Source organism: Bufo gargarizans, chromosome 5 (assembly GCF_014858855.1).
Source record: "Bufo gargarizans isolate SCDJY-AF-19 chromosome 5, ASM1485885v1, whole genome shotgun sequence".
Lineage (NCBI taxonomy): Eukaryota > Metazoa > Chordata > Amphibia > Anura > Bufonidae > Bufo > Bufo gargarizans.
Genome location: NC_058084.1, coordinates 417,382,786 through 417,454,874, shown reverse-complemented (window position 1 = coordinate 417,454,874; position 72,089 = coordinate 417,382,786).

The window sequence follows — 72,089 nt, the reverse complement described above, 5'->3', positions numbered from 1 at the left end:
CAGACTACAGCTAAACTAAGTTCTAGCAGAAGAGGAAAGTTCCTATTTACTTCAGCTAGCTGTTTGCCTGCCAAAGTTAAACCAATACCTGCTGATGATCAAGATAAAGTCTGGAAACTGTTTGGATTACCGTTTATGCAAGTAAATCTGTGTTCAACATTATTACAAGTCTGGACTCCATTTATTCTACTTATTCATCATCCAAGTTCAACTACCCCTTTTGCACTTTCTTTCGACTACACCACGTCTGGGATCCAAGAACATCCAGGTAGGAACACCGTGACATGTGTATACAACACGTGTATACAACATCTACAGAGATTGAGGCCAATTGAGCACAGTAATACCATGGTCAGTAAACCATTTACCAGGGGTTTTGGCACTGTGAGCAGGTGCCAGGTCGTGCTGAAAAATGAAATCTTCATCTCCATAAAGCTTTTCAGCAGATGGAAGCATGAAGTGCTCCAAAATTTCCTGATAGCTAGCTGCATTGACCCTGCCCTTGATAAAACACAGTGAACCAACACCAGCAGCTGATATGGCACCCCAGACCATCACTGACTGTGGGTACTTGACACTGGACTTCAGGCATTTTGGCATTTCCCTCTCCCCAGTCTTCCTCCAGACTCTGGAACCTTGATTTCCGAATGACATGCAAAATTTGCTTTCATCCGAAAAAAGTACTTTGGACCACTGAGCAACAGTCCAGTGCTGCTTCTCTGTAGCCCAGGTCAGGCGCTTCTGCCGCTGTTTCTGGTTCAAAAGTGGCTTGACCTGGGGAATGCGGCACCTGTAGCCCATTTCCTGCACACGCCTGTACACGGTGGCTCTGGATGTTTCTACTCCAGACTCAGTCCATTGCTTCCGCAGGTCCCCCAAGGTCTGGAATCGGTCCTTCTCCACAATCTTTCTCAGGGTCCGGTCACCTCTTCTCGTTGTGCAGCGTTTTCTGCCACACTTTTTCCTTCCCACAGACTTCCCACTGAGGTGCCTTGATACAGCACTCTGGGAACAGCCTATTCGTTCAGAAATTTCTTTCTGTGTCTTACCCTCTTGCTTGAGGGTGTCAATGATGGCCTTCTGGACAGCAGTCAGGTCGGCAGTCTTACCCATGATTGCGGTTTTGAGTAATGAACCAGGAATATTTTGCAGGTGTTTAGAGTTAATTAGTTGATTCAGATGATTAGGTTAATAGCTCGTTTAGAGAACCTTTTCATGATATGCTAATTTTTTTAGATAGGAATTTTGGGTTTTCATGAGCTGTATGCCAAAATCATCAATATTAAAACAATAAAAGGCTTGAACTACTTCAGTTGGTGTGTAATGAATCTAAAATATATGAAAGTCTAATGTTTATGAGTACATTACAGAAAATAATGAACTTTATCACAATATGCTAATTTTTTTAGAAGGACCTGTATGTCTTAGAAACCTCCTAAGGGGCAAGAGATCCCCCAGATGCTGGCAGTGGGCCGCTGCACCAGCTAAGGAGGCAATATGGACAATAACAATATATTAGTAAGTGCCTTGTATTAACTTTCTCTACATAATGAATTATGCCATTTGCTGAAATGAGACAACCGCTTTAAGTTTTACATGTAAACAGTTTTTGTGAGTAGGTATATACTGTATGTACAGTCATGTGAAAAAATTAGGACACCCTTTGAAAGCATGTGGTTTTTTGTAACATTTTTAATAAAAGGTTATTTCATCTCCGTTTCAACAATACAGAGAGATTAAAGTAATCCGACTAAACAAAGAAAACTGAAGAAAAGTCTTTTCAAGATCTTCTGTAAATGTCATTCTACAAAAATGCCTATTCTAACTGAGGAAAAAGATAGGACACCCTTGCCCCTAATAGCGAGTGTTACCTCCTTTGGCTGAAATAACTGCAGTGAGACGGTTCTTGTAGCCATCTACCAGTCTTCGACATCGGTCTGAGGAAATTTTACCCCACTCCTCAATGCAGAACTTTTTCAGCTGTGAGATGTTTGAGGGGTTTCTTGCACGTACAGCCCTTTTCAAGTCACCCCACAGCATCTCAATGGGATTCAAATCTGGACTTTGACTTGGCCATTCCAGGACTCTCCATTTCTTCTTTTTCAGCCAATCTTTGGTTGATTTACTAGTATGTTTTGGGTCATTGTCATGTTGCATGGTCCAGTTCCGCTTCAGCTTTAATTTTCTAACTGATGGTCTCACATGTTCTTCAAGCACCTTCTGATACACAGTAGAATTCATCGTGGATTCTATGATGGTGAGCTGACCAGGTCCTGCTGCAGCAAAGCAGCCCCAAACCATGACACTTCCACCTCCATGCTTCACAGTTGGTATGAGGTTCTTTTCTTGGAATGCTGTGTTTGGTTTACGCCAAACATGTCCTCTGCTGTTGTGTCCAAATAATTCAATTTTGGACTCATCTGTCCAAAGAACATTATTCCAGAAGTCCTGGTCTTTGTCAACTTTATCTCTGGCAAATGTCAGTCTGGCCTCGATGTTTCTCTTGGAAAGCAAAGGTTTCCTCCTTGCACACCTCCCATGCAAGTTAAACTTGTACAGTCTCTTTCTGATTGTAGAGGCATGTACTTCTACATCAACAGTAGCCAGAGCCTGCTGTAGTTCTTGAGATGACACTTTAGGGTTTTTGGAGACCTCTTTTAGCATCTTGCGGTCTGCTCTTGGGGTGAACTTGCTGGGGCGACCAGTCCTGGGCATGTTGGCAGTTGTTTTGAAAGCCCTCCACTTGTAGACTATCTTCCGGACAGTGGAATGGCTGATTTCAAAATCTTTTGAGATCTTTTTAAATCCCTTCCCAGACTCATAGGCTGCTACAATCTTTTTTCTGAAGTCCTCTGACAGCTCTTTTGCTCTCACCATGGTGCTCACTCTCACTTCAACAGTCAGGAGCACACCAAACTAAATGTCTGAGGTTTAAATAGGGCAAGCCTCATTCAACATGCAGAGTAACGATCTACTAATTATGTGCACCTGGTGTAATATACCTGTGTGAGATCTGAGCCAATTTAAGAGGGAATACATGTGAGGGTGTCCTATCTTTTTCCTCAGTTAGAATAGCCATTTTTGTAGAATGACATTTACAGAAGATCTTGAAAAGACTTTTCTTCAGTTTTCTTTGTTTAGTTGGATTACTTTAATCTCTCTGTATTGTTGAAACGGAGATGAAATAACCTTTTATTAAAAATGTTACAAAAAACCACATGCTTTCAAAGGGTGTCCTAATTTTTTCACATGACTGTAGGTGTTGCTATATCTATAGTAGAAACCTGCCAAACTCTTGGAACATCTGGGAGGCTCCTGGAAAAAGGAGAGACCTCTCGAACTCCCAGCAGAGTTGGCAAATCTCCTGCACAGCGCATGGAGGACACATCATGAAAGGGGCAGGGTGCATACCCATAAGGGAGTGGAGTCTGAAGTGAAAGGGTCATGTCCACACACCCCTACCTCCTTTAAACCACCTTGTTCATGTTGGTAAGTAAACTACAGTATGGTGCACTCCAAAGAAGTGTACAAGTCTTATTAAATGTCCTCCAGTGTGTGGTGAAAGAGGGCTTCACATCAGCTTAGAGCTCCCAATGAATGGACTGCTCCAAACTCCGGGAACCCTTAATCTGGTTCTGGGAACTGATGTAGATTTCTGCCATAATTTATTTCTATTTTCTGGCATAAATTATAGTAAGTATGCTTGACTGCTGGGGCCCAGTTACCTCCTGCGTCATTCCACCCTACAATGCCCATTTATTTATTTTTATTGGCACAAAGTACATAAAAGGTAAAAAAAAAAAAAGTTTATGAATTTTGGCTTATTAAAGTTGCAAAATGCAGTACGCCACTGTTTAGACGAAAATTGCCCATAAATCATCAGGCCCATAGTATGCTAGAAGCAGGGGTGCACTTAGCCTTTCTGCTGCCTGAGGTGAAAATTTTAAAAGCGTCCTTCCCCCATACCAAATTCTCAACCTAATCCCTTCCCTTCTAACATTATGTTTATCACTACAGAACATATAGGCTAATACAGCGCCACATAACTCTTAATATCTAGATCAAAGGAGACATCACTGGATGTCTCTTTCCTCATCTTCTTTCAGACCTTCAGACCAGACCACCTTTTTCAGCCATTTCTCGTCTCCACAGTTTGACCAAAAAAATAATCTTAGTTTACTGCTTTTTCATCATCCTCCCATCTTCTGGACATATCATCTTACTACCCCCCAATACTGTGCAGCTGTGCTTCCCAATATTATACTGCAGAAACAGATAAACCCCCTGATAATACTAGTACCACACAATAATTATTGGAACGCAGTGTCCTAAAATTACTGCGCCCAGCAAATAGTGCCCCTGACACTAATAGTGTAAACATAACTTCCCCAAAAATACTTGTGGTAAGCTGATACTGTGCCAAGGTGCCCCCACAGTAATAGTAATAATTCTCTGCTAGAACACACATGGTAGTAATAGTGCTCCTACAGTGCCAACAACATGTCCCTACTGTACCCCATATGTAATAATGCTCCCATAGTGCCCATACCTGTAATCATGTTCCCCATAGACCCACAGTAGTAATAAAGCCCATCATAATGTCCCCCAGTAGTAATAATTCTGCTTATAATGTGACAGTACAAAAAATGCCCCCTTATAATGCCCCCAGTTCAGCTAAGGTCCCCATAGTGCCCCCATAAAATGCCCCTATATAGTGCCACAATAGATGCCCTCAGTGTCCCTCATAATTTGCAAGTATAAAATACCCCTTCTTAGTGCCCTCCATAGATGACCCCATAGTACTCCTCTCCCCCCTTCCCCATAGTACCCACCATAATGTGTCCAAGTATAAAATGCCACTATACAGAGCCCCCCATATAAAATACCCCTTCTTTGTGACCTCAGTAGATGCCCCCATAGTGTTCCTCTCCCCACTTCCCCCATAGTGCCCCCCATATAAAATACCCCTTCTTTGTGGCCTCAGTACTGTAGATGCCCCCATAATAAACACATATACTCACGGTACCTCCATCAGGCTGACAGCGATGCGATGCAGGCCTCTTCTGGCCAGTGTCCTGCGCTGTACGGCTCAGGCGGCGCAATGACGCCTAGTGCCTGTAGCCTATCAGAGGAATAGGGAAGGGAGACGCCTCTCCTTCACCTTCCTCGCCACAGCACATCCATCTGTATTGCTGTCCTGAGGACGGCAATACAGATGACTATGGAGATGAGCGCTTCCACAATGAAAGCGCTTATCTACCTGTGCCCTGCCGCTGCCACCCTCCACTTGTCACCAGGGCCGCACCTGGCTAGAAGGCTGCAGAACTTTTCATTTTGCAGTGATTAATGTTTCAATAAAACTGAAGAATCCATTTTTAGTAAATACTTGCATTCCCCTAATATAACAATTCTGAAGCTTTTAAAAATATTCTAATAACTGTGATGTATTTTTCCTCTATTATTACGTTGTTATTCCTGCTAGAAATGAATGAAATAAATAAAATGACCAGTTGTGAGTGTGTCCCTACACAATGTCAGTGCAAGGTCACACCTTTTTGACAAGGGAAATAGTAACACCTAGTTATCTTGGTTCCCTGGCCAATGGTTGGAGGCCCACGGTCTGTATCTCAGTAGTCTGGGAGGCTCCTTGGTCACAGGGCTAGTGACCCATGGTCTGTGGCTCAGCGTCCCCCTCTCAGCGTCTTCTTCTGGTCACTCGTGCAGTCTGGCATGAGTCTCTTCTTTTATGCACTGGTCCTTAACTGCAGCACCCTAGGAGCGGTGACTGCTCCACTTATATACATTTTCTAGCTGAACTAGAACCTTCTGGTGGGAGTGGTGGAGTGGAGAAACTCAGCACAAACTAATACAATGTTACAACTCCCTTCTCTCATAGACTTGCATTAGAGCTTCAATAATACTCAGAGGAAATGACACAGTCTTCAGACATATTAACAGCACTAAGGGTACTTTCACACTTGCAGCAGGATGGATCCGACAGGCTGTTCACCCTGTCGGATCCGTCCTTCTGCTATTTGGCAGTGCCGCCTGACCGCCGCTCCGTCCCCGTTCACTATGATGGGGACGGGGCGGCGCTCCGGCGCAGTTCGCGGTGAGAGGCCACCGGACTAAAAAGTCGGATATGCAGGACTTTTAGTTCGGTGGACTTTCGCCATGCACTGCCGTGCTGCGCCGGAGCTCCGCCCCCGTCTCCGGCGCAGCGGTCCGGCAGCACGGCGAAATAGCGGAAGGACGGATCTGACAGGGTGAACAGCCTGTCAGATCCGTCCTGCCGCAAGTGTGAAAGTAGCCTAAACCAGACATTCAAAAGGTCAGTCTGTCTGGTTTTGGTGGTAAACAAATCTGGCTTTTTCCCTCCAAAACATACTTTTCTGTAATCCCTATGGTAACTATTAAAAAATTTCTCATTATTAGCTAGGAAGTCTCTAAAGTCTCTTAATATTCATGAATCCTTTCCACAGTGCCATGCAAACACAGTGCAAATTAACAGGATATGTATCACAGCAAAAATATAAAATGCAGTTACACAGTATTAAGTAGAATAAGCCTTTAAAGTGAAATAAAGTAAGGAGTTGATAACCTTGCATAGAGGAAATAGGGGCAAATGTCCACAAATGTCCAGACTTCGAAGTACCTCTGCTCCAGTGCACTACACTTGTGCTTCACCAATTATATATTTGTCATACAGATAAGCAAAGAGGTATCTCCCAAGGACGAGAACCATCTAGCCAGTGCCACCTATTGGAAGTGGCTCCCTAGGAGTCAAGATCTGGCTTTCCAAAAAGCCTTGGGATTTGACAAGGGAATATAGCCAGGCCAGATATGCATCCGTAGACAGCTGTTTCGGGGTGCTTGCCCCTCATCTTTATGGAGCAGGATTTTGGCTTTGCATATTTGTTTCCCCTGGAACATTGCCAATAAGTCTCTATACCTGGAGTACCTCCAGTAAGTCTCCATACAGCACCCTGCCCAAGCTGTTTCTCAAACAAATTAGTTGTACTTACACGGTTATGTTGAATGATTTATGCTGCATTATAAGTACTATTTTTCAGTGTTTTCTCCTAACTGAAACTAAGTAAGAAAGTGACCATTTTACATATTCCATTTCAGGATATGGCTTTTTCTTTGTATTGCTGTACTGTAGCTTGATGTTGAATGTCTATGTTATACTTAACACCATAAATTAATGACTTTGGTAAGCATCTATTGACTTCAAAATAAAAGTAAAGGTTATTGGCAATGTAAAGTATTACAATAATTTGAAACGGTGACTACAACTCCTAACACTTACTTTGAATGGTAGAACCCTCCAGAATAAGGTCACAAAAAGGAGGCACATATCACAGATGGCTCATGTGAGGACCATGGGCTCAGGCCACCGTTTAAACAAGACTAATCTATGTTCCCCGTTATCCCATATACCAGAATATATGGAACTAATGAACGGCTATTATTAGACCTATTCTATTCATTACATGATTCTTATGGTGCCCTCTGTAGCTTGATTTTCTTTTAGTATATCTACCTAGTAAGGCTAGTTTCAAATCTGCGGCAGCCCTCTCCGACAGGTTGTTTCGGCATATAACAGCCTGCCGAAGTAGTTCCGATACGGCATTTCCTGGATACTGCTGCCTGCCCACCAGACTCCATTGATTATAATGGGGTACAGCAGAAATTCGGTTACTACCTGACAAATATGCCTGGAATTGATTGGACAACTCGGGCTGATTCCCGGCATTCTATGCTGGAACAACCTGCCAGAGAGGACAGCTGCAGGTGTGAAACTAGCCTAATACATGCAGATTCTGGTTGTGGACAATCCACATAAACTACAATGCCATGTTCAGACCTTGGTAGGGTGTGCAAGGGGAAAAGCTTTGGGATGGAACAAGTCCACGATCTCCTTAGATATGCCCAGAACCATGATATGTATTGTGGGGTTTCGCTGTGGTAGATAGGGTAAGCGGACGAAGTACAGAGGCAAAAGACAAGTTCTTAGCGCAAAACTTCAGTGTTTAATTCACACTTCAGGCAAATGAACAAAACAATGGGTCTCAGCGCTCCAACCTGGCACCAAGCCTCAGATCCCAACACAGAGATCCTGCTGCTGAGCCCAGCTGCCTATTTAAGGACAGCCAGGTGCTGCCAAAAACCCGGACCGGAAATAAAAATCCAGTCCGGTATTTGACCCCACCTGGCTGCAAATCAGCCCAGCAGCACATGCTTGATGGAAAATACCTGTTTTCCCAAACCATTCCCCTCACTGTGTCACAGTATATACGTCTGCATGTTCTCATGTACTAGAAACAATTGATCAAAGATGATTTTTGAGGTCACAGTTCATCCAAAATCTATCAGTCATTTGCAATGAACCTATTAAAATATCTGTGCCCTGGGTTCACTTTTCTCCCAGAAGGAATTGTCCTCTCCAAGTAGTAAATTATATGGGATTTTTTTTTTAAGAGACATTATTCAAAATCCTTGACATCAAACATCTCATTGCCATTAGTTAATGCCGCCTGATAGTGAAACAAGTCATAAAAGTTGCATTATTCTTTGAAAATTGCATTTAGCTTCAATTCCTTTATTGAACATAATTTGCAACTTTAGCCTTATGTAATATTAAACCTCTTCATACTGCTCTCTTATTCTCAATTATTATTTTTAGATTACACTGCTTTATTACTTTTTATCCCAAAAGCTGCATTAACCTTGAGGAAAATTTCTGTTTTTCGTTTCACTAAAATGATATTAATAAATAGAATGAAAGGACATTTTAATAGCGAAGATAACCAGTTTTATGCAGTTTATAAAGGACACATTCACAGTTTGGGACCAGGTCCGGTTGACCCCTTCCCCATGCCATGCCTGGTGTGAACTTGGCCAAAGCTTACCCTCTTTAAATGCACAGCAAAATAGGAATGATTAATGAATAGAATTATTGTCTGAGGGTGACATTGCCCTTGTTTTTGTCAAGAAAGGATAGTCCAACAGCTCCCCCTGTTCCAGTAAGTGTGTCTTAAAGGCATCTGTCAGTAGATTTGGACTTAAAACACTGGATGACCTGTTACCTGTGCGCTTGGCAGCTGAAGACATCTGTGTTGGTCCCATGTTTATATGTGTCCACATTTCTGAGGAGAATTATGTTTTAATATGTGGAAATGAGCCTCTATGAGCAATGGGGCATTGTCATTACACCTAGAGGCTCTGCTCTCTCTGCAACTGCCGGGCCCTCTCCAATTTGATAGGGCAAGGCTTTATGATGTTTTCACTGCCTGGCCCGGTCGATCAAAGTGTAGATGGTGCAGCAGTTGCAGAGAGAGCAGAACCTCTAGGTGTAATGACAACGCCCTCGTTGCTCTTAAAGGCTCGTTTGCATATATTAAAACCTCATTTTTCTCAGCAATGCGGGCACATATGAACATGGGACCAACACAGATGTCGTCAGCTGGAAAGCGCACATGTAACAGGTCCGCCAGTGTCAGAGGGACAAATCTGCAGACAGATCCCTTTGCTATGTCCCTTCCTTTCATATTATATAGTAAAAACACATTTTGAGGTCACCTGACCAACTGACCTTATTAGCGAAATACTTGGATCTCTCAGTTTTACCATGGTAAGGGATTACCCTGCCAAATGTACAGCAAGTCGAAGGAGACAAAAGGAAGCGAAATTACTGCAGAATCAGACTACGCATTGTTTCGTTGTAGTCTGTAACTCAGGTTTGAACAGGGGGGGGGATATGTGAGGCAGTGACAGGCCTCATATATGAAGGAAGGTATGTATCTCCCATAATGGTGCAGGAAACCTATTAAGGAGATATATATTGTGGTTTGCTGTGGTGCACCTGAGACGTGCCACCAAGGTACCCGGCCTTGGTGGAGTGGAAGCCAGAAGCTAGTGTCCACTAAGATAGATAGTGGACATTGTTGTTACCTAGTGTAGCTGGTAAGAGCTAATCCGGGCTTGGCTTTTACTGGGAGTAGGCAGAGAGTAGGGTGGGTGCTGACTCCCCACGATCCACTCCAGGGTTTATACGTGGCCCATGTCCACGATTGTGTTTAAGGCTAGGTCTACACGACGACATTTGTCGTGCGACATTTTGTTGCACTAATGTCCCGCGACAATTTTTATAATGGCCGTCTATGGTGTCGCACTGCAACATGCGACATGCTGCCACTGCGACAGTCGCAGAAAAACCATTCGAGATGGATTTTTCTGCGACTGTCGCGTCGCAGTCGCAGCATGTCGCATGTTGCAGTGCGACACCATAGACTGCCATTATAAAAATTGTCGCGCGACATTAGTGCAACAAAATGTTGCGTGACAAATGTTGCGCCCTATCTGTCGCGCGACTTTTTGTCGCGCAACAAATGTCGTCGTGTAGACCTAGCCTTAAAGTCAGCAGCATGAGGCAGGGTGTGTCTGTTGTGTGAGAGGCTGCAGATAACAGCCTGCATGGCGCTTGTGAAGCGAACACTAGCCTGTGGACGTTTCTAAAGGAGCCCCGAGACTGCTTGACTTTATTGTGGATGACATGAACTGATTACTTGTCCCGGCTGCGATCCGGCTGAACTGAACTGTGAGTTGGCTGGAACAAGCAATAAACTGTATTGAAGTGACTTTGTTGTGTCCCTGCCTGTCTTTAAAACTGGTCATAGGAGCACACAGCATTTCACCATAGAGACAAATAGGAGGTGTAGACACAAAGCTCACATTTACGGTTTACAATTGCTTACAGATCAATAGCAAATTTAGGCACATGTGCTGTGAAAGGGTTTTTATGGAAATGATTTTAAATTATTGTAACTGAAAATGATTACCTCACCAATTGTTTTACACATTTTGACAAATTGACTTTGATTGACGGAAATTGCCGGGATAACTATAGCTGGTATATAGATAGAGGCTAGGTAGAAGAAAAGTACAAAAAGGCAGCAAATACAGAGACGCTCACTTGGTGCACAGTCCTGTATATGATCTATTCTCCTCAATGCAGAATCGGAAGGGCCATGACGTTTCTTTTTCTTCTTGGATCTAAGAATAAAAAAAACTTGCATGTCTCTATACAAAATTGAAATCATGCATAGTGTGGGGTTTCGCTCTGGTAGATAGGGTAAGCGGGCGCAGTACAGAGGCAAAATACAAGTTCTTAACTCAAAACGTCAGTGTTTATTCACACTTAAGGCAATTGCACAAAACAGCACGTAACTTTGCAATCTTGGTGTTAATTCACACACAATGGAAAGTTCATATAACACAAGTCACCTTGCTGGCAGTTCTGCCTCCAGTAGTCCACAGCAGGCTTTAGGGGGCCTGTTTCCCCAGCGTGCGGCTCTCAGCCCTCCAGAACAGCACAAAGCCTCAGATTCCAAAAACAAAGACATCTCTGCTGAGCCCAGCTGCCTATTTAAGGACTCCAGGTGCTGCCAAAACCCGGACTGGCACTTAAACTCTGATCCGGTATTTCACTCCACCTGGCTGGAAACCAGCCCAGCCGCACATGCTGGGAGGAAAATACCTGCCTTGCCAAACACAACACCTCACTGTGTCACAATAGGTACATTGTGAGGCCACCAACTTCTATAGACAGTATTATTACTCCATATATACAGAACTTGTACAGAGCTAAATATATGAGCCCAAAGTTAAACATTAAAGTTGTGTAGAGCGCAGTGGGATCCGAGGTCGGCTTCGGGATCCAGGTACCAGTAGGTACTGAAGCCAATTCGGGATGCCAGTTTTAAAATAGTTTTCAAGTTATAAAATCAAAGAGACTTCGGAGATAACGAATTTCACCTCGGCAGAGCCCATACATTTGAATGCTGTACGGAAACGGATTTCCATACAGCATTCAATGAAGTTTTGACCGAAGCGATTTCGGATCTATGATCCGAAGTGCGCTTTGCTCAACATTAGTGGACATACACTTTACATGAATTTTGTCCAAACCCATCAACTTCGGTACGACTGGTCACTATTAGGTAGATAAGCTGCCGCCAGAGGTGTTCTAGTAGCATATTTCTCTTTCCATTTTGAGAACACGTGCCTGCTTGTACAAGGAATAGATGTTTCCAGGAGGAATACATCTTTGTTTAGTCAATACCTATCTAAAGTGTATGACCACCTTAAAAGTGCTGTACCTAGTTTAAAAGTTATGCCTTATCCACAGGATATGGGATAGCTATCTGATTGTTGGGTGTTCAACCGCTGGGACTCCCAATGGTCCTTTCTGCAGGTTGAATGGCAGGTTGAGCATGCGCACCGCAGCTCCATTAATTCTCATTGGGACTGCGGGAGGTTAGATGAATACTGGCCAAACCTATCAATTCCGTTGGGACTGGTCGTCTACCTAATATGTATAGAGGTAAACCCACTCTTCTTGATGGCAGATGGATTTCAACATGCTCAATCCTTTAGTTCTCAAGGTCAATAAGCTGCTTCCAAAGGTGTCTGATTGATGGGGGTCCAACCGCTCTGGACCATACAATCTCCTCTGAATGGAGCATCATGATGAAAATGTGCACTGTAGCTCCATAAATTCTCATTGGTACTGCCGGAGATTGACAAGCTCTGTACTTGGCTATGTCCAGCTGTCCCACACAGAATGAATGGTGGGACAGAGCACATAGTAAGCCTGTAAATAGCGGATAACTTTTAAACTTGGCGCAACTCTTTAAAGGGCCTGACAATACATACAACATATCTGTTGGCCAACTTTTATCTATCCTGACCGCTCTATAAATGTGCATGCTCAACAGATCAGGGAGAAAGTCGCTGCCCCAGCTTATCTCACTGAGAACAAAAGATTGGGCAGTTGAATTCTAGCCGTCCTATCCTTTTTTTCCCTGAAAACTGCTTTTGAGCGAGAGTCAGGAGGTTCTCCTCCGACACATTAGATGATTGTTGGGTTCAGCCAACCTTAATCTAATGTGTAGGCCCAGCTTACGTCTGCTAACCTATCCACTGGATGCAGTTTTTGAAACCCCCATAAGCTAAACCTACCCTTTAAAGGCACTTGAAAAAGGCATGTCCGAAGGTGGGTTGACATATAGCTACAAAGAATGATCCACACCCATGTCTACATTATGTATGTTTTCTTTTACTTTCCTTTCATTTTCTGTGCACTAGGAGAGTATTATAAAATGCACATGTCAGACATACATTTTCTGCGGCTTTATTGCTAGTCTTTAAATCACATTTCTATTGCCCACTCACACAGTGATTTTGCAAAAGCTGTAATATATTTCAGCCTTTCAATACTTGTGTCCTAATAGAATGGTTATTGTACAAACAAACCTAAAGTGCAGGTAAAACATATTTAAATGTGTCATTTATAGCGCTCCTCTAAGACATACAGGCTTAAAGTAGCTGCCGTGAGATGCTATAAGAGGCAACCGTACACTGAGGTATAGTGACTCTCCTGACACTGTTGGGTGGAAGCCATATATTAATCCAGCCTCGGGTTTTGAAAGGGGGACGTCATCCATTTTACTTTCAGAGGAAAACTTGTAAAGAATTTTAACAAACCTATGGATTGAATTAACTCATATGCACACATAAATAACATTTTTATTGGCACTCCTCTTGATGAATATTGTGTATAATGTCCCTTAATGCATCAGTGGAATTAATTATGCAGAAATGTTTAGACAAGATGTTTTATGACTAAAATGACATCTTGTTGACTTCTTTGCAGTTTAATACTTAGATTTTATGTTGCTTAGGTTCAATTTACAGAAAGAATCCTTGACTATAATTTGCCATAAGAAATTCCTGATTTGTTATTTGGTTTGAAAATATATATTTTACTATTGATACTAAAATGAGGAAATACATGTATGTTCATCTGGTTAATCGACTATAGTGATAAACTCCTAATATCTAAAATTAAGGAATTTTAAATGAACCCATGATTAGCAGCCTGGGAGATAATTTAGTAGTTTAAATAATATTATATCATATTTATACATACAGGGTCGGCCTTAAAGGGATTTTCCAGGATTTGATCTCATTTTAAGTAGCCTGCCTAGTGTGTGGTACCTAATGAAAAGATTATGTTCACCTGCTCCCCAGCACTCTGGTCTGTGCCGTTGCTCTACTTGGCAACCTTTCAGTCCCTGGCATGTTTACTTCCATATGGGGTACAACATGCCACTTGGGGACACATCACCGTCGAGGCTACTCATTGGCTAAAGCAGTGCACACGATCTCAACCATACCCTGACCAGAAGTAAACAAGCGAACAGAGGCAGGGCAAGGACCAATGCAGCAGGGAGCAGTATGATTATTTCAAGTCCATCAAGTTCAACCAAGGGATAGGCGGGGGTGTGAATTTTAGAAAAGGTGTGTGAGACCCAGACTTTTACACATTTTCATAAACATTAAAGGGGTTCTGCACTTTCAATTAACTGATGATCTATCCTCTGGATAGATCATCAGCTTCTGATCGGCGGGGGTCCGACACCCGGGACCCCCGCCGATCAGCTGTTTGAGAAGGCAGCGGCGCTTCAGCAGCGCCGCAGCCTTCTCGCTGTTTACCGCCGGGCCGCCCGCCCACTGACGTCACGACTTGTATCAACTAGAGTGGGCGCGGCTAAGTTCCATTCAAGTGAACAGAGCTCAGCCGCGCCCACTCTAGTTGATACAAGTCGTGACGTCAGTGGGTGGGCGGCCCGGAGGTAAACAGTGAGAAGGCTGCTGCGCTGCTGGAGCGCCGCTGCCTTCTCAAACAGCTGATCGGCGGGGGTCCCGGGTGTCGGACCCCCGCCGATCAGAAGCTGATGATCTATCCAGAGGATAGATCATCAGTTAATTGAAAGTGCAGAACCCCTTTAATGTTATTTCATTTAAATAATTAATCTAAGCCTTTTTTTAAACCGTCCACTGTTCCTGTTGTGACCACGTCCTGAGATAGGCTATTTCACAGATTTATAGTTCTTATGGTAAAGAAGCCTTGTCACCTCTGGAGAATTAACGTTTTCTTCTCCAGTGCTCCTTGTATTTTGAGGGGATTTTACATGGAACAGCTTTTCACCATATTTCACCATACGGCCCATTTATACATTTGTATACATTAATCGTGTCACCCATAGAGGCCTCTTCTCAAGACTAAATAAATATAATTATTTACATTTTTTTTTTTAACTAAGACCCTCCATGCCCCTTATCAGTTTAGTCGCTCTCCTCTATACTTTTTCCAGCTGCAGAGCGTCCTTTCTATGGACTGGTGCCCAGAACTGAACTGCATATTCCAGATGAGGCCGCACCAACACTTTGTGAAGTGGTAATATTACATCCCTGCCCCGCGAGTCCATGCCTCGTTTAATACATGACAATATCCTGTTAGCTTTAGGGTACTTTCACACTTGCGTTAGAGGATTCCGGCAGGCAGTTCTATCGCCGGAACTGCCTGGAGGATCCGGAAATCCGTATGCAAACGGATAGCATTTGTTTCTGGATCCGGATCCGTCTGACAAATGCATTGAAATACCGGATCCGTCTTTCCAGTGTCATCCGGAAAAACGGATCCAGTATTTATTTTTTTCACAAATTTAAAGGTCTACACATGCGCAGACCAGGAAACCGGATTCGGTTTTCCGGAACACTTGGTACCGGATCCGGTATTAATACATTTCAATGGAAAATAATGCTGGATCCGGCATTCTGGCAAGTGTTCCGGGATTTTGTCCGGAGAAAATACCGCAGCATTTTCTCCGGCCAAATACCGTAAGCAGGACTGAACTGAAGACATCCTGATGCATACTGAATGGAATGCTTTCCATTTAGAATGCATTAGGATAAAACGTAAGCGTTTTTTTCTGGTATTGAGCCCCTGTGATGGAACTCAATACCGGAAATCTTTAACACTAGTGTGAAAGTACCTTTAGAAGCAGCTGATTGACATTGTATGCTGTTATTCAATCTATGATCTACATGGACACCCAAATCCTTCTTTATAAGTGACTCTCCCAGTGTTACTGTCACGACCGTAGGCAGGGACACGCACACACACAGTGAGCCCTAACTTGTACCCAGCCCACTGACCCTGCCTACCTGCAGGACAAGTCCTAGGCGACAAGTCCACAACTGGTCGACGTTCCCTATACTGGTAAGTGCAGAGATACAATCCAAGTGCCCGGAGAACCGCAGGCACCTGTTTACACACAGGACACACAAACAAACGCTGAGGGAAGTCGTGCCAGAAACAGTCGAAATAGGAGATCAATACCAACAAAATCACAAAGGAGGAAGCAATAACAAGCCACGGGTCAATACCGGAAAGGAAGAAGGTACAGAATCGCTAAGCAGAGAGAGAGGTCTTGGTATAGCCGAAGTTAAGTCCAAAAGCAACAGTTCAATTAGACACAGGCAGCAGAGCACAGCAAGGAAAACCTATAACTGGCAAAGGTGATTCCCAGTTGCAGCCTTAAATAGAGAGCTAATCACCTGAGCGCTGACATCCCCGGGGAGCATAGCTCAGGTGTGACCTAAGGTGGTGTGGCCAAAGAGGGCAATCGGGAGGGGGCGTTACCTATACGTTGTTGAGAGGGGTGTGGCCTAAATGCAGAGTCACCAAGGGGCTTGGCATGACAGCCAGTGTACGAGCCCCAGACTTCAGCGCTGGAGCTCAGACAGGCAAGTTGGTGACAGTTACATCCCCTAGGACATATGATGCACACAGATTATTACTACCAAGATGCATAACTTTACATTTATCCACATTGAACCTCATTTGCCAAGTTGATGCCCAAACACTCAGAATGTCCAAGTCAGCTTGTGGACATCTTCCATAGACTGCACAGTACTACATAGCTAAGTGTCATCTGCAAAAATAGAAATGGTGCTATTAATCCTGTCCTCATTATTTTAATAAATAAGTTAAATAATAGAGGACCCAGCACTGCACCTTGGGGTACACCATTTATAACCTGGGACCTTCTTGACATCCGCCATACGACTGAAGTTGGGTCTTTAAAGATGCCGCCATCTCAGAAGCTGAGTGGGCACCATAGCTGCCAAGTGCCTTATGTTTTACACAGCTGACACTCGGTGGCAGACACAGTGATTGGTAATAATGACGATCACGAACTTTTATCCCCTCAGATACCGTGGTCAGTTGTGATATCGCAGGAGCTATTCGGTTGCTGTGGCAGCCATGGGCCTTCTGAAGACTCCGACATCTGTCATAGCGAAGAATAGTGATTCTGTAATAGATTGCAATGGTAAACCATTGCAGTCTATGGTAGAAACAATCAGATAATCCCATTCACTAGTGGAACTTAAAATAAATGAAAACAAAAGTGGAAAAAAGTTTTCAAAAATGTAAAAAAATAAAGAGATATAAGAAATCAAATTATCCCCTTTTCCCCATATTAAAAATAAACAATAAAAATATTAAAGATTGTTAGCATCACTATGTCCCAAAATGCCCAAACAATCAAGATATAAAAGTATTTATCCTGTACAGTGAACGGCGTAGTAGAAAAAAATTAAAAAGGACGATTCGCTGTTTTTTGGTCTCCACACCCCCAGAAAAAAAAAATAAGAAGTGATTGAAGAGGCATGTACACCACAATATGGTAAGACTAAAAATTACAGATTGCCCATAGACATAAATATAATAAAGTTATGGGTTTAGGATATGGAGATGCAGAGAAAAAATTAATGATTTTTCTTTTTTAAATATTGAAACAAGAAAAACTATAAAACTGTAGTAACACTGTAACTGTACTGACCCAGAGAATAAGGTTAACATGTCAGCTTTACTGAATAGGGAACGCTATAAAAACTAAACTAAATTCCTATGGAGGAATGTGTGTTTTTTTTTTCAAAGTCCACCTCATTATTAATTATTTTAGAGTTTCCCAATACATTATATGGAATAATAAGTGGTGCCATTAGAAAATGCAACTTATCCTGCAATAGTCCTCATAATCCTAGGTGAATGGAAAAGTTAAAAAATGTTGTGGTTGGAAGGTAGGGAGGGAAGAAATGAAAAGTCAAAGTTCTTTATGGCGCTAAGGGGTTAATAAAAACAAGCAATTTTTGTGGCATTTTTGTTTCTTTTTAAAAGCGCAAAAATTATGTGAAGAGGAGGACGGGTGAAGATTTTATATTTACAGTTCACATGCACAATGATCATTTTAGCCAGTTTATGTGCAAGAGTCCCATACATTATAAACCTTAGCAAAACTCCAGTTGACATACAGTACAGTATATGGTGCAAAAGTTACGGTATGTATAATGATTCAGGTAAGGATAGGTACATAAGATTTAAATATATATATATATATATATATATATATATATATACACACCAAAGGATGTGTGTATATCTTTATATAGGTGACCCAAGATAAATGAGATATCCCAAATTTACTGGTATATAAAAAAGGCAATCACAAAAAAGTATATACACGTGGTCATGTAGATTTATGGGGCTTCCCAGTTGTTTAAGTGATTTGTATGATTATTATATTGCAGTGGGTAATATCGTAAAAGCAATTCAATTTCTGTATCAAAATTTAAGTAGATTAAGGTGAAAAGAGATCAAGGGGCAGTGACCTCTTCACTGTATAACATGACTTTGAGAATTACTGAATATACTGCGCAGTGCAAGCTCTCGCAATGTAAGGGTGAACATGCCATAGATGCAGGGCCGGTGCAAGGATTTTTGCCGCCCTGGGCAAGATAAAAATTGCTGCCCCCCCCCCCCCCTATCAGATGATCTGCCCATATCATGACATCACATATGTTCCACCCGTTTCTCAGCATTTAAAGGGACACTGACAGGCCCAAAAAGCATATTTAGGTATATATATGACAGTACAGGTCATATAAAGTGTATTAGAATCATCTAAGTATCCCCCCTGTCCACCTTATAAATACAGTAAAAAGAAGTTTTATAACCTGCTTTCATCGTGTTCAATCTGCCCAAGGGGTGGTGTTTCATCTCAACTTGCGCCCAGCCAGCCTCGCCACAACTGCCGTTTGAAGCGCCGCCCAGCTAATCAATATTCACTTCGCTGGGCGGCTACTACCGTAGTGTCCCCGGCCATCGTCAGCGCATGCGCCCGGCACCCTCACTGGCCGGGATCGCATCGCGCCTGCGCACAGTCTGATTCCCAGAGGTCGATGCAGCCTCTGCTTAATGCGCATGCACCGGGCACAGCAGCGCTTCAGAGTAGCCGCCCAGCGAAGTGAATATAGATTAGCTGGGCGACGCTTCAAACGGCAGTTGGGGGAGGCTGGCTGGGTGCAAGTTGAGATGAAACACCGCCCCTTGGGCAGATTGAACACGATGAAAGCAGGTTATAAAACTTATTTTTACTGTATTTATAAGGTGGACAGGGGGGATACTTAGATGATTCTAATACACTTTATATGACCTGTACTGTCATATATATACCTAAATATGCTTTTTGGGCCTGTCAGTGTCCCTTTAAATTAAAAGAGAGTTATATGTTGCAATAAAGCCCCCTATTAAGAATGGTGGAGAATAACTACCATAACTTAAGCCATAGCTAAAGAAACAAGCCTGGGGGCGAAAAACAATACGGGCTCCCCCATGACACTTGATGACTTTTACAGAAGAAACTGTATATTGTGGGGCACAGTGTAGGCTATATGTGTATAACAAACATATTTCATATGAAAACTTACAGTTCCTTGGCTTGACCCTTGGGGATCTCGGACACCACTTCCACACTTTGGCCAGTGGCTCGGCGGAGCTGATGATGTGTTTTATCCTAATGAGAAAGATTTCATAATAAGGATTTGGAGAAGGGGCAGAGGGATAGCAGAGCAGGGAGAGGCTGGTGCCGCTACTAGGGGTCATACCATGAGGGAGTAATAAAGCCCACCATAATGCCCCCCCCCCCAGTAGAAATAATTCTCCTTATAATGTGACAGTGCAAAAAATAATTCCCCCAGTTGAGCTAATATCCCCATAGTGCCCCCATAATGTGCCAGTATAAAATACCCCTATATAGTACCCCCAGTAAATGCCCCCATAGTGCTCCTCTCCCCCCTCCCTCCTAGTGCCCCCATAATGTACCAGTATAAAATGCCCCATATATAGTGCCCCAGTAGATGCCCTCAGTGTCCCCCATAATTTGTAAGTATAAAATACCCCTTCTCAGTGCCCCTGTAGATGACCCCTATAGTACTCCTCTCCCACCTTCCCCATAGTACCCACCATAATGTGTCCTTGTATAAAATGCCCCTATACAGAGCCCCCATATAAAATAGCTGTTCTTTGCGGCCTCAGTAGATGCTTCTATAGTGCCCACCAATAATGTGCCAGTAATAAGTGCCCCCAATGTGCCAGTAATAAGTGCCCCCATAGATGTCCCCCAATAATGTGCCAGTAAAATGTGCCCTCATACATGCCCTCCAATCATGTGCCAGTAATAAGAGCCCCCCCACCATCATGTGTCTGTAACAAGAGCCCCCCATATCATGTGCCAGTAGCCAGAGCCCCCCTATATCATGTGCCAGTAGCCAGAGCCCCCCTATATCATGTGCCAGTAGCCAGAGCCCCCCCTATATCATGTCCCAGTAGCCCAAGGCCCCCCTATCCCTATCATGTCCCAGTAGCCATAGGCCTCCGATCATGTGCCAGTAGCCAGAGCCCCCCATCATGTGCCAGCCCAGGAGCCACCAGTATTGACAAAAAAAACACATACTTACCTCCATGTCAGTGATGCGATGCAGGCCTCTTCCGTACAGGCTGAGGCGGCGCGATGATGTCATTGCGCCTCCTGAGCTGGCCTCTGATAGGCTGCCGGCCTAGTGCCTGCAGCCTATCAGAGGAAGGGGAAGGGACACACCTCTCCCTCCCCCGCCCTGCTGCACAGCCTTCTGTATCGCTGTCCTGAGGACGGCGATACAGATGACTGGAGATGAGCTCTTCCACAATGGAAGCGCTCATCTCCGTGTGACACGTGTCCACTCCTGCCTATAGTTAGTTGCGGGCCGGCGCCCCTAAGGACTCTATTGAAGTGCCGGCCCTGCTTACTAGAGCGGTGGCGCAGCATGAGGGGCCACTTAACCAACGTTTGTTTTTTTTAAACCGCACTGTTCCGGCGCCCCCTGCTAAATTGCGCCCTAGGCGGCTGCCTAGGTCACCTTACAGGTGGCGCCGGCCCTGCATAGATGAGAAGATACATTCCAGACAACAAAGGATGAGAAGTTATATCATTTTAAGGGCTCATGCACACACACGTGTTTTTTGTCCGCATCTGATCCACATTTTTTGCAGATCGTATGCCGACCATTTACTTCAATGAAGCCGCAAAAGATGTGGACACCATGTGCTGTCCGCGTCCGTATTTGTATGCCGTACCATCCGCAAAAATATAGAACATGTCCTATTCTTGTACGCATTACAGAGAAGGATAGGACTGTTCTATTTCGCAAAATGTGTAACGCACAGGGTCAGTATCCATGTTTTGCAGATCCGCAATTTTTGGATGGCAAAACAGGCTACAGTCGTGTGCATGAGCCCTAATGAATGGAAAAATGAGAGTAACTCATAATACATATTGTGGAATGAACATTTGCTCGTGATTCATAAAATTTTGTAGAAAGACACGTTTTTTGTTAACTTTTACGTGAGTTTTTTTTTTCTTAACCACGGACATTTTCTGCATTGTTTTATATAGACTGGACTCAGGGGCATAACTATAATTCATAGGGCCTCACTGTAAAATAGGATTGGGCCCCCACCACCTAATGAAAAAAAAAAAAAAACAGCAGCAGAAGTAGCAATACTTAAGGCTAGGGCTACACGGCGACATATGTCGTGCAAAAAAAGGAAACAACTACATTGTGATATGTGTCTAGTGACACACGTCCCACCAGTGTTGTGAGAAATCTTTTGACAGTCAACTGTGTCGTAGCACAAGATTCGGCATGCTGCGACTGCGACGGAACAGTTCCAGAAAAGTTCAACTTGGATGGATTTTTTGCGACTGTCCTGTCACAGTCGCAGCATGTCACGGTGCGACACCATTGACTATCATTATAAAAAATGTTGCATGACTTTTGAGCGACACATGTCACCGTGTAGCCCTAGCCTAAAGGTATGTAGTAGCACAATATATCAGAAACCCCACATTATAGCAAAAAGCCTGCATATTGTTATTCCTCACAAAACAGTACAATGTTCTTGCACTCTCAACTTCAGGGCTCTATAGCAAGTGCTATGGCCGCTATGGCTATAGTTAATCCCACGATTGGTGTAACTCAAATCCGTTCCTGTTTCCAGGTCTCTGCCTATTTCAAACATACAGTCATGTGAAAAAATTTGGACACCCTTTGAAAGCATGTGGTTTTTTGTAACATTTTTAATAAAAGGTTATTTCATCTCCGTTTCAACAATACAGAGAGATTAAAGTAATCCAACTAAACAAAGAAAACTGAAGAAAAGTCTTTTCAAGATCTTCTGTAAATGTCATTCTACAAAAATGCCTATTCTAACTGAGGAAAAAGATAGGACACCCTCACATGTATTCCCTCTTAAATTGGCTCAGATCTCACACAGGTATATCACACCAGGTGCACATAATTAGTAGATCGTTACTCTGCATGTTGAATGAGGCTTGCCCTATTTAAACCTCAGACATTTAGTTTGGTGTGCTCCTGACTGTTGAAGTGAGAGGGAGCACCATGGTGAGAGCAAAAGAGCTGTCAGAGGACTTCAGAAAAAAGATTGTAGCAGCCTATGAGTCTGGGAAGGGATTTAAAAAGATCTCAAAAGATTTTGAAATCAGCCATTCCACTGTCCGGAAGATAGTCTACAAGTGGAGGGCTTTCAAAACAACTGCCAACATGCCCAGGACTGGTCGCCCCAGCAAGTTCACCCCAAGAGCAGACCGCAAGATGCTAAAAGAGGTCTCCAAAAACCCTAAAGTGTCATCTCGAGAACTACAGCAGGCTCTGGCTACTGTTGATGTAGAAGTACATGCCTCTACAATCAGAAAGAGACTGTACAAGTTTAACTTGCATGGGAGGTGTGCAAGGAGGAAACCTTTGCTTTCCAAGAGAAACATCGAGGCCAGACTGACATCTGCCAGAGATAAAGTTGACAAAGACCAGGACTTCTGGAATAATGTTCTTTGGACAGATGAGTCCAAAATTGAATTATTTGGACACAACAGCAGAGGACATGTTTGGCGTAAACCAAACACAGCATTCCAAGAAAAGAACCTCATACCAACTGTGAAGCATGGAGGTGGAAGTGTCATGGTTTGGGGCTGCTTTGCTGCAGCAGGACCTGGTCAGCTCACCATCATAGAATCCACGATGAATTCTACTGTGTATCAGAAGGTGCTTGAAGAACATGTGAGACCATCAGTTAGAAAATTAAAGCTGAAGCGGAACTGGACCATGCAACATGACAATGACCCAAAACATACTAGTAAATCAACCAAAGATTGGCTGAAAAAGAAGAAATGGAGAGTCCTGGAATGGCCAAGTCAAAGTCCAGATTTGAATCCCATTGAGATGCTGTGGGGTGACTTGAAAAGGGCTGTACGTGCAAGAAACCCCTCAAACATCTCACAGCTGAAAAAGTTCTGCATTGAGGAGTGGGGTAAAATTTCCTCAGACCGATGTCGAAGACTGGTAGATGGCTACAAGAACCGTCTCACTGCAGTTATTTCAGCCAAAGGAGGTAACACTCGCTATTAGGGGCAAGGGTGTCCTATCTTTTTCCTCAGTTAGAATAGGCATTTTTGTAGAATGACATTTACAGAAGATCTTGAAAAGACTTTTCTTCAGTTTTCTTTGTTTAGTCGGATTACTTTAATCTCTCTGTATTGTTGAAACGGAGATGAAATAACCTTTTATTAAAAATGTTACAAAAAACCACATGCTTTCAAAGGGTGTCCTAATTTTTTCACATGACTGTATTTGCTAGTCCATGTGCAGTGAGCCCCTGAGGAGCCAGTGTAGAGGATGGTGGTAGTAACCCTGATGAAGTGTTGTGTCATGGTGTATTCCCTCAGGCTATTGCGCCTTGGGGATCAGTGCAGTGGAAATTTAGTACTGAAGAATGAGGTACAACGTAGAACTTCAAATACATTCAGTCACCAGTAAGTGATGGGTGTCTTGGCTGTAACCCCTCACCTTGCATCAGTGTCTTCTTCAATGCTTGTGGTAGCAGTTCACTCGCTGTCTAGCATCTCTAGACTTTACTTGAGGAATGTTTGAGTAGGAGAATCTGTAACAGGGCAGGAGCTCTGTAATTTGCTTTTTCTCGTTTTTGTCTATGGATGGGAGACCCCCTCTTGGCAGAAATCAGGACCAGCCCACTCCTACCAAGAGGGGAGAAACAGGGTGGATAACAGGGTGCCTACCTTTGCCAACCATTCCTTGCTGGGAAGTACAGCCAGAAGCAGACAAAATACATAACAATGCAAACTATATACAAATTGTAGTACTCCCAGGTCTGGGCTGCTACACATGCAATCTAATAAAGCACCATGTGAAAAGTCATGCAAGGACTAGGGTAACACATACACATCAAATCTGATGACAAACTGCATACCATGCATGTTAATGGGGTTCCAGCAACCCTGTTCACGTCTTCTCGCACAGTGGAAAAAGACAACTAGGGAAATAAGTAACATGTCACTTAGTTTGAATAGAAGCACCAAGGATTAGCCCCATTGACTGACAATGGGTCTAATCCGCATGCGAATGTACTGCGCACTGTTGCACACCTACGGCATATCCATAGCATAAACCAGTGGGTCAGTCTCAAATGATAGATTTTAATCTGGCATGTGAACATAGCCTTACAATACATCTAGTGTTATTTAACCCTCTAACAATCACATTAAAACTGAAAAAATCCTCCCCAAAAAGCAACTTTTGAAATTGTGTATTCTAATTTATGCCTCAAATAAATAGTGGGTGCACAATTCAGGTCCCGTAAAAGGGTTTTTCCCTTCTCGAAATGTATGGCATATTGTTAGGATATGCCACAAATGTCAAATAGGTGTGGGTTCCAACTCTGGGACCTGCTCCTATCTCTGTATTCAGAGTGCAGTATTTCCTAAGCAATGCTCATTTAGAGTGTTGCTAAAGGGACCCTTCAGATACTGTTTTCTAATAAAAGTAATTCTATAAAGAATATTATGAAAGTTATTGAAATCACTGTCCCTATTTTAATAGATCAACAATAAAATGTATGCGTTTTAATGTTTGACAGCACTGGATTTCTACAGGTTATTTAAAGGCTATGTACACCTTTTCGGGCATTTCTTTTTATTATTGCATTGTACTCATTTTGAGCAAAAAATAATTTTTTCAACTGGTCTTTTGAACCCATGTCTCTGTGCAGTCTTGAGATTCTCTAGTAGCAGGCTCAGAATTTTCACTCATTTCTGTCAGGAAGCTCAGCTGACAAGCTCCTCAGGCCCCTTTCACACGGGCGAGTATTCCGCACGGGTGCAATGCGTGAGGTGAACGCATTGCACCAGCACTGAATCCTGACCCATTCATTTCATAGGGGCTGTGTACATGAGCGATGTTTTTCACGCATCACTTGTGCGTTGCGTGAAAATCACAGCATGTTTCTATATTCTGCGTTTTTAACGCAACGCAGGCCCCATAGAAATAAATGGGGCTACATGAAAATCGCATCGCATCCGCAAGCAAGTGCGGATGCGGTGCGATTTTCACTTATGGTTACTAAGGAGATGAGGGATGAGCGACCCGGGACCCCATTCACTTTATTATTTTCCATTATAACATGGTTATAATGGAAAATAATAGCATTCTTTAATACAGAATGCAATGTCCAATGTCAACTGAGGGTTAAAAAATTATAAAAACATTACTCACCTCATCCACTTGATCGCGCAGCCGGGATCCTCTTCTTTGTTCTTTTTGGAGGACCTGCAAAAGGACCTTTGCTGATGTCATCGCGCTCACCACAGGTCCTGCTGAATGAAGATAGAAGGACCTATGTGAACAAAAAAATAAAAATAAAGTTATGGTCGCAGAAAGGCAGAGAGTGAAAAACAAAAACGCAGAAACAAAATAAAACCTCCAGGGCTGAAGGGGTTAAAGTGGGTGCTCCACATATCATTTTCAAATGAGGATGCCCATGTGTTGAAAATTTACTGCAGGGGAAACTATTTGGTTCCTGTTTAGAAATGTTATTGCTACATTACCCAGAATCATTCTTTACTTTTCTTATATAGAAATTACCGGTTGCCCTCGACCTTCCTGAAGTATTCATATTATAATCAAAGAAAACATGGCATAACATTATTAAGTGCATGCTCCTTGATAAATACTGTTTTGTCCACCGTGTAGTTGATTGCATGATATATAGATCCAATTTAATGGAAACCACAGTGCTGTGTCCTTGTGTGAGCAATTACAATTAAATAGTGGCCAGCTGAAGCTAAAAGTAGAAATTAGACAAGGATATATTAGGTAAATGTTACAGTTCTAGCATTAACAAGTTATAAATCGATCCCAATACTTCCCGCAATGAAACATAATCAGGACACTGAGGAGGGAGGTAAATGAGGGCGCGCAAGAATATTTGTACTTTAGATACGGACTCATTAAGGCTCTGTTCACACACCGCTAGTCTCTGTCAGCAAAAATAGCAAAGTCTTGCAAAAAAATAAATAAAAACATTAATAAAAAATGGAGACCTGGGAGAAACCTGATGAACCATTCTAAATCAATAGGAATAAGGGTCCATTCAGATGTCTGTAGTTCAGAGTCCTCATCCGTTCCGCAATTTTACAGGACGGGTAAGTGTAGTGTCCCACTAGGTAGGAGTGGGCACTACACAAGGGTCAATTGGGTCACGTGTTACTCCTACTCCTAAGGGACAGTGATATTATATTTACCTATGCATTTAATGTATTTTCTATGTGTTTTTACATTTGTTGGTTTCCCTGTTATATGCTCAGCAGGCCTATCTGGGTGTAGTTAGACATCCTAGACACCAGAGGGAGATAGGGAGCCCCTAGTATAAATGTTCAGGCCCAGACAGGGAGGGGTTAGGTCATAGTCAGGAGTCTGTGGAGACAGAAGTGAGAAGGCACCAGCCAGAGATATGCTGAGGGCCTCCTCCTGACATGCAGCTAGATAGTCCAGGCTTCTAGTTGCCACCAGGAGGCTAGTGAAGAAGTACAGCCAGCCTGGAGACCATTAATCCAACAACCACAGAAGAAGTAACCCCAGTAGTAGGGATGAACCTCCAGGGAGAAGCCTGCAGTTACCCTCACAGCAGATCCAGTACAACCAGCTCAGATAAGTAAGCTGATGGGCAGAGGTACTATAAAATAGAAGCAACTGTCAATACGAGAGGAAGAATTATTACCAAGGATTAAAGCCAGCATTTAGGCATCTGGGCCTTGGGATCCAGCCAGCTAGAATAGCCGAGGGGATAGTGCAGCCTAGGCTGTGAAGCATTAACTGTTTACCCTCCAAGTATCTTGCAAGATTAATACCTGCCATCTTACTGCAATAAACCTGCTTGTGAATTATATGATTCAAGGGACTACATAATCAACTCTCTGTACAAAGTTGGACTGTTTTCCAAGTAAAAGCAACGTTTGGTTTACCATACCATCTGTGTACCTCAATTACTACTACTATCAATCGGTGTGCCACCGTTACAGGCACTGGCGTCACGATCCTTAAAGGGACCTTGCCCCAGGCACTCAAAATACCTGCAACATCCAGGGCACCTCATCCACCATCAGGCCTGGTCCCTACATCCAGAGTGTGCCCCAGAGGAACTTGTGTCTACCTCTCCTTCACTGCCGCATGCCTGCCCAGGGTTCTCCCCTAAAACAGTGAGTAACCCTCGATTGCCCATAACCGTGACCTCACTATCGCAATACCCTGCAGGTCTGGCGTGCTGCATAAGGACCCTTTAATTTCAATGGGGCCGCAAAAGATGCGGACAGCACACCATGTGCAGTCTACATCCGTAGTTCCGTTCTGCGGCCCTGCAAAAAAAAAGATAGAGCACGTGTAAACATGATATGCGGGTAAAGCACAGGGACCAATACGATGGTTGTATTCATCTTAAATCTTAAAATACGCCATAAGAATGCCTGTTAAATTTAGTTCAATTCATATAAAGATGTCTAGCACGTGGATAACCCTGCATGTCAGATTTTGATTTGGACAATCTAATGTATAAGGGCTCATGCCCATAAGCGTAAGCTCTCAGTGTCCGTGCTGCGAACCACAAATACCCATTGACTTGAATGCGATCTGCAACATTCGGCCAAAGATAGAACATGAAGCGCTTCGTAGTGCTCCCGTGGACTTACAATTCATGCCTCTGCTCCGCAAAAGGCAGGTGAAGTCCTATCAGTGGTCATATGTTGCGGTTTGCGGACCCATTGAAGGCAATGGGTCCGCATCCGCACCACAGAGTGCACACGGCCTTTTATGGTCTGCAATACGGGCACTGAGCACTTACGCTCATACGCATGAGCCCTAAGGGTGCACCCAACCTTGCTCAATGCGAAGATCGAACATGTTGGATGCACCATGCACCGTCACTTTTTCCTTGGAAGGTAAATGGCGCCAGAGGTGTGATGCCTGATGGTTGCTGAATGGCAATAAAGTTTTTAGTTTAAAAGGCTTATGCCATGATTGGGATAAAAAATTTAAATCAGACACCTATAGTACATTACAATCTCTTTTAAACCGAGCTAGAACCAGCCCTGTACAGCACTTGAACCCAGAGATCTTGCCATTCATTGCTTCATGAGTCCTTTCTCAGGTGTGTGTCTTTTCTGCTGTGGCTCTCTCCCTATAACTGCCACAGCTTCTAACAGAACATATGGCTGGTGGCAGTTGATGATTTAAACTGAGCACGTGTGACCACCACAGTTAGGTAGACAGAGAAATAAGGAAAAGATCAAACAGCAGGTGGCGCTATACAGATACATTGTATTCAGTAACTCAGTGGCTATAATAAATTCCATTCAATTACAAAAAGTATTGAGATCCAGGTGCTGGTATGAAAAATCTAGAATATTTTTTTTTTTTTGCGGCACAACCTCTTTAATTAAATGTAGATGTAATCACTGCATGTGTACCATAATTTGAATATAATATATAGAACTGTTTACTGTGCATTATCCCATTCTGGGGGAAGCAAAACATTTGCAGTCTCCTTCTCTGCGGGTAGAGAAGTGTCACCAGACTGGATTATTGCACAGCCCCGAGCCAACGCTACTTAAAGAATGTGAACAGTGCACCCATTTCCACCATAACTCACTAGGATGGACGCAGCTACCAGCAGTGAAAAAAAACACTAGAGGGCACTACCACTGCCATCGATGGCTCTATTCTCTTCATGTGATTTGGAACTCGTCAGCAGGAAAATGGAGATTTAAATGTTAACCCTTAGGATATATTTTCATTTTGGCATTTTCATTTTTCTCCCTGCCTTCCCAGAGCCATAACTTTTTATTTTTCCATTCACATATCCACATAAGGGCTTGTTTTTTGTGGGACAAGATGTACTTTTTAATGCCACCATTTAATATGGTATACAAAGCAGTAGGAAGTGGAAAATTCCAAATGGGATGGAATTGGAAAAAAAAAACAATTCCTCCACAGTTTTACGGGTTTTGTCCCCACGGTGTTCCCTATGAGGCAGAACTGACCTGTGCCCTTAACCCCTTAAGGACCGGGCTCATTTTCACCTTAAGGACCAGGCCATTTTTTGCAAATCTGACCAGTGTCACTTTAAGTGCTGATAACTTTAAAACGCTTTGACTTATCCAGGCCATTCTGAGATTGTTTTTTCGTCACATATTGTACTTCATGACACTGGTAAAATAAAGTCAAAAAAATTAATTTTTTGCATAATAAAATACCTAATTTACCAAAAATTTTGAAAAATTAGCAAATTTCAAAGTTTCAGTTTCTCTACTTCTGTAATACATAGTAATACCCCCAAAAATTGTGATGAATTAACATTCCCCATATGTCTACTTCATGTTTGAATTATTTTGGGAATGATATTTTATTTTTTGGGGATGTTACAAGGCTTAGAAGTTTAGAAGCAAATCTTGAAATTTTTCAGAAATTTACAAAAACCCAATTTTTAGGGACCACTACAGCTCTGAAGTCACTTTGCGAGGCTTACATAATAGAAACCGCCCAAAAATGACCCCATTCTATAAACTACACCCCTCAAGGTATTCAAAACTGATTTTACAAACTCCGTTAACCCTTTAGGTGTTGCACAAGAGTTATTGGCAAATTGGGATGAAATTTGAGAATTTCATTTTTTTGCCTAATTTTCCATTTTAACCCATTTTTTCCACTAACAAAGCAAGGGTTAACAGCCAAACAAGACTGTATCTTTATTGCCCTGACTCTGCTGTTTACAGAAACACCCAATATGTGTCCGTAAACTACTGTACGGCCACACAGCGGGGCGTAGAGTGAAAGGTGCGCCGTATGGTTTTTGGAAGCCAGATTTTGCTGGACAGTTTTTTTGACACCATGTCCCATTTGAAGCCCCCTGATGCACCCCTAGAGTAGAAACTCCATAAAGTGACCCCATCTAAGAAACTATACCCCTCAAGGTATTCAAAACTGATTTTACAAACTTCGTTAACCCTTTAGGTGTTGCACAAGAGTTATTGGCAAATTGGGATGAAATTTGAGAATTTCATTTTTTTGCCTAATTTTCCATTTTAACCCATTTTTTCCACTAACAAAGCAAGGGTTAACAGCCAAACAAGACTGTATCTTTATTGCCCTGACTCTGCTGTTTACAGAAACACCCCAAATGTGGCCGTAAACTACTGTACGGCCACACAGCGGGGCGTAGAGTGAAAGGTGCGCCGTATGGTTTTTGGAAGCCAGATTTTGCTGGACAGTTTTTTTGACACCATGTCCCATTTGAAGCCCCCCTGATGCACCCCTAGAGTAGAAACTCCCAAAAAGTGACCCCATCTAAGAAACTACACCCCTCAAGGTATTCAAAACTGATTTTACAAACTTTGTCAACCCTTTAGGTGTTGCACAAGATTTAATGGAAAATAGAGATACAATTTCAAAATTTCACTTTTTTGGCAGATTTTCCATTTTAATATTTTTTTTCCAGTTACAAAGCAAGGGTTAACAGCCAAACAAAACTCATTATTTATGGCCCTGATTCTGTAGTTTACAGAAACACCCCATATGTGGTCGTAAATTGCTGTACGGGCACACAGTAGGGCGCAGAAGGAAAGGAATGCCATACGGTTTTTGGAAGGCAGATTTTGCTGGACAGTTTTTTTGACACCATGTCCCATTTGAAGCCCCCCTGATGCACCCCTAGAGTAGAAACTCCAAAAAAGTGACCCCATCTAAGAAACTACACCCCTCAAGGTATTCAAAACTGATTTTACAAACTTTGTCAACCCTTTAGATGTTGCACAAGATTTAATGGAAAATAGAGATACAATTTCAAAATTTCACTTTTTTGGCAGATTTTCCATTTTTATATATTTTTTCCAGTTACAAAGCAAGGGTTAACAGCCAAACAAAACTCATTATTTATGGCCCTGATTCTGTAGTTTACAGAAACACCCCATATGTGGTCGTAAACTGCTGTACGGGCACACGGCAGGGCACAGAAGGAAAGGAATGCCATACGGTTTTTGGAAGGCAGATTTTGCTGGACAGTTTTTTTGACACCATGTCCCATTTGAAGCCCCCCTGATGCACCCCTAGAGTAGAAACTCCAAAAAAGTGACCCCATCTAAGAAACTACACCCCTCAAGGTATTCAAAACTGATTTTACAAACTTTGTCAACCCTTTAGGTGTTGCACAAGATTTAATGGAAAATAGAGATACAATTTCAAAATTTCACTTTTTTGGCAGATTTTCCATTTTAATATTTTTTTTCCAGTTACAAAGCAAGGGTTAACAGCCAAACAAAACTCATTATTTATGGCCCTGATTCTGTAGTTTACAGAAACACCCCATATGTGGTCGTAAACTGCTGTACGGGCACACGGCAGGGCGCAGAAGGAAAGGAATGCCATACGGTTTTTGGAAGGCAGATTTTGCTGGACAGTTTTTTTGACACCATGTCCCATTTGAAGCCCCCCTGATGCACCCCTAGAGTAGAAACTCCAAAAAAGTGACCCCATTTTAGAAAGTACGGAATAGGGTGGCAGTATTGTTGGTATTAGTTTAGGGTACATATGATTTTTGGTTGCTCTATATTACACTTTTTGTGCGGCAAGGTAACAAGAAATAGCTTTTTTGGCACGTTTTTTTTTTTGTTATTTACAACATTCATCTGACAGGTTAGATCATGTGGTAATTTTATAGAGCAGGTTGTCACGGACGCGGCGATACCTAATATGTATACAATTTTTTTTATTTATGTAAGTTTTATACAATAACTTCATTTTTAAAACCAAAAAATTGTTTAGTGTCTCCATAGTCTAAGAGCCATAGTTTTTACAGTTTTTGGGCGATTATCTTGAGTAGGGTCTAATTTTTTGCGGGATGAGATGACGGTTTGATTGGCACTATTTTGGGGTGCATATGACTTTTTGATCGCTTGCTATTACACTTTTTGTGACGTAAGATGGCAAAAAATTGCTTTTTTTACACTTTTTTTTTCTTTTTTTTTTACGGTGCTCACCTGAGGGGTTAGGTCATGTGATAATTTTATAGAGCCGGTCGATACGGACGCGGCGATACCTAATATGTATACTTTATTTTTATTTATAAAAGTTTTACACAATTATTTTATTTTTGAAACAAAAAAAATCATGTTTTAGTGTTTCCATAGTCTAAGAGCCATAGTTTTTTCAGTTTTTGGGCGATTATCTTGAGTAGGGTCTCATTTTTTGCGGGATGAGATGACGGTTTTATTGGTACTATTTTGGCGTACATGCGACTTTTTGGATCACTTTTATTACCTTTTTTGGGAAGTAAGGTGGGCAAAATTTCAATTTTCTCATAGTTTTTATTATTTTTTTTTTATGGCGTTCACCGTGCGGGGAAAGTAACATGACCGTTTTATAGATCAGGTCGTTACGGACGCGGCGATACCTAATATGTGTAGTGTATTTTTTTATTTTTATTTTTATTCAGTGATAAATGTTTTTTTATTTTATCTTAACTTTTTTCACTTTTTTTAAAAAAAATTGGACCCAGACCCACTTGGTTCTTGAAGATCCAGTGGGTCTGATGTCTGTAAAATACAGTACAGAAACTATATAGGTTTCTGCACTGTATTTTACTTACACTGAACAGATCTATGCTTTCAGCACAGATCTGTTCAGCACCATGGACAGCAGGACGCCTGAGCAGGCGTCCTGTTGCCATGGGAACCTTCCCCGTCTGTCACAACTTCGCAGACGGGGAAGGGTGAGGACGGGGCTTCGGGGGGCTCTCTGGGGGCTCTCTCCCTCTCCCATCGGGGGGCTGCAAAGGCACAGCAGCCCCCCGATCGGAGAGGGAGGGAGCTCCTTGCGCTGTTAACCTTTTCCATACAGCGGTCCGTACGGACCGCTGCATGGAAAGGGTTAAACGGCTGACATCGCATCACCGATGTCAGCCGTTTATACCAGGGTGCCAGCAATGTGCTGGCACCCTGGTATAACCCACTAGACGCCAACGATTATGCAATGGGAGGCGGGCGGGGGATCGCGATCCCGCCTGCCGCACCGCCCGCCTCCCGCAACGCCCCCACCGCCTGCGACACCCCCCCTGCACCACCCGCCGCCATCAAATCATGCAGGGGTGCAGGGGGGGGGTGCGCAATATTGATTTTAGGCACTCTGAAGTTTCTGATCCCCGCGGTCAGGGACCGCGGGGATCAGAAACGGCAAAAAGCGCAGCAAACCGCAGGTCTGAATTGACCTGCGGTTTGCTGCGATCGCCGACACGGGGGGGGTCAAATGACCCCCCCTGCATTGTTACGGGATGCCGGCTGAATGATTTCAGCCGGCGTCCCGTTCCGATTAACCCCCGCGGCGCCGGAATGCAGATTTTAAGTCAGGACGTACCGGTACGTCCTCGGTCCTTAAGGACTCGGGAAATAGGGCGTACCGGTACGTCCTCGGTCCTTAAGGGGTTAATTCTCTGGCTCAGTACGATTACAACGATGCAACATATATTTTATATGTTTAAATACTGAAAGAATTAATGAAAACTTTGAATAACATTTTTTTATATCACCATATTCTGACCCCCATACATTTTTTATAGTTATGTCTACTGAGCTGTGTAGAGGCAAAAAAAATTTCGGGGTGATCTGTAGTTTTTAGTAATACTATTTTGGAGTATGTATGTCTTTTTGATCACATTTTATTCAATTTTTTGGGGTAAGAGAAGCGATGGAAAAAATGGCAAATTGGCCATTTTGATACTTTTTTCCGTTACGCCATTCACCGCATTGGAAATATATTTTAATATTTTAATAGTAGAGGTGTTTTCTGATGCCGTGATGCCCATGATGTTTATACTTTTTTATTCTAAGTAAAGGGGGGAGTGATTTTTAAATTTTTATATATTTTTTTTATATATATCTTTTTTTGTAGCCCCTCTAAGGCTACAATGTCCACTACTTAGCTTTTTAGAGATTGCTGGTCACTTCAGAGAGACCCAGCCTATTAGAAATAATGACCGACATCCCCGATCGCCATATGGGGATGACATTCTTAACCCGGAAGTGCACACTTCTGGGTTTTTCACACTTTCATATTTGAATACTGAATCTAAAGGCTGTAATGTCCGTGATCGGCATTATTGTCAGTCGCGGACATTAGCTGCCGGCCTCTGCTGTTTGCGAGCGGGAGCCATGTTTAAATACCAAACCAGCACCGTACATGTATGGTGCTGGTAGCGAAGTGGTTAAAGGCGTTGTCTAGCTCAATTACATTTTGTGTATGTGATGTCATAACAATATATACAAAAATTATATATAAACTAAAAATGTTCTGATATGACAAAATCTGAGATTCTTAGCTAATACATTTTGATCAAAAGGTGATGTCAGTCTGAATGCACTCCTATCTTTCCACCTAAGGAGTGGCTGTCTCTAGTGAACTTCTGTTATCCTGCCTATTCCACAGGCTGCTTTCATTAAGTGATACATATAGCTGAGTTTTCTCTTCCTGTCATTGGATGTTTAAATGCACATAGAGGTAACAAGTAGCAGCACAGTATATGTGCAGGGTCTGCTCTCCTGTATGAAGATGCCCAATGGCATAGACATAGGTAATAAATAGAGTAGGTTCCTGCCTGACTGAGATCACCTAGCAGTTGTAGGTGAGCACAGATGTGTTTTGATCAAAATATATTGACTAAGAATCTCAGATTTTGGGTCCATTCACACGTCCGTAATTTGCGGATCGGATGCGGATCCATTCTGCAGACGTGTAAATGGAGCCTATATCATATCAGAATGAAGTCTCTATATAATTTTTGTACCTATTGTATCTATTGCTATGTGAGTACTATTATTTTCAGTGATTTGTCGTCTTTAAATGTAGGCCATGAACATCCGCATATTTAGTTATCATATCATGAAATTATAGTAAAGGCAGTAGCAGATCAGTGAGGGGAGTAATGCTTCTTTTTTTTCCCATTCTGCACCACATGAAAAAAAAATATCCTAACAGACAATCCCTTTAACCCATAAGGACCCAGGACGAGAATGCTCATCCTAAATGGCCGGCACTTTGCGCCCCAGGATGAGCATTCTCGTTCTGCAGTCCTTTCTCCCCCATGTGTGCTGCTACCATCAGCAGCACGGATCCGGCTGTTACTGACAGCCGGATCTGTGCTGCATCCACCAGAATCGGTGATAACTCAGATGCCGGTGGATTAACCCCTCATATGCCGCGGTCACCGCTGACCGCGGCATATGGGAGGTTTGCGCTCCCTCTACTTAGCCATCGGGTCCCCCAGTGAAATCTGCTTTCCAAAAACCATATGGCATTCCTTTCCTTCTGCGCAATGCCGTGCGCCCGTACAAAAGTTTACGACCACATATGGGGTGTTCATGTAAACTACAGAATCAGGGCAACAAATATTGAATCTTGTTTGGCTGTTAACCCTTGTTTTGTTACTGGGAAAAAATTGATTAAAATAGAAAATCTGCCCAAAAAGTAAAATTCAGAAATTTCATCTAAATTTTCCATTAATTCTTGTGGAACACTTAAAGGGTTAACAAAGTTTGTAAAATCAGTTTTGAATACCTTGAGGGGTGTAGTTTCTAAAATGGGGTCACTTTTTGGGAGTTTCTACTCTAGGGGGTCTTCAAATGTGACATGGCAGCTTAAAATTATTCCAATGAAATCTGCTTTCCAAAAACCATTTGGCGTTCCTTTCCTTCTGCGCAATGCTGTGTGCCCGTACAGCAGTTTTTACAACCACGTATGGGGTGTTTCTGTAAACTACAGAATCAGGGCAATAAATATTGAGTTTTGTTTCGCTGTTAACCCTTGCTTTGTTAGTGGAAAAATTTATTAAAATGGAAAATCTGCCAAAACAGTGAAATTCTGAAATTTCATCTCCATTTTCCATTAATTCTTGAGGAACACCTAAAGGGATAAAAAAGTTTTAAAAATCAGTTTAGAATATCTTGAGGGGTGCAGTTTCTAAAATTGGGTCATTTTTGGGTGGTTTCTATTGTGTAAGCCTCACAAAGTGAGTTCAGACCTGAACTGGTCCTTAAAAAGTGGGTTTTGGAAATGTTCTGAAAAATTCCAAGATTTGCTTCTAAACTTCAAAGCCTTCTAACGTCCCCAAAAAATAAAATGGCATTCACAAAATTATCCAAACATGAAGTAGATATTATGGGGAATGTAAAGTAATAACTATTTTTGGAGTTATTACTATCTATTATAAAAGTAGAGAAATAGAAATTTGGAAATTTAGTATTTTTTTATAAAAAAAATTATTTAAATTTGAATCAATTTTACCACTTTCATGAAGTACAATATGTGACAAGAAAACAATCTCAGAATGGCTTGGATAAGTAAAAGAGTTTTAAAGTTATTACTACATAAAGTGACACATGTCAGATTTGCTCAAAATGGCTTGGTGCTTAAAGGGAGTCTATCACCTAAAATGACCATTATACACCCCAAACATGATGATATCCATTACATTCCCCATTTTATAATCTTACCTTTGATATTGCTGTCCGTCGCCTATTCGCTCTTAAAAACACTTTTATTCCATATGCTAATCGGGTTCTGAAGGTGCCCAGGGGCGGCGTTTATGCGGCCGGTGCCCAGGCTCCACGGCGCTGTTCAAATCAAACCCCTCCCCTTTCACCCCTCTGGCCCGCCCTCGGTTCTTCAGATACCATCCTCCAGTCAATGAGCAATCCGGCGCCTGCGCCTGCGCCCTCCATTACTCACTAGGGCAGAGGCAGCAGAGCGTTTAATGCGCATGCGCCGGCCCGTACATCCCGATCTAGCCGGCGGAAGTAAACTGCCAAAATATCGGGATGTACGGGCCGGCGCATGCGCATTAAACGCTCTGCTGCCTCTGCCCTAGTGAGTAATGGAGGGCGCAGGCGCCGGATTGCTCATTGACTGGAGGATGGTATCTGAAGAACCAAGGGCGGGCCAGAGGGGTGAAAGGGGAGGGGTTTGATTTGAACAGCGCCGTGGAGCCTGGGCACCGGCCGCATAAACGCCGCCCCTGGGCACCTTCAGAACCCGATTAGCATATGGAATAAAAGTGTTTTTAAGAGCGAATAGGCGACGGACAGCAATATCAAAGGTAAGATTATAAAATGGGGAATGTAATGGATATCATCATGTTTGGGGTGTATAATGGTCATTTTAGGTGATAGACTCCCTTTAAGGTGAAAAATGGCTGGGTCCTTAAGGTGGTAATAAAGACTGAGAAATAGCACAAAACTTTTTGACTTACAATGACATGAGAGAGAATTTATCACGGGGGGAATATTTGAAGTCAATTTTTCTTGAGTCTACGTTGGTGTACTTTACACAAAATTTATTAAATGTCACACATTGCTTCTTAAATTTGGTGCATCTTTAAATGTAACACTTCTGTCTAGAAATGCTCCAGATTTTCTGTGCCACCCCGTTACTAGACCAAGTTTTTGACTTTTATATTAATGTTTGAAAAGTCACAGTGATAAATCTGGAGTGAAACTAAGTAACACACACTATGTACAGGGGCGTAGCGCGCGCGGGGGGGTAGGTGGGGCGCAACTGTTTGTTTTCTTAGTGAAGCAGGGAGCCCTCTGCTCCCTGCTTCACTGTTCTTGTGAGATCCGGACCGGCACAGGCCGCACATCGCACTGTTGGCTGTTGGAGGAGCGCTGAAAACCCTGGAATCGGTCTCCGGCACAGCCAGCAGGGTGATGTAAGTGTAGCAGCGCGTCATGAGGGAAGCAGTAGTATTGTGTTTTTTTGTTTTTTTTTCAATGTAGCTGGGGTCTGGAGAGGGCACTGGGGGCCAAAGGGGGGGCACAACTAGAGTGGGGGGGCACAACTAGAGTGAGGGGGCACCTAATCTGGCATAACTACTGTGAAGGGCACCTAATCTGGCATAACTACTGTGAGTGGGCACATAATCTGGCATAACTACAGTGAGGGCCACATATCTGGACATAATGACAGTGAGGGGATATAAACTGGGCATACATCCTGTGAGGGACACAAAGATGGACATGCCTACTGTGATGGGCATAAAGATAGGCATAACTAATGTGGAGGGGCACAAAGGTGGGCATAACTACTGTGATGAGCATAAAGGTGGGCATAACTACTGTGAGAGGCGACAAGAAGGTCATAACTGCTGTGCAGGGGCACAAAGGCGGACGTAACTAATGTGGAGGGGCAAAAAGGGGAGCATAACTACTGTGACGGGCACAAAGGTGAGCATATCTACAGAGAGGGGCCACATGGTGGACATAACTACTGTGAGGGGGCACAAAGGTGGGCATAACTACAGTGACCGGTACAAAGGTGGGCATAACTACAGTGACCGGTACAAAGGTGGACATAACTACAGTGAGAGGCCACAAGAAGGACATAAGTACTGTGCAGGGGCACAAAGGTGGACATAACTAATGTGGAGGGGCACAAAGGTGAGCATAACTATTGTGATGGACACAAAAGTGGGCATAACTACTGTGAGGGGCCACAAGGAGGACATAACTATTGTGAAGGGGCCACAAGAAGGCCATAATTACTGTGAGGGGCCACAATGTGGGCATTTGTACTGTCTGGTAGCACTTAGGGGAAATTTCCTAGATTACTCTGTTATACATTGGGATGGCTCCGTCTTACAAGACCAGCACAGTGCCCCCTCCTAGATATTTAACATAGGCAGTTACCATCCCTTCCTTATGTGATTATTCTTTTTTCTCTATTACCACAGGGACATTGTTCCGGATCCAGAGGACATCACGCCGACGCCAGCGACACACTGGATGAGTTAGGACCAGTTGGTTCTTTTGTTTATTGCAAGGATTATTGGTACCGCTGTGTCCCCTATGAAATATTTCATTAGGTGGGACTGGTTGAGTATAGTTATGCATTGGGTGGAGTTAAAGGAGTGGCTTAATGTAAAAAAAAAATTGCTGCAGCCGTTATTCACAACCCATTAAAAAAACGGCCGTGTGAATAGAACCATAAACTTCAATGGTCCGGAAAACCTATGTCACACTGCCGTTTTTCACTGTCGCATGAATGTGGCCTAAAACCAAATGAGCACAATTTCTACAAGTCATGCAATTCCACTTAAAGAATTCATTTATAAGTGAAATAAGCAGAGCACTTTTGGGAAGCGGAGCGGGGTAGTTACAGTAATTGTAACAACCAAGTATAACACAAAGCTGATAATCCAACCTTTGTGAAATCATTTAAGAAAAAATCAGTAATTGCTTTGACCGAAGCTGCATGCGAGTAGCAGTTTTTGAAAAGAGGTAACAAATGGCGAGTGTGAATTGTAACGAGAGTCTGCCGAGTTTTTGTCATTTTAAGAAATGGAGTCTTAAAATCTGAACATCATCATATTTCGGAACAGAGGAAAATATGAAGTAACCAGGAAGTCAGGAAGTCATTTCATTTTTATCTATTTTTTATTTTCCTGATGTTCACATTTTGAAATGCAGTTTAATGGAAAGGTTAATACAGTAATAATAAAGGACGGATAGGTGCTTTTATTGCTGAACATCCTAACATATATTTTGCAAAGCTCTTAACTTTGCAAGATGGACATTAATAAGAGAGGATATCATTAAAAGAAGCCTGGAATTTAATCAACTAATTTTAAAATTATTAATTAAACCCAAAAAAATCATTTTAGAGTTTTAATCACCTTATGATCTTGCTCACGTTTTCTGCAGAAAAATTATACCATCGATATTATTTCAATGAAGTCCTACTTTGCACTATAAATCGTCTTCGGTTTTATTGCCAGATTCAGAGCTGTTCTGGAGCCGGTTGTATTATTCAGTCATAGAAGAAGAGAGACCTTTACCACCCAACCACCTGTACCTGCATGGTGATGGGCTGCCCTTACTGTTTCTGACACAAAACCTCTAAAAGGCAATATAAAAGGTAAATTGTACAATAGACAGGTGGCCTGATAGCAGCATATTTCCTGCCAAGCTCCTTTTGAAGAAAGCTATTCTGACCTAACTGCTGACGGTTTCTCACAATTGTTTCCAGCCTGTGTAATTCTCTGTGAGCCAAGCTAACGGATAGCTTTTCACAATGCAGCGCCGGATCTGTCGCACTGCAGACACTACCGATACCGGCCGATCCCTATTGACTTAGATTAGGGTATGCTGACCAATGTCATTTTGAGGGAAAGAATAATGATACAGTACTTTTATACTGAGGGCCTAGACTGACAGACCACCCTGCACCCACGCTACTGGAAACGCACAGCTCCATCCATTGTGTGGACCGTGGTGACTAGAGCTGGATACTGCAGCACTGATCCTGTTGAAGCGAATGGGAGCAGTCCTGCAGTAACTAGTTTTGTCCACTATGCAATGAATGGAGCTGTGTAGTTCCGGCACTGAAGCTACTGCAGAACAGCTGATTGGTGGGGGCGCAGGGTGACGGACCCCTGCCGATCACATAGTGATGGCCTATTCTGAGGATAGGCCATCAATATGAAAGTTTTGCTAGGGAGCCCCTTGTTTTCTGTGTGCATTATGCCTCGCCTTTAGCATCCATTTTTGCATTATTCCTATGCCATACATTGTGTCTTGTGCGTAATCCCGTAGGTGTAAGTAAAATGCCTTTTTTACCTATTGCATCTTTAGAATATTAGCCCTTTATATAGGTTTGTTAGTAATTATTCCTGTGCTGTGACATCATTGCATTATCCTTGTACTTTGAGATATGTATTATGCCATCATCATGACATTATTGTGGTTTTTCTGTTGTGATGTCATCTTTTCCATGGTAACAATTATTCCTGGCCTTCAATGTAATATAATTGTGTCACTTATCCTAGTACTGTGACATCACTGTTTATTAAATTGCCATACTGAGCAAGTTACCCTTAAGGGTCCTTTACACGGGGCAAGAATTAAAAAGATCATCACTAACGAGCGATCATAGGAACGTTCGTTAGCTATGATCTGGCGGCGTAAATACACCGTCGATTACCCGAAACGCTCGTTCATCAGGAAATTGGATCGTTAGTGCAGCACGAAAATTCATGTTTCCCGACAGCAGATCGTGCTGTGTAAACACGATCTGCTGCTGGAAAACAATGAGTGTGTATGAGGATGAGTGATGGCATTAGGGATCGCTCCTCCCCAACTATGGAGGAGATAGCTTCCTGTAAATGCAGCAGTCTCCTCTGCTAGTGATCAGCAGATTGTCAAGAAGGAACGCTTCCTTCCTGACAATCTGCTTGTACATCGTCCTGTGTAAAGGGACCTATACACTGCAACATCACTGTGTGAATTAGCTCTATGATGTGACATCACTGTGTGCATTATCTCTATGGTCCACACAGTAAATAGAAAAAACTGCAGCGCTCACCTTTGCACACACGAGGAGACCCGGAATAGCTTGACCTGGACACAGCCACGTAGAAACTCCAAAAGAAAGGTAGATTCCAGCTCCTCATAAAAGGTAATATTTATTAGCTTCGGATTAAAAAACAGACCATCATCAAGGTAGAAAAAGATAAGCAATTCACGCGTTTCGGGCTCCTTAGTTGCTGCCTTTCTAAGGAGCCCGAAACGCGTCACTGTGAATTGCTTATCTTTTTTTACCTTGATGATGTCGGGTTTTTAATCCGAAGCTAATTAATATTACCTTTTATAAGGAGCTGGAATCTACTTTTCTTTTGCATTATCTCTATAATGCAACACCACTGTGTGCAATATTTTTATGACTTGACATCACTGTGTGCGTTATCTCTTTGTTAACGGAACCAGGAATTACCAGCCAGTCTCCCAAGCTGGTATTTGCCAGGCCTTAAGCTGTGTAACATCTGTGATCTGACGAGGGCAGGTACATTCGTCTTAGAATGACTGTGGACATCCCTCTTTGTAGTGACATAACTGTGTGCATTATCTCTATGATGTCACATCACAGTGTAAATGATTATCTCTATGATGTGAAACCACTGTGTGCATTATCCCGGTACTAATACTACTGTCCTTCTAACAGGACCCCCACCCATCCTGAAATGAGTGACACTTTTGCAGTTTTTCCCCCTAACACAGCTAGGAAATCCATCCACAGTGCAAAAAAAAGACACCTGCTGATAATGATTGGCAGTTCTCTTCTAGGAAGAAAAGTAAGGAGAAGACTGTCAACCATCAGCAGGTGGGCTAGGGAGCAGGAGCTTATGAATAACTGACTCTTCTCAGGTAGACTGGACTCTTTTCAAGGCCTGTGCTCCAATGGTTAGGATGCTGGGTGTCGGCAACCGCTTACTTTTAGCTCATGGGTGACACACTGCTGAAGTAAGCATTTCTGGCACTACTTTATGCTGGCCTTGGTGAATTCAGCATAAAATTTATGACAGGTTCCCTTTAAGGTGCTTACACACATAAAGTAAAGTCTTCCGAACTTGCTGATTTTATTGGGACTGGCCAACTATCTTACATGTATGGGGTTGTGCCGACTCTCCCCTAATGGATACTGTTGGGGAAAAGAAGGGTCATGTACACTGAATTTTAACACCAGATACTTTTGGTCACAAGGGAGATGGTGTCTAGCAGCAGCTTACTCCACTCTTCTCATTATGAACACATGCATGCTAAACTGAGCCAAGGGTGCATGTGTATGGGGGAGTGGGGAAGAATAGCTGTTGGCCAAGTGAGTCTTAGCCCAACAGCTGTTGAAGATCTATCAGCAGCTTTAGTACACTTTTTGATTAAACTGTTTTAGCCCACTTGCCACTTCATGTTGACTTGCCATTTGATGCTGTGATATGATTTGTTTGACAGATTCCTCAAATCTTAGAGATGGTGGTCCCTGGCGATTTTCTATCTATTACTAACAAACTAGTGACTCTTAATAGTAACAAATAAATTAGGCTAGTTTCACACCAGCACGTAGTATCTAGCAGGCTGTTCCGGATCTCCTCTGGTCCTCATTAATGGGGCCAAGCGGTGACGCTTTAGCTTCCAGCAATGCCAGAATACAGGGAGATCAGGCAGGCTGTTCCCTGCCGCAACAGCCTGACGGATATTAAGTGCTGTTGCAGTAGTGAAACTAGCCTTAGTCACTAGTTTGCTAGTCAAAAAACAACAATCACAAGTGACCACCAGAACCCCAGCTACCCAAATCTCAGTTTCCTTAGGCATTTGAATTTGGACTTTAAGTTTTTTTTATCCATCCATAGAAATTTTGTTGTAAGAGATTAGAAAGATTTGTCTGCTTTCTTCTGAAAAACACCAGCACTCTTGACCAGGGATTGTTTTTGGTATTTCAGTTCAATGCCTTTCTCTCCAGTTGGGTTGAGCTGTAATACCGGCCAAAGCCCTAAGACAAAAGTGGAGTTGTCTGTAGAACAAAGCAGATATGTTTTCCTAAGTTCATACGGTACGGTGACGGTATGCGAGGCGAGGTGGTGGATGATAGGTATGTTTCACCTCGCATGCGCTCTGTTGTAAGGGACTGAACCGGAATCCGGCCCGGGTTTATCCAGCCTCGGTGGCAACCTCCAGGTGGACTTTAAATAAACAGGAGGAGAGCACAACAGGGCCGTAACCTGTGTTGCTTAAGAGAGAGCTATGTTTGGATGCGGAAACAAAAAGGTTTGCTTTACCATTTGTGTTGTGGATGTCGGGGAGCAGCCCCGTACCGTATAGTCAGGACACGACTGTATAGCTTAGCGCCGGACGGCAAGGATTTACTTTTTGTTTTGTATGTTTTCTGCTGTACAAACCTTTTTGGCTAAATAAACCTGGCAACCAGCCAGATTTCAAGGAAACTGCCTGCATACGGACTGTCTGTTCCAGAAAAAGGTGATCCCCACTAGCTAATCTCCCACACGTGGTGGACTCAGCGGGCATTTTCTGAAAATGGAGGAAATGTTAAAGGCCCTGCTACAGGCCAATGCAGCTCAGCGGGAAACCAACCGCCAAGTCGCAGAGGCCGCTGCAGTACAACAGGCGGCCCAACAGGAGATGAACCGGCAGTTCGCAGAGGCTCTTGTGGAACTGAAAAAGGGGTTCACACCTCCTGCGCCAGTGGAACCAAAATTGGTACGTGCCTCGTACCACCTACAGAAGATGACACCTACTGATGATGTTGAGGCCTACCTTGTGACTTTTGAGAGAGTTTCTGTCCACGAGGAGTGGCCAAAAGAACAGTGGACGGGTCTATTGGCCCCATTTTTGACCGGCGAACCTCAAAAGGCCTACTTTGATCTCGAATCGGATAAGGCCCATGAGACACTGAAGATGGAGATACTTGCACGCTTGGGTGTCACCATGGCAGTCCGGGCCCAGCGTGTGCATCAGTGGACTTACTCCAGCGGCAAGCCACCCCGTTCTCAAATGTTTGACCTGATCCATCTCACCAGGAAGTGGTTGCAGCCAGAGACCTTGACCGGCCCTCAGATCATGGAGCGTGTAGTAATGGACCGATACCTGCGTTCACTCCCTGCGACACTGAAGAAGTGAGTCGGACAGGGGGACCCCAACACTGCAACCCAGTTGGTGGACCTAGTGGAGAGGTACCTTGCTTCTGAGGACTTGCTGAATCCGTCTATGCCCCACCGTGGAGCGTCTTGGGGCGCAAGATCACCCCCAGGATCTGGTAAGACTGTTCCAGGGTTCAAAAGCAGGGGTAATGTCAAGACAGATTTTGCAGCTAATGAGACTGTGGGTCCTAGACCTGGAGACTTGCTAAAGAAGCCAGGAAGGTCTTTGGGACCCTTAAAAGGACTGGGGGTAGAGCATGTACAGTGTAATCGTAGCCATGCATTTGGGCATATTGCTGCAAACTGTCCTTTAAGCGATGAACCTATGCGCACCGGAGCTCTCACCAGATCCTTTTTTCCAAAGGGAAGGGGAGGTTGTTGAGGAAGCGGGAGATCCTCTTCCTTTCCCTATTTAGAAGTCAGGAGAGAGGATTTCTGTTCCGAACAACTGCGAGATGTCACCCTCATTAGAGCTAGGGAAAATGTTAAGATGGTGGATAGGGAACCGGTGGTCCCTAACTGGGGGGTGTCCTTCCCCTAAATGGCCCTCAACAACAATTTACTGTATCAGGTGATAAAATGTGGAGAAGACGAGGTCGAACAGTTACTGGTTCCCAAACCCTTCCGCAGGGTCGTACTAGACCTGGCACATAGTCACGTGATAGGGGGACATCTCGGCGTTGAAAAGACCAGGGAGAGAATCGCCCAGAGATTTTTATGGCCTGGTTTGCATGCAGATGTCAGGCAGTACTGTGAATCATGCCCCGAGTGCCAATTGTCAGCACCGGCGCCCCATTTTCGCAGGCCCCTGGTCGCTCTACCAATAATTGAGGTTCCTTTTGAAAGGATTGGTATGGGCCGGTGGTGAAGTCTGCCCGGGGTCACGAGCATATTCTGGTAATCCTGGACTACGCGACACGCTACCCTGAGGTCATCCTCTTGCGTAACACCTCCGCTAAGACTATCGCCATCCCCTTACACGGATGAACCAACGTGATTCAGCATGACATAGTGACAGAACCTGGGGTTCGCGTAAATGTAAAGGCATATAGAATACCGGAGGCCAGACGAGAGGCAGTCATAAAGGAAATAAAAATGATGTTAGAGTTGGACGTGATAGAAGAGTCCCACAGTGATTGGTCGAGCCCCATAGTGCTGGTCCCAAAACCCGATGGCACTATTAGGTTTTGTAACGACTTTAGGAAACTCAACAGTGTGTCCAAGTTCGATGCCTACCCGATGCCTCGGGTCGACGAACTCGTGGACAGGTTGGGACAAGCCCGCTACATAACGACCCTAGACCTGACAAAAGGCTACTGGCAGATACCCCTAACTGAATCGGCCAAGGAGAAGACGGCCTTTTCCACTCCTGAAGGCTCGTTTCAGTATAAGTGGATGCCTTTTGGTCTGCATGGAGCTCCTGCATCATTCCAATGAATGATGGATAAAACTTTAAGCCCACATCGCCCGTATGCAGCTGCTTATTTGGACGATGTGGTCATCCACAGCCCAGATTGGGAATCGCACCTGCTCCGGATACAAGCAGTGGTAGATTCCCTTAAGAAAGCAGGTCTCACGGCCAACCCAAAAAAGTGTGCCATAGGCCTGGAGGAAGCCAAATACCTTGGCTACCTTATTGGCCGGGGACTGGTCAAGCCCAAGACCAATAAGGTTGAGGCAATTCAAAAATGGCCCCAACCGGTAAACAAAAAACAAGTTCGGGCCTTTATTGGCATTACGGGGTATTACCGGCGGTTTATACCCGACTTTGCCACTATTGCCGCCCCTCTGACCGACCTGACAAAGGGCAGAGGGTCGGCCATGGTTAAATGGAATCCTGAAGCCGAGGAGGCCTTCCAGAAGTTAAAGCGGGCCCTTTGTGTACTACCGGTGTTGGTAACCCCGGACTTCTCAAAGGAGTTTGTGGTACAGACGGACGCCTCTGAGGTGGGCCTAGGGGCTATCCTATACCAAACCAGGGATGGGGAGGAGCACCCAGTGGTATGCCTGAGCCAAAAGCTGAACAAGCATGAAAAGAACTATGCCATTGTCGAGAAGGAGTGTCTCGCTATGTGACGGTATGCGGTATGCGGTAGGTATGTTTCACCTTGCATGCGCTCTGTTGTAAGGGACTGAACCGGAATCCGGCCCGGGTTTTTCCAGCCTCGGTGACAGGCTTGGTTCCGGTCCAGAGATTGTGGTCCACTGGAGTTCACCTCCAGGTGGACTTTAAATAAACAGGAAGAGAGCACAACAGGGCTCTCATGTGCTGAGTCACAGGACCGTAACCTGTGTTGCTTAAGAGAGAGCTATGTTTGGATGCGGAAACAAAAAGGTTTGCTTTACCATTTGTGTTGTGGATGTCGGGGAGCAGCCCCGCAACGTATAGTCAGGACACGACTGTATAGCTTAGCGCCGGATGGCAAGGATTTACTTTTTGTTTTGTTTGTTTTCTGCTGTACAAACCTTTTTGGCTAAATAAACCTGGCAACCAGCCAGATTTCAAGGAAACTGCCTGCATACGGACTGTCTGTTCCAGAAAAAGGTGATCCCCACTAGCTAATCTCCCACAATGGGTTCTCCAAGACAGGGAACCTCTGTTGAGAAGGACAGGCAGGTTGAGTCTCACCTGTCACAGGTGCTCTGGGTCTACCACCGAGCTCCCTTTTATTGCTCTTTCAATCCTATTAGATTGGAAGTGTGATGTGCATATAGACGATTGGTTGGCAGTGGTCATGTGCATGTAGATGGCACGTCACACTTCTAGTCCAGCGGGCACCAGAAAGGAAGAATAAAGAAACTTGGCACTGGATGTAGAGTGCCTGTGACAGGTGAGACTTGTTTTTAAAAAAACTTCTGCACCCTGCCCAGCTATCTCAAAAGGGGTTTTCGTCCAGGAGAACCCCTAAAGTAGGACATTCATCTTATGATACACTAAACTAATTTTCTAGCCTCATTTCATAACCCATTGATACCATGACTCATTCAGCAGACCTATGCCCAGCTACAACCACCCCAGAACTGTGACTGGATCATTTCACTGAACATCTTTTATTATAGAGTCATGACACATGTTTTAGGGTTTTGACTTTATGCAGATATGATGATGTATAGTAATAATATTCCACAAATTCTAGTAAAGGGAAAAGGGTTTATTAAGCTCTGAAAATTATTATAATATAATGTACTTGGTAAATGAAAACACATAAAAACCATTTTCCTGATGCAAATCCTGACAGCTCCGTTGATTTACATGGACTAATAGTTTATCTTTCAGGGCGTAGTTAACAGCAGCACTTGAATTTGAATGAAGGCCATAGTTGATGGCTGATTTAGTGCGTTATTGCTTGCTGACACATGACTTAGGCAGTATATGATGTAATGAAAAACGTCTTACCACTGCAGATAAATTAGTGTATGTAAGTGTTCTTCATCATGCAGGCCTGGTGATTACACTAAACGAATCATGTTCTGCATATATTCATCTGCGATAACACTAGAAGGCATTTGCAATGCTAACGGTCTACTGAGCAGCTCCATATGTGTCATGTATTGCTCTTACCGAAGACGACGTTCTGCCATTTTGATAACAGCTCCAGACCAGAGGGACTTCTCGTCATACATTTGAATGAAATGACCATCCGTGTGATCAGTAAGAGTAGAATAACACTGGTGGTAGTATGAGTCACACTGAAGACATTTAAATGTGGTGCTGTCATACAATGCCAACCTAACTATCATTCCGTTCATAAATTTTTCCATTTTCTAGATCTTCTCACAGTATGCCAAGCATGGTGAGGTGCTGCCTGAATGCTTTCCTGGGTAAAAATTATGTGACAGTGTTTCCTCACCAGGGTTTCCCTGGTACCTTCAAAGTGGTTCTGTCACGGATGTAGTAGGGGAGAACACCAAAAGACAACAAGAAGGAAGGGAAAAGACACTAGGCCTCACCGCTAGGGAAGGAAAAGGGTCACCACCTATAAAACCCTGCTCCTAGCCCTAACTCCTATCCGTATGGGCACCTCTCGATGGTAGAGATGCCCATACACAGGAACCTAGAAAACCCTGGTGGCCCTCAGATGCCCTAATGGTAATGACAGGTCAGAGACAACCCGCTCCTTCCCTGGTGAAGGAACAAGCGTCTCGCTAAGGCCTAGTAAACAACAAAGGTGAGGGGAATACAAAATACAACAAGCGGAACACTTAACTCCTGAGGCTGATGGATGATGGATGAACAGGACTTCAACTAGAACCACACTCCAGCTCTTCCAAAAACCAAATGAAGCTATCCAGAGCAAGGAGTGATGGGTAAAGTCAGACTAAATAGGGGGAGGTAAAGGTCACATGATCCACACCTGAACGGGAGGTGTGGACATACAAGCAACACACAGACAAAGTGAAACCAAAACCAAAAGAGGCTGTCAGATCACTAATGTGCAGATAATCTTTCAGACCTTCTAAAACCTGTCACCAGTGTGACAGTGCCCCCCCTTCTACAGGTGACCTCCGGGCACCCAGGACCAACCTTATCAGGGTGAGCTCTGTGGAATGCTCTCACCAGGCGACTAGCATTAACATCGGTCGCTGGAACCCACATCCTTTCCTCTGGTCTGTACCCTCTCCAATGAACGAGATACTGGAGGGATCTCCGGAGAACTCGGGAGTCCACAATCCTGCTGATCTGAAATTCTAAATTGCCGTCCACCATGACAGGAGCAGGAGGCAAGGAGTACAGCTCAACAGGTTCAACACATTTCTTTAACAACGATGTATGAAAAACGTTATGGATTTTCAATGCCTGAGGAAGTTCAAGACGGAAGGCTACAGGGTTAACAATGGCAGTGATCTTATATGGACCAATAAATCTTGGTCCCAACTTCCAAGAAGGTACCTTAAGTTTAATGTTTATTGTAGACAGCCACACAGAATCACCCACTCTCAGGTCCGGACCACTCATACGTTTCCTGTCAGTCGCACGCTTATACCTGTTGCCCATCTTTTCCAGGTTATTTTGGATTTTCCGCCAAATAGAAGACAAAGAAGAAGAAAATCGTTCCTCCTCAGGAATGCCAGAATTTTGAGCACCAGAAAATGTACCAAACTGTGGATGGACCCCATATGCCCCAAAAACTGCGACTTATCAGTGGATTCCTGTCTACGGTTATTTATAGCAAACTCAGCTAACGACAAAAATGAAGACCACTCTTCCTGATTCTCTGAAACAGAACATCTCAAGTAAGTCTCCAGATTCTGATTAGTGCGCTCCGTCTGTCTGTTCGACTGAGGATGAAAAGCCCAAGAGAAGGACAATTGTACACCCAGACGAGTACAGAACGCTCTCCAGAATCTGGAAACAAACTGAGTCCCTCTATCGGACACCACATCAGAGGGAATGCCGTGTAGTTTCACGATGTTGTCGACAAACACCTGCGCAAGAGTTTTAGCATTGGGTAGACTAGGTAATGCAATAAAGTGTGCCATTTTACTAAAATGATTGACAACCACCAGAATCACGGTCTTTCCCGAAGAATTCGGTAAATCCATGATAAAATCCATGGACAAATGGGTCCTAGGTCTGGGCGAGATGGGCAATGGAAGCAGAGATCCGGAAGGCCGAGTATGTGTCACCTTAGCACGTGCACAGGTACCACAGGCTGACACATAGTCCTCAATACACTTACGCACCCCGGCCACCAGAATCTGCGAGAGATGAGATAGACAGTCGATCTACTCCCAGGGTGCCCAGCAAGCACCGTAAAGTGATGTTCCTCAAACACCTTGTGACGCAATTCGGAGGGAACAAACAACTTCCCCTGAGGACAAGAGTCCGGAGCATCCTCCTGTGCCTTCAACACCCTGGCCTCGAGATCAGCATAAAGAGCGGATATAACCACCCCTTCAGATAAAATGGGACTTCAACTAGAACCGCACTCCAGCTCTTCCAAAAACCAAATGAAGCTATCCAGAGCAAGGAGTGATGGGTAAAGTCAGACTAAATAGGGGAGGTAAAGGTCACATGATCCACACCTGAATAGGAGGTGTGGACATACAAGCAACACATAGAAACATAGAAACATAGAATGTGTCGGCAGATAAGAACCATTTGGCCCATCTAGTCTGCCCAATATACTAAATACTATGGATAGCCCCTGGCCCTATCTTATATGAAGGATGGCCTTATGCCTATCCCATGCATGCTTAAACCCCCCCCCCCCCCCCCCCACTGTATTTGCAGCTACCACATCTGCAGGAAGGCTATTCCATGCATCCACTACTCTCTCAGTAAAGTAATACTTCCTGATATTACTTTTAAACCTTTGCCCCTCTAATTTAAAACTATGTCCTCTTGTAGCAGTTTTTCTTCTTTTAAATATTCTCTCCTCTTTTACCTTGTTGATTCCCTTTATATATTTAAAAGTGAAACCAAAACCAAAAGAGGCTGTCGGATCACTAATGTGCAGATAATCTTTCAGACCTTTTAAAACCTGTCACGGGTGTGACAGGTTCCCTAGATAACAGAAGCAATAGCTGTCACTTTTACTGTAGGGATGGCACATTGATTTCAAGGTAATCATAGTGTAAAGCTGGCCACACAAATTAGATAGAAGATGGTTGGACCATACACATTTTAGTCCATATTGGCCATTATAGTTGTTCAAACTGCCCATACACATTCAAAGAAACTGGGTAATGGATGAAAGATCTTTCTGAGAACATTCTTTCCAAGATATTTTTTTGAACGAACTATGGTTTGTCCAGCTATCTGATAAAATTTAAAACGTGGTTGACTTCTTTTCAAATGACAATGGTCTGTCATGGGTCAGCTAAAAAAATTGTTCGCTGTTAGAAATCATCCATTTTGATCAACTTTAGACAAATGTACAGGGAGTGCAGAATTATTAGGCAAGTTGTATTTTTGAGGATTAATTTTATTATTGAACAACAACCATGTTCTCAATGAACCCAAAAAACTCATTAATATCAAAGCTGAATATTTTTGGAAGTAGTTTTTAGTTTGTTTTTAGTTTTAGCTATTTTAGGGGGATATCTGTGTGTGCAGGTGACTATTACTGTACATAATTATTAGGCAACTTAACAAAAAACAAATATATACCCATTTCAATTATTTATTTTTACCAGTGAAACCAATATAACATCTCAACATTCACAAATATACATTTCTGACATTCAAAAACAAAACAAAAACAAATCAGTGACCAATATAGCCACCTTTCTTTGCAAGGACACTCAAAAGCCTGCCATCCATGGATTCTGTCAGTGTTTTGATCTGTTCACCATCAACATTGCGTGCAGCAGCAACCACAGCCTCCCAGACACTGTTCAGAGAGGTGTACTGTTTTCCCTCCTTGTAAATCTCACATTTGATGATGGACCACAGGTTCTCAATGGGGTTCAGATCAGGTGAACAAGGAGGCCATGTCATTAGATTTTCTTCTTTTATACCCTTTCTTGCCAGCCACGCTTGTGGAGTACTTGGACGCGTGTGATGGAGCATTGTCCTGCATGAAAATCATGTTTTTCTTACCTTGCAGACTTCTTCCTGTACCACTGCTTGAAGAAGGTGTCTTCCAGAAACTGGCAGTAGGACTGGGAGTTGAGCTTGACTCCATCCTCAACCCAAAAAGGCCCCACAAGCTCATCTTTGATGATACCAGCCCAAACCAGTACTCCACCTCCACCTTGCTGGCGTCTGAGTCGGACTGGAGCTCTCTGCCCTTTACCAATCCAGCCATCTGGCCCATCAAGACTCACTCTCATTTCATCAGTCCATAAAACCTTAGAAAAATCAGTCTTGAGATATTTCTTGGCCCAGTCTTGACGTTTCAGCTTGTGTGTCTTGTTCAGTGGTGGTCGTCTTTCAGCCTTTCTTACCTTGGCCATGTCTCTGAGTATTGCACACCTTGTGCTTTTGGGCACTCCAGTGATGTTGCAGCTCTGAAATATGGCCAAACTGGTGGCAAGTGGCATCTTGGCAGCTGCACGCTTGACTTTTCTCAGTTCATGGGCAGTTATTTTGCGCCTTGGTTTTTCCACACGCTTCTTGCGACCCTGTTGACTATTTTGAATGAAACGCTTGATTGTTCGATGATCACGCTTCAGAAGCTTTGCAATTTTAAGAGTGCTGCATCCCTCTGCAAGATATCTCACTATTTTTGACTTTTCTGAGCCTGTCAAGTCCTTCTTTTGACCCATTTTGCCAAAGGAAAGGAAGTTGCCTAATAATTATGCACACCTGATATAGGGTGTTGATGTCATTAGACCACACCCCTTCTCATTACAGAGATGCACATCACCTAATATGCTTAATTGGTAGTAGGCTTTCGAGCCTATACAGCTTGGAGTAAGACAACATGCATAAAGAGGATGATGTGGTCAAAATACTCATTTGCCTAATAATTCTGCACGTAGTGTATGGCCACCTTGAAGAGGTTCTCTGGGAATAACTTAAAGGGGTTGTCCCACTTCATTAAATAGGGTTACATTAAATCATTGCCCCCCCCCCACTGAACATTTCTTCTAATACATGTCATTAAAAAAAACATAGCATTCAGCCTAAAAACGCTCCTTTCACTCCCCTTTGTTTGTGTTGGTATCCCATGGATACGGCCGCATCTCGCCGGCCGCATCCATGCCGCACCTGCGCACTGGTAACTATTGCGATCCTACAGCCGGCCTCTCACTCACACTGTGAGCGCGCACGTCGCATAGTTCTGCGCGGGCGCCCGATCATATCAATGTATTACTGTTTTCTTGTAGCAGGAGGGAGCGCACGGCGTCATAGCAACCGAGGACGCCGTGCGCTCCCTCCTGCCGCCGGAATACAGTGATACACTGCTATGATCTATAAGAGATGATGACATGATGTGCTGATGCTGCGTCGTGCCTGCTGTGCTGTCTGTGCACTGACTGTACCGGGTGTAATGCGGACTTGTCAGGCAGGGCCGGCGCTTCCATAGAGGCAAGGGGGGCAATTGCCCCCGGGCCCCCAAGTCCTTAGGGGCCCCCCCGCGCCGGCCCGCAACTAACTGTAGGCAGGGATAGCATCGGCGCTTCCATAGAGGCAGGGGGGGGCTCTCTCCCTCCCCCCTGTGCTGCCACCTCCGCCAATAAGAAGAGACATGGGAGGAGGAGGGGAGGGGCTGTGGCCACTGCGCCACCAATGATGAAAACTGACCTGTAATACAAATACAGGAGGCGGGTGCCGGAATCAAATAGCCGGCACCCGACCTCTATGACAGGGAGCGGCACCTTAGGGGTTAACTGCCGCTGATCGCAGCCCCCTATCATAGAGGTCGGGTGCCGGCTATTTCACTCCGGCACCCACCTCCTGCATTTGTATTAACATTGGTGGCGCAGTGCGCCCCCCCCCCCAACACCCCAGTATAATAAACATTGAGTGCGGCCCCCCCCCAGTATAATAAACATTGAGTGAGGCCCCCCCCCAGTATAATAAACATTGAGTGCGCCCCCCCCAGTATAATAAACATTGAGTGCGCCCCCCCCAGTATAATATACATTGAGTGCGGTCCCCCCCCAGTATAATAAACATTGAGTGCGGCCCCCCCCCCAGTATAATAAACATTGGTGGCGCAGTGGGAAGTGCCAATGAGGGTTAAAAAAATAAATAAAAAATTAACTCACCTCCACCAATTGATCGCGCAGCTGCCGGTCTCCTGTTCTTGCTTCAGGACCTGTGGTGACGTCACTGAGCTAATCACATGGTCCATTACCATGGTGATGGATCATATGATGTACCATGTGATGACCATAGTGATGTCACCACAGGTCCTTTGACAGGTCCTAAAGAAAGAACAGGAGACCGGCAGCTGCGCGATCAATTGGTGGAGGTGAGTTAATTTTTTATTTATTTTTTTAACCCTCATTGGCACTGCCCACTGTGCCACCAATGTTTATTATACTGGGGGGCGCACTCAATGTTTATTATACTGGGGGGGGGGCCGCACTCAATGTTTATTATACTGGGGGGGGCCGCACTCAATGTTTATTATACTGGGGGGGCGCACTCAATGTATATTATACTGGGGGGGGCCGCACTCAATGTTTATTATACTGGGGGGGGGGCCGCACTCAATGTTTATTATACTGGGGGGGGCGCACTCAATGTATATTATACTGGGGGGGCCGCACTCAATGTTTATTATACTGGGGGGGGCGCACTCAATGTATATTATACTGGGGGGCGCACTCAATGTTTATTATACTGGGGGGGGCCGCACTCAATGTTTATTATACTGGGGAGGGGGCCTCACATACATTGTCGGCTCCAGAAGGATGACTCATCCACATGAACGAGCACGCAAGGACTGAGCTCTCAGGGTGAGTCATGAGGAGGCGTGGCCGGCCTTCACTCAACTGCCGGAGCCAAACCAGGAAGTTATCAGGACATCTACTGCTGGTAAGATTGAAAAAGCAAAGTGGGACAACCCCTTTAAAATGGCCGCAAGCAACTTGTCCTAGAATGTGAGTAGGACTGGCTTCCTCCACTTGCAGAGCTGCCTAGAGTTATACCTTGTGGCCCCTTCACAGTGGTTTTGCTCACCTTTGTGCCCCTTCACAGTAGTTATGCCCATCTTTGTGCCCCTTCACAGTAAATATGCCCGCCGTTGTGCCCATTCACAGTAGTTATGCCCACCTTTGTGCCCCTTCAGAGTAGTTATGTCCACTTTTGTGCCCCTTCACAGTAGTTATGCTCACCTTTGTGCCCCTTCACAATAGTTATGTGTCACCGCCAGATCTTTGAGAAGTTCTGATAGACGTTCTTCAGTACCTCCTGCATGATCGTCTTTTGTTTTGCTTTCGCTTTGACATCTCTCCTCCGTCTCCCAGCTGTCATCTGTTAGCAGTGATTGCCTCCTTATATATCTCCTCTAATACTTCCTCACTTTGCGGTTTATACAACTTCCTGGATTGTGCTCATGCTAGAAGCTGCTGCTGCTGCTGCATCCACAGATAAGTCTGTTACTTTGTTTGTGTATTCCTGTTGGCTTGTTCCTAGGTGACCCTGACTCCCTCCGTATTAAGTGTAGGGAGCCGGTGGTCGTGTCCCCTCACTATTATAGGGTGTTCAGGTGTCATACAGTCGAGGCACGAGGGCATGCAATTATCTATCATAGAGATTTTTGCATGGGCTGAGCAGTAAGGGAGAGTGCTAGGGCTGTTTGACACCTGGACACCCTATAATAGTGAGGGGACACGACCACCGGCTCCCTACACTTAATACGGAGGGAGTCAGGGTCACCTATGAACAAGCCAACAGGAATACAGAAACAAAGTAACAGACTTATCTGTGGATGCAGCAGTAGCAGCTTCTAGCATGAGCACAATCCAGGAAGTTGTATAAACCGCAAAGTGAGGAAGTATGGGAGGAGATATATAAGGAGGCAATCACTGGGAGTGACAGCTGGGAGAGGTAGGAGAGATTTCAAAGCGAAAGCAAAACAAAAGAAGATCATGCAGGAGGTACTGAAGAACGTCTATCAGAACTTCTCAAAGATCTGGCGGTGATATTATGCCCACCTTGTGGTCCCTTCACAGTAGTTATGCCCCTTCACAGTAGTTATGCCCACCTTGTGGCCCCTTCACAGTGGTTATGCTCACCTTTGTGCCCCGTCACAGTAGTTATGCCCACCTCTGTGCCCCTTCACAGTATTTTTGCCCACCTTTGTGCCCCTTTACAGTAGTTATACCCACTTTTGAGCCCCTTTGCAGTAGTTATGTCTTCCTTGTGGCCCCTCACTGTACTTCTGTCTTCCTCGTGCCTCCCATTGGCCCCTATACTGTACCTGGTCTCAGCTGGGGTGAGCTTACGGCTGAGGAAGACCACGGGACGCTCCTCCCCATTGATTTCTTGAGACAGTACAGCACCGAGGCCTACTTCGGAGGCATCGGTCTGTACTATAAATTCCTTTTTGAAGTCGGGTGTCACCAAAATCCGGGGACCCGCACAGGGCCGACTTCAAAGCGGAGAAAGCCCCTTCCGCCTGATCATCCCAGCGAACCATCACCGACCTGCGTCCCTTCAAGAGCACTGTCAATGGTGCGGCCACCGTAGCAAAGTGGGGGACAAACCTCATGTAATAGCACACCATTCCCAAGAATGACTTTACTTGCCTAGTAGTGACAGGTCGGGGCCAATTCCGTATTCCCTCTATTTTGTTCACTTGGGGTTTGATGACTCCGAGCCCAATGACATACCCCAGGTCCACTAAGGCCTGCACTTTGGGTAGGTGACTTTCCCAGTCGGTATTGTGGATGACAATATCGTCCAGGTAAGTCGAAGCTTACCAATGATGTGGATGAAGCACAATGTCCATAAGTCATTGAAAAGTGGCAGGGTGCCATGCAGACCAAAGGGTAACACCTTATATTGGTGTACAGCCCCTCTGTAATGAAGGCAGTTTTCTCTTTGGCAGCCTCCGTCAAGGGTGCCTGCCAGTACCCTTTGGTGAGGTCCAAACCTCTCAATAAGCTCATCCACCCGAGGCATGGGATATGCATCAAATTTAGAGATTTTGTTTAGTTTGCGAAAATCGTTACAGTACCGTAATGTCCTGTCCGGCTTGGGTATTAAGACTATCGGACTGGCCAATTCACTTGGACTCCTCAATGATGTATAGCTGCAGCATTAGCTGCACGTCCTCCATGATGGCTTGTCGCCAAGCCTCGGGTACCCGGTATGGTTTTAACTGGACTTTTGCCTGAGGCTCAGTGACAATGTCATGCTAAATTGTGGAAGTACGTCCGGGGAGGTCTGAGAACACATCTGTGTTCCTGCTGATGAACTCCCTGGCCTCCTGAGTCTGTTTAGAGGAGAGGCTGTCAGCAATCTTCACTGTGGCTACCGGAACCTCTTCCCCTAGAAAAATCAACCGCGGGCTGTGGTCATTACCGGTCTCCCTATTATTCCAAGGTTTGAATACAATCACATGGTACACCTGCTCTGGCTTTCACCGCCCTGGCTGGTGTACCTTGTAGTTTACCTTTCCAACTTTTTCGTTGTAGGGTCCCTGCCACCTAGCCAGGAACTTACTGTCCACGGTCGGTACCAGAACCAAAACCCGATCTCCTGGGTTAAAGATTCGGACCAGAGCCTGCCGATTATAGACCCGACTTTGAGCTCGCTGAGCTGCCTCCATATGCTCTCTTAAAAGCGGCAACACTGTTTCCATACGTTCCTGCATCTGGGTGACATATTCAATAATACTTTTATATGGGGTGGGTTGTTGCTCCCACGCATCTTTGGCTAAGTCCAACAGACCACGAGGATGTCTGCCATATAGCAGTTCGAAGGGCGAGAACCCAGTAGATGCCTGAGGCACCTCTCACAGCTAACATAAGATAGGGCAGAAGGAGGTCCCAGCCCTTCCCATCTTTCGACACCACTCTTTTTAACATGTTGTTTAATGTTTGGTTAAACCTTTCTACCAGGCCGTCAGTTTGTAGATGATAAACGGACGTCCGTAGCTGTTTGATGTGCAGCAACTTACAGAGTTCCCTCATGACCTTGGACATAAAAGGGGTTCCCTGGTTAGTCAGAACCTCTTTAGGTAGCCCCACTCAGGAAAACATCTCCATTAACTCTTTAGCTATAAGTTTGGCCGATGTACAGTACAGACCAAAAGTTTGGACACACCTTCTCATTCAAAGAGTTTTCTTTATTTTCATGACTATGAAAATTGTAGATTCACACTGAAGGCATCAAAACTATGAATTAACACATGTGGAATTATATACATAACAAAAAAGTGTGAAACAACTGAAAATATGTCATATTCTAGGTTCTTCAAAGTAGCCACCTTTTGCTTTGATTACTGCTTTGCACACTCTTGGCATTCTCTTGATGAGCTTCAAGAGGTAGTCACCTGAAATGGTTTTCACTTCACAGGTGTGCCCTGTCAGGTTTAATAAGTGGGATTTCTTGCCTTATAAATGGGGTTGGGACCATCAGTTGCGTTGTGGAGAAGTCAGGTGGATACACAGCTGATAGTCCTACTGAATAGACTGTTAGAATTTGTATTATGGCAAGAAAAAAGCAGCTAAGTAAAGAAAAACAAGTGGCCATCATTACTTTAAGAAATGAAGGTCAGTCAGTCCGAAAAATTAGGAAAACTTTGAAAGTGTCCCCAAGTGCAGTCACAAAAACCATCAAGCACTACAAAGAAACTGGCTCACATGCGGACCGCCCCAGGAAAGGAAGACCAAGAGTCACCTCTGCTGCGGAGGATAAGTTCATCCGGGTCACCAGCCTCAGAAATCGCAGGTTAACAGCAGCTCAGATTAGAGACCAGGTCAATGCCACACAGAGTTCTAGCAGCAGACACATCTCTAGAACAACTGTTAAGAGGAGACTGTGTGAATCAGGCCTTCATGGTAGAATATCTGCTAGGAAACCACTGCTAAGGACAGGCAACAAGCAGAAGAGACTTGTTTGGGCTAAAGAACACAAGGAATGGACATTAGACCAGTGGAAATCTGTGCTTTGGTCTGATGAGTGCAAATTTGAGATCTTTGGTTCCAACCACCGTGTCTTTGTGCGACGCAGAAAAGGTGAACGGATGGACTCTACATGCCTGGTTCCCACCGTGAAGCATGGAGGAGAAGGTGTGATGGTGTGGGGGTGCTTTGCTGGTGACACTGTTGGGGATTTATTTAAAATTGAAGGCATACTGAACCAGCATGGCTACCACAGCATCTTGCAGCCGCATGCTATTCCATCCGGTTTGCGTTTAGTTGGACCATCATTTATTTTTCAACAGGACAATGACCCCAAACACACCTCCAGGCTGTGTAAGGGCTATTTGACCATGAAGGAGAGTGATGGGGTGCTGCGCCAGATGACCTGGCCTCCAGTGTCACCGGACCTGAACCCAATCGAGATGGTTTGGGGTGAGCTGGACCGCAGAGTGAAGGCAAAAGGGCCAACTAGTGCTAAGCATCTCTGGGAACTCCTTCAAGACTGTTGGAAGACCATTTCAGGTGACTACCTCTTGAAGCTCATCAAGAGAATGCCAAGAGTGTGCAAAGCAGTAATCAAAGCAAAAGGTGGCTACTTTGAAGAACCTAGAATATGACATATTTTCAGTTGTTTCACACTTTTTTGTTATGTATATAATTCCACATGTGCTAATTCATAGTTTTGATGCCTTCAGTGTGAATTTACAATTTTCATAGTCATGAAAATAAAGAAAACTCTTTGAATGAGAAGGTGTGTCCAAACTTTTGGTCTGTACTGTATATCGCAGAGGCACCGCCTCCGGATACCGAGTGGCGTAATCTAGGACGACCAAGATGTGTTGGTGTCCTCTAGCGGACTTCGGTACTGGACCTATGAGGTCCATAGCGATTCGCTCAAACGATACCTCGATGATCGGGAGAGGTACTAAGGGACTGCGGAAAAGGTGCTGGGGGCTAGTTTTTTGGCAGGTCGTGCAAGACTTGCAAAACTCGTCCACCTCTCTAAACACACTGGGCCAGTAAAACTGTTGTAATATCCGGTCCTGTTTTGTCTGCATTCCCAGATGACCCCCGAAAACATGTTGGTGGGCGAACCATCAATTATTACCACATTCTCCCAGGCCCAGGATAGGGTTGGGTCCCGGTGTTGTGCTGTACTGAAATTTTCCCCGGAGACGTTGAGGTCTGCCAACTCAGGACCCGGTGGCAAGTCCTCTACATCTCCCACCATTACACTCAGCAGAGTTGTCTCCCCCCTCTTCCACCGAAGTGGCGGTCACCCCTACTGCTGGCCTTTTGGCCTCAGGTTCCCAGAGTTCTGGCCTACCTCCTGAACAAGGCCAATCTCCTGGGTTTACCCCTGACTCACGGGTATCAGTAACTCTCACAACCGGCCAAAGGGTCGGGAAGCCCGGAAAGTCTCTCCCCATTATGTGTTCCTAGTGTAGATTTGTGGCGACTGCCACCTCGTGGGTCCGCCTGCTGGCTACCATGGTTAAAGACACCAGCGTGGTGGGGTAGTCCTTTAAGTCTCTATGGATGCACATCACCCCGACTTTCTGGTCAGTATACTCAGTGGACCGCACTAGGGTAGCACTTATTAGGGTTACAAGGCTCCCTGAGTCCAGCAGCGCCTCCACGTGAGTGTCTCCCACTTCCACCTGGCACAATGGTCTAGAGATTCCGGGGTACCTGTTGTACACAGTTTCCTGGCATATAGCGACTGACGGTAACCACAATTAGTGTCCATGGGCTCAACCTGATGAGGACAGTCAGCCCTTACATGACCAGACTCCTGACACTGCCAGCAGACTAATGGAGCCAGGCCCATAGTGGGTACATCCCAGGTGGGTTTCATCGGCTCAAATCTCTGAGGCCTGGGGTGAAGATTTCTGGGGTTTGACTGCCCCCCCCTCCCAAAAGAACCCCCCTTTAGATTCTTAGTAGACTCATAGCGTTCCACCAGGTCCTCCATCACCAGGGCATTGCCAGGAGACACCTGGCCGATCCAGTGCTGGAGAGGGGGTGGCAAAGCCCTCCAGAACATATCAGCTAGTAGTCGATCCAGCATAGCCGTGGGACTCAGCACATCAGGCTGTAACCACTTTTGCAAGAGGTGAAATAAGTCATAATACTAGGGTCTCGAGGGCTCAGCAAGCCAAGTCCCCACTGATGTACCCGCTGGGCCCGGACCAACGCAATTACCCCCAGTCTTGCCAGAATCTCACCCTTTACTTTCTTATAGTCGGCCGCTTGATCGTCCGGCAAGTCGAAATACACCCGCTGAGAATCGGATGCCAGGAATGGAGCAATAACCTCAGCCCACTGGTCTCAGGGTAGTTTCTCCCTTGTGGCCACCTTCTCGTACATCGGCAGGTGTTTTTCAACGTCATCTAAGGGTGTCATCTTGGGGATCACTGCACGGACCACTTTCCGGACATCATGGACGCTTTGGGATGTTCCTGCCGTCTATATAGCCATCACGTGTTGTAACAGAAGCTGGTTTATTTCTTGCTGCTGCCTGTTAGCCTCCCGGTGTTGCAGGTTGGTTTCTCGCTGCTGCTGGTTAGCCTCCATAAGAGCCTTTATTATGGCCTCCATTTTGTCGAGGGTCACGGGTTGAAATTTAGCAGGTTTAATGCAAGACATACAACCGTGCCCGGAGCAAAAGTGAAAAACAACAATACTTTGGCGATCACGACTCCCTCATTGCGCTGCACGCATCCTCTACCAATTGTGGTGTTTCGCTCTGGTAGATAGGGTAAGTGGACGCAGTACAGAGGCTAAAGACAAGTTCTTAACGCAAAACGTCAGTGTTTATTCACACTTGAGGCAAATGCACAAAACAATTTGTTACTTTGCAGTCTTGGTGTTTACTTCACACACAATAGAAAGTTCATATAAGACAAGTCACCTTGATGTCAGTTCTGCTTCCAGCAGTCCACGGCAGGCTTAAGGGGGCCTGTTACTTCAGTCCATGGGTCTCAGCCCTCCAACCTGGCACCAAGCCTCAGATCCCAACACAGAGATACCGCTGCTAAGCCCAGCTGCTTATTTAAGGACAGCCAGGTGCTGCCAAAAACCCGGAACGGCAATTAAAATCCAGTCCGTTATTTGACCCCACCTGGCTGCAAATCAGCTCAGCAGCACACGCTGGGAGGAAAATACCTGTTTTCCCAGACCATTCCCCTCACTGTGTCACAATATATATAGATATACAGTCATGTGAAAAAATTAGGACACCCTTTGAAAGCATGTGGTTTTTTGTAACATTTTTAATAAAAGGTTATTTCATCTCCGTTTCAACAATACAGAGAGATTAAAGTAATCCAACTAAACAAAGAAAACTGAAGAAAAGTCTTTTCAAGATCTTCTGTAAATGTCATTCTACAAAAATGCCTATTCTAACTGAGGAAAAAGATAGGACACCCTCACATGTATTCCCTCTTAAATTGGCTCAGATCTCACACAGGTATATCACACCAGGTGCACATAATTAGTAGATCGTTACTCTGCATGTTGAATGAGGCTTGCCCTATTTAAACCTCAGACATTTAGTTTGGTGTGCTCCTGACTGTTGAAGTGAGAGTGAGCACCATGGTGAGAGCAAAAGAGCTGTCAGAGGACTTCAGAAAAAAGATTGTAGCAGCCTATGAGTCTGGGAAGGGATTTAAAAAGATCTCAAAAGATTTTGAAATCAGCCATTCCACTGTCCGGAAGATAGTCTACAAGTGGAGGGCTTTCAAAACAACTGCCAACATGCCCAGGACTGGTCGCCCCAGCAAGTTCACCCCAAGAGCAGACCGCAAGATGCTAAAAGAGGTCTCCAAAAACCCTAAAGTGTCATCTCGAGAACTACAGCAGGCTCTGGCTACTGTTGATGTAGAAGTACATGCCTCTACAATCAGAAAGAGACTGTACAAGTTTAACTTGCATGGGAGGTGTGCAAGGAGGAAACCTTTGCTTTCCAAGAGAAACATCGAGGCTAGACTGACATTTGCCAGAGATAAAGTTGACAAAGACCAGGACTTCTGGAATAATGTTCTTTGGACAGATGAGTCCAAAATTGAATTATTTGGACACAACAGCAGAGGACATGTTTGGCGTAAACCAAACACAGCATTCCAAGAAAAGAACCTCATACCAACTGTGAAGCATGGAGGTGGAAGTGTCATGGTTTGGGGCTGCTTTGCTGCAGCAGGACCTGGTCAGCTCACCATCATAGAATCCACGATGAATTCTACTGTGTATCAGAAGGTGCTTGAAGAACATGTGAGACCATCAGTTAGAAAATTAAAGCTGAAGCGGAACTGGACCATGCAACATGACAATGACCCAAAACATACTAGTAAATCAACCAAAGATTGGCTGAAAAAGAAGAAATGGAGAGTCCTGGAATGGCCAAGTCAAAGTCCAGATTTGAATCCCATTGAGATGCTGTGGGGTGACTTGAAAAGGGCTGTACGTGCAAGAAACCCCTCAAACATCTCACAGCTGAAAAAGTTCTGCATTGAGGAGTGGGGTAAAATTTCCTCAGACCGATGTCGAAGACTGGTAGATGGCTACAAGAACCGTCTCACTGCAGTTATTTCAGCCAAAGGAGGTAACACTCGCTATTAGGGGCAAGGGTGTCCTATCTTTTTCCTCAGTTAGAATAGGCATTTTTGTAGAATGACATTTACAGAAGATCTTGAAAAGACTTTTCTTCAGTTTTCTTTGTTTAGTCGGATTACTTTAATCTCTCTGTATTGTTGAAACGGAGATGAAATAACCTTTTATTAAAAATGTTACAAAAAACCACATGCTTTCAAAGGGTGTCCTAATTTTTTCACATGACTGTACATATATATATATAAATATATACAATACTAAGAAAGAACAGCAGCACTTGTAGATGTGATCGGGTGCAAAATCCTCTGACCTTAGGCAATTCGGTCAAATATGGTTGTAGAAACTTCAAAGAAGAGGCAGCACTCCAGGGTAGACAGTAAAAACGACCCACTTTATTTCCCCTGTGAAACATTTCAACTGCTCCTTGCAGTCTTTCTCAAGCATATATATACAGGTAGAAAGGTGTGGGCAGCACAGCTGTCTGTAGAGTACGGTCGGAGTGCCAGCGGCTGTGGGGGTGATCCACCTCTGGTGGCACGTATCGTCCGTCCATTATTATTCCGGGGACTCTCCTACAATATATACATATATATATATATATATATACATATATATATATATATATATATATATATATATATAAAATGAAAAAAATTCCACAGCACATCCAAGGCGTAAAAAAGTAGAAAATGGCTTTATTCACCAGACCCGTGACGTTTCGATCCGCTTACTGGGATCTTTACTGGTCACTGCTTGAGAAAGATCCCAGTAAGCAGATCGAAACGTCGCGGGTCGTTTTACGCCTTGGATGTGCTATGGAATTTTTTTCATTTTATATATATATATATATATATATATATATATATATATATATATATATATATGTATATATTGTAGGAGAGTCCCCGGAATAATAATGGACGGACGATACGTGCCACCAGAGGTCCTGGCCTCGGTGGAGTAAGAACCGGATCATTGCGGTTACAGCGGCGAATGCTGCTGGCGCAGCGTGTCCGGGCCGGTTCTTACTGTTCCCCACGGCCAGCCCAGGTTTTTGGTGGAGCTGGGCCTTTAAGAACCCAGCCTGCTGATGATGGGGGTGGGGTGTGTCTTGCTGTGCTGGAGATTTCCACAGACAGAGTGAGTGCTGGTGAAGGAGAGTCTGGGCGCAGCACACATTGAAGGATAGCCCTGGGACCTGTGGTGCTACGAGCCGAAGGGGCTCTGGCCTGAGGGAGACAAAGGCAGATAGCCTAGAAGCCTGCAGAACTGCTGTGGTCTGTCCAAAACAAGGTGACTCAAACCTGCTGTTTATTTTCTATGGAAGGACTTTTGTTTTATGCACTATGTGGATATGCACCTGTGTGGTCTGCACATTGCCTGTTATGCCGTTGGTGTGAATAAAGTCACAGTGTATCACAAAGACTGTCTATGATTGCCTCAATACTGCCGCCGCTACCGTAGCCTACCACGAGCACATCCCCACAATTGGTGGCTTGGAGCGGGCATTCCTGCAGTGAGGCAGGCCTGAGGCAAAAGTTGTGTTGGACTGCATGTCATATATCAGGCCTGCAAGTTTTATGGTTCCTGACAAGATGGAGGAGGCCATTAAGCACCTGATTCAGAGTAATGTACAGCAGCAACAGGCATTGCAGGCTCAGAAGGAAAGACATGATGAGGCTATGTGTGCACAGCAGCAAACAAACAATCTCCTAATGCAGCAGCTGGTAGCCATGCAAGAGTCGGTGCGAACATCCCTGCAAGGAGTTTCAACTGCAACAACCCCGACTGTGTCTACCGCCAGGGACAAAGTCCGATCCGCCCTGAGGAAAATGGGTCCGGGAGATGATATAGAGGCATTCCTGATGGTATTCGAAAGAACCGCGGAGCAAGAGAGGCTGCCGTTGGAGCAGTGGGCCGAGGTGGTGGCGCCTTTTCTGGTGGGGGACGCACAAAAGGCCTATTTTGACCTCAGCTGCGATGAGGCCAAGGACTATGAGAGGCTAAAAACTGAGGTGTTGGCCAGGTTGGGGGTAAACACCTATGTGCGAGCGCACAGGGTGTATCAGTGGGTGTTTGCCGAGTCCCGACCCGCCCGGTCACAAGCCTATGACTTACTTCACCTAGTAAAAAAATGGCTTCAGCCTGAAATATTGAGCACTTCTCAGATGGTTGAAAGGGTCGTGGTCGACAGGTTCGTGCGTACCCTCCCGAGAGCCATACAGCGCTGGGTGGGACAAGGCGATCCAGGCAACCTGGAACAACTGGTTAGCCTGGTGGAGAGGTATATGGCCACTCAGGATTTGGTGCGGGACTCAGCGGTACTACCGAAGTCACGTCAGCCCCCGTTGCCGACCCGGGATCCTGAAAAAGGGATCCCACCACATAAGGAGGGGAGTGGATCTCCAGTCCGTGGGAGGAATACCCTGGGGAGGAGGGAGGCTGCGAGGATCAGATGTTGGCATTGTCAGGACTGGGGACATGTGGCATCCAACTGCCCTAGGGCATCCGAACCCATGGACTGCGGGTTCGCTCGCCGGTCCTCTTTTTATGCCCAACCGGTGTATATAGCTGACCCCCTGCTGGCGGCGGACAACCCTCCGGTGTGTGATGTCGTTGTTAATGGACACTCCGTGCAGGCCCTGCTGGACTCTGGGAGCCTGGTAACTCTGGTCCATGAGTCGCTGGTAACGGAAAAACTCCCAGAAAGGCGAACCCTTACCATTGTCTGTATACATGGGGATCGCAGGGAGTATCCCACCACTAAGGTTACCCTGGCAGTGTGTGGAAAGGAGGTACCACATGTCGTCGGGGTGGGGAGACGGCTCCCTTATGCCGCAATATTGGGGAGGGACTTTCCCCTGTTCTGGACTTTGTGGAGGAACGGGTTGCCTACCTATGGGGAAGGAAAATGTCCAGGTCCCGAGCCCGAGGACCCCGAGGCAGGGACCCCAGCTGTAGGGGTCACCGTAGAGGAGGTAGAGTGTAACCCTGACCGGTTTCCCCTAGAAGTATTGGCGGGTGAGACAGTAGAAAGTTCGTCCATCCTGGATCTGGAGGTACCCCGAGAAACCTTCGGGACCGCACAGCTCCAGGATTCGACGTTATTGCGGGCTAGAGAAGGTGTGTCGGTGGTTAATGGTGTTGCCCAGCGTCCCGGCGCCGATACCGTATTTCCTCACCTGGCCTATAACCAGGACCTGTTATATAGGGTAGACAAGGTGAGGCAGGAGGTGGTGGAACAACTGGTGGTGCCCCAGCCTTACCGGCGAATGGTCTTGGATTTAGCGCATGCGCATGTGTTGGGTGGTCATCTAGGGGTTAAGAAAACGCTGGAGCGAATTCTACAACGGTTCTATTGGCCTGGGATATATGAGGAAGTCCGGAGGTTCTGTCAGTCCTGTCCAGTGTGTCAGCTGACTAGCCCCCAACCTCACTATCGCAGTCCACTGGTACCTATGCCCATTATAGAGGTGCCCTTCGAAAGGATCGCCATGGATCTGGTAGGCCCCATTATTAAGTCAGCCCGAGGTCACCAACACATCCTGGTAGTGTTAGACTATGCCACTCGCTATCCGGAGGCGGTCCCATTGCGCCATACGTCGGCCAAGGTAATAGCTAAAGAGCTCATGAGTATGTTTGCCCGGGTGGGGATACCAAAGGAGATTCTGACGGACCAGGGGACACCCTTTATGTCCAAAGTAACAAAGGAATTGTGTAAGCTATTAAATATTAAACACCTGCACACGTCCGTCTACCATCCCCAAACCGATGGGTTAGTAGAACGGTTTAATAAGACCCTGAAGTCCATGCTAAAAAGAGTCGTGGCTAAGGACGGGAGGGATTGGGACTTACTGTTGCCCTATGTTTTGTTTGCGGTACGGGAGGTGCCCCAGGCGTCCACGGGGTTCTCGCCCTTTGAGTTGTTATATGGGCGACATCCCCGTGGGCTACTGGATATCGCTAAGGAAGCATGGGAGCAACAGCCTACGCCTCATAAAAGTGTGATAGAGCACATAGGAAAAATGCAGGACCGAATAGGGGTCGTGTTGCCGATCGTCCGTGAGCACATGGAAGCGGCACAACTGGCCCAGAGTCGGGTATATAACCGAACCGCCCGGGTAAGGACATTTCACCCGGGGGACCGAGTTCTTGTACTCGTGCCCACGGTCGAGAGTAAATTCTTGGCCCGGTGGCAAGGACCCTATGAAGTTAAGGAGAAGGTGGGCCCAGTTGATTACAGGATATACCAGCCAGGGAGGCGGAAGCCCGAACAGGTATATCATGTGAATCTACTAAAACCTTGGAGAGACAGAGAGAATTTGTTTGCAGACAGCCCGCCCTCTGTCGGGACGTCAGGGAGTGACCCGGGGTCACCAGGTGTTCCGGAGAGCGCCGCTGGGGTGACGATAGGGGACGGACTGTCGACCAAACAAGCACAAGAGGTGAAAGAATTTGTTAGTCGGAATAGGGACGTATTCTCTGACCTTCCTGGACGTACCACCTTGATCGAGCATGACATTATCACCGAGCCCCGGGTGAAAGTCCGCCTAAGACCATACCGAGTACCGGAGGCTCGGCGACAGGCCATTTCGCAGGAGGTAAGATCGATGCTACGTCTAGGGGTCATAGAAGAGTCAAAGAGCGAGTGGGCTAGCCCGATTGTCCTTATTCCCAAACCGGATGGTTCATTACGGTTCTGTAATGATTTTAGGAAATTGAATGAGGTATCAAAATTTGACGCCTATCCCATGCCTCGGGTAGACGAGTTGATAGAGCGGCTGGGAAAAGCCCGGTATTTTTCGATCCTAGATCTCACGAAGGGCTACTGGCAGGTACCTCTGACGGAGGCGGCAAAGGAGAAGACGGCCTTTGTCACCCCGGAGGGGCTTTTTCAGTATAGGGTGTTGCCTTTTGGGTTACATGGCGCTCCGGCTACGTTCCAGCGTCTGATGGATGTCGTCCTCAAGCCCCATCACCAGTATACCTCCGCGTATCTGGATGATATAGTCGTGTTTAGCCCAGACTGGGAGGGTCATTTGTCAAAACTTCAGGCAGTGATAGATTCTCTAAGGAAGGCGGGGTTAACTGCCAACCCAAAAAAATGCTCGGTGGGACTAGAGGAAGCTCGCTATTTGGGGTATGTGATTGGACGCGGAGTCATTAGGCCCCAAGTAAATAAAGTTGAAGCAATCCGGAATTGGCCCAGGCCTCGTACGTCCAAGCAAGTACGGTCATTTTTGGGCCTGATTGGGTACTACATGAGGTTCATTCCCCATTTTGCCACCTTGGCAGCCCCGTTAACCGGCCTCTTGAAGGGTAGAAAGTCGGTGATGGTTCGCTGGGGGGAGAAGGAGGAGGAGGCGTTCTCCCGTTTGAAGTCGGCCCTATGTGAGTCCCCAGTTCTGGTGACGCCCGACTTCAAGCGGGAGTTTGTAGTTCAAACAGATGCCTCGGGAGTAGGACTAGGGGCTGTGCTTTCCCAAGAGCTCAACGGGGAAGAGCACCCCGTGGTTTTTCTAAGCCGCAAGCTTACCCCAGCAGAAACCCGGTATAGCATTGTGGAGAGAGAGTGCCTCGCCATCAAGTGGGCACTCGAGTCTCTCAGATATTACCTTCTGGGGAGAAGGTTCCGTCTGGTGACCGACCACTCCCCTCTCCAGTGGATGAGTCGGGCTAAGGAGGGGAGCGCTCGGGTTACCAGGTGGTTCTTGTCCCTCCAAAACTTTAAGTTCACTGTTGAGCACAGGGCCGGCCGCTTACAGGGGAACGCAGATGCCCTGTCCCGGGTACACTGCTGTGCGTGTGTTCACCCCCTCAGGCTTGAACGGTATGTTCAAGCCCTCAGGGGTGAACAAAGGGGGGGGATATGTAGGAGAGTCCCCGGAATAATAATGGACGGACGATACGTGCCACCAGAGGTCCTGGCCTCGGTGGAGTAAGAACCGGATCATTGCGGTTACAGCGGCGAATGCTGCTGGCGCAGCGTGTCCGGGCCGGTTCTTACTGTTCCCCACGGCCAGCCCAGGTTTTTGGTGGAGCTGGGCCTTTAAGAACCCAGCCTGCTGATGATGGGGGTGGGGTGTGTCTTGCTGTGCTGGAGATTTCCACAGACAGAGTGAGTGCTGGTGAAGGAGAGTCTGGGCGCAGCACACATTGAAGGATAGCCCTGGGACCTGTGGTGCTACGAGCCGAAGGGGCTCTGGCCTGAGGGAGACAAAGGCAGATAGCCTAGAAGCCTGCAGAACTGCTGTGGTCTGTCCAAAACAAGGTGACTCAAACCTGCTGTTTATTTTCTATGGAAGGACTTTTGTTTTATGCACTATGTGGATATGCACCTGTGTGGTCTGCACATTGCCTGTTATGCCGTTGGTGTGAATAAAGTCACAGTGTATCACAAAGACTGTCTATGATTGCCTCAATACTGCCGCCGCTACCGTAGCCTACCACGACCACATCCCCACAATATATATATATATATATATATATATATATATGGACCTTTCCTTGTAACTCAACCCAGACACATCAGTGAATCATATAAAGTATATAAACACAACTGTTGATAGATCATCTGGTGAGTCCAGTTGTCTCAGTATTCAATACACTACCTGTAGAAAAAACTAAGAAAAAAATAAAAATAAATATATATATATATATATATATATATATATATATAAAATCTTAAAAAACCACCCTAAACACAAGAGGTAGGATGATGTACTGTATCTATAAGACAATAGGGGCAAGCCCATCCATCATAACAGAATGCCCATTTTATAATTAACATTAAGGCCATAAGGTTATCAAAAGAATTAAGTCTGTGGATCCACAACAATTCCTTTGTTGATACGATTACCACCCCTCCTAGGTGGAGGAACATGGTCAATGATACAAAATCCTTTTCTGTGTGCCTACATTCAGAAAAGTGTTTGGAAACAGGTAAATCAAGGCGCTTTTTGCGAAAAGTTGGAATCACACATTAAATGAAATCTGTAGTACCTGTAGTTTGGTGGGTAAAAATATTATCCTTTGCACATAAAACGACAATTAACACAGCCTAGGCAAGGAAAACAACCAAGACCAGGCTGTGTAAATGTTGTCTGTTGTGTCATTTTTGTTGAGCCCAAATCGGCCCTAACTAATTGATCACTTAGAGACTTGGATCTACGATATGAAAAAAGCGGTAAGGACTTAAATTCAGGAACATTCTTAAGGCAACTGACCAGAATAGCCCAATGGCGTCTAATGATTCTACTGATCTCGGTACTCAATTCTGTATATGTGAAAACAAAACGAATCCTGGAAATGCTCTTACTGCGGCTACTACTGGAAAGTCTACTATGCCTATCTAGACTCGTCACTGCATCTTTTTGTGACTGTAACAAAGCAAAATGATATCCATGTTGTACAAATTTACAAGTCATATTATTCATTAGTTTGTCCAGAGAATGCTGATCTGGCACAATACGTCTAGCTCTTAAAAATTGAGAGTAAGGCAAATGTCGCACCATTTTTCTGGAGTGACAACTGTTGAAACGTAAAATGGTATTCCTATCTGTAGGTTTGGTATATAGTTCAGTGTGTAACCTACCATTAGAGTAAATTACAGTAGTGTCCAAAAATGTAATCTCTGTGGTGGAATGCACTAATGTGAATTTCACGTTAGAGTCAATGTCATTTAAGAAGGTATCAAAATCCATCAAACCCATTTCAGATCCAGTCCAGATAAGGAAGACGTCGTCTATGTATCGCCACCACCTCAAAACATGTGTAAAGTGGTGGGACACATAATAGGTATCTT